The 72,089-nt window shown below is 36.0% G+C and overlaps 1 protein-coding gene across 1 annotated transcript; it reads right to left on the minus strand.

The window, feature by feature from the left end:
• Window positions 1-34,188: 34,188 nt before the first annotated feature.
• LOC111913147 (ABC transporter G family member 25) lies at window positions 34,189-45,264 on the minus strand. Its single transcript, XM_023908877.3, has 3 exons — window positions 45,108-45,264; window positions 44,207-45,047; window positions 34,189-35,396 (listed from the first exon to the last, which is right to left on the minus strand). The coding sequence occupies exons 1-3, from the start codon at window positions 45,189-45,191 to the stop codon at window positions 34,381-34,383; spliced, it is 1,941 nt and encodes a 646-aa protein (XP_023764645.1). The 5' UTR covers window positions 45,192-45,264; the 3' UTR covers window positions 34,189-34,380.
• Between the last annotated feature and the right edge of the window lie 26,825 nt (window positions 45,265-72,089).

Genomic DNA, 72,089 nt, shown 5'->3' on the forward strand with positions numbered 1-72,089 from the left:
AATATATTTTATTGTGTTTTTTGGTCTTTTTATTTGGTTTAAAATGTTTAAACTTGACAGTAGTAAGATGAAAAGGTTTGAACTTGACAACAGTTTATGTGGAAGGGGCGATAGTCTTTAAAATAGTTTATAGGGAAGTGGTGGTGGTATTGAAAAGACAATTATTTATGATAGTAAGTATTTACCACAAATCTTAATTTGATTAGGTATTGTTTTTATGTAATTATTTGTTTTATTATTTTGCAAGTCGATATATATATATATATATATATATATATATATATATATATATATATATATATATATATATATATATATATATATATATATATATATATATATATATATAAAAGTTATACTTAAAAATATTTATTTTTCTATTTACGTTTAATAGAAGTTTGAAGAAACAAGTTTTATTTTTTATCTTTTTATTTGACGAGGATGAAAGAGAGCAAAGTAACTTCATCTCTTTTTAATACTGATTCAAGTTGCATATGATATTTGATTTAGTTTCTTATTTTCGTTTACACTTAATACTTGTAATAATTTTTTGTCATATTAAATAAACAAAAAGATGTGTGACACATTTGAAATGACTGGCAGCCAAATGAAAAATGATATTTCAACAAGTAATATTTTTGTTTGATATTAAGTAAAATAATTTATTTATAAATATGTGCGCATCGAAAACGATAATAGCAATATATCATTTATTTTTAAACTAAAACTTTAATAGTAATAATATATTTTTATTTTCAAATTTCAACATGTTTTTATTTTTAACTCAACAACAAAATAGTTATATTGTAAATCAAAGCATAAATACAGTTTTATTTTGAGACATACCCCGAGCACGTCTTAAGCTTACCGACAATAACATCGAAATATATACTAACGTAAGTTTTTCCGTCTTATGCCAAAGAGTTTTAACAACTTTCCTGCAACACTTACTCATCTCTCATGCCAACAAGTCTGCATCACGGCTTGACTACATCTCCATGACTAAATTTGCCTCGTAACAAAGCGAATTGTACTGACATAAGAGCATTTCAATATATTTCTCAATATATTTTGAAATTTTAAAGTCGAAAAGAAATGAACCGACTAATACATTACACTACAGATTGAATAATCACAAGACCGTCTTTCAATTTATTCACCATTTATCAATCAATTAAAAGCACATTTATCAAATGCAAAATTGGCCAATGATAATGATGCATTTGCATCCATTATAGTTTCGACCAATGTTTTAAAAACCGGTTTGACCAAATCCGGTTTGAACCGGCTGGTCAAACCGGTTAGACCGGAAACCGGAGAAGGAATCGGTTCAACTAGCATCGGTTGTATGTCTTTTTTCTGAACCGGACGGTTTTACAAAAATCTAGTCGAACCGGTTAAACTAAAGCGGTTGAACCGGTTAAATAAAATAAAAACACATCGAAATAAATCATTTTCATAATAAATTTTATTTTCTTTCACATTTATTTAGATTTTTTTTGAATAAAAACACATGATAAATGTGATAAAGTTTTTTAATGCGTTTTTATTCATCTAAAATTATATTTTATTTTTTATTGTACTTTATTTATTTTTGACGTACGTGGATTGATGTAAAATATATGCTTATATGTTTTTAATGTATTTGGGTTGATATACAACTTGTATTTAAATATGTTTTTAATGCTTAAACTTGTGGATGTCTATGTGTATGTAGGAAAATAGAAAAAAAGATGAAAATGATAGAAATTGGTTGAACGGACAGTTGAATCGGAACCGATCAACATACCGGTTCAACTAAAAAACCGATTTTTAAAACATTGGTTTCAACCACAACGATATACTAATACAAGAACGTACTTTCATTTGTAGCCAAAAATATCTAACATACATATTTTTTAAACCAAAAACAACAACAATTACCAAAAACAAAATTATTCACCAAAAGGAAGCTCCTTGATTCCCAAAAAAAACAATTGTCATCCGGGAACTAAATTCCAAAACATAACTAATCGCCCATGACACATTACATAATTACTTTAATATTTAACCCAAAATCGCAACACATTTTTTTTAACCGAAAACAACAACATATTTTATTTTTTACTTAAAAACATAGTGCTTTTATATTTAACCCAAAACAACAATGTGTTTTTATTTTTAAACTAAACGAGAAACACAATTTTATTTCTATCTCGAAACAACTTTTTGAAAGAAATCTTATATCCGCTTAAAACTAATCGTTGAAAGAAATTATTTCCCGCCGCAACATCGCGCGGGTATCCCACTAGTATATATATATATATATATATATATATATATATATATATATATATATATATATATATATATATATATATATATAGAGAGAGAGAGAGAGAGAGAGAGAGAGAGAGAGAGAGAGAGAGAGAGAGAAATGATCAAATGAGAACACCTAAAAGGTTGAGAACACGAGAAGAAGTATATTCATTTGTGGAGAAATGATAAATTTTTATGCACAATCAACATGAATATGCTTTTTTCTTCAATTGAAATTAAAGGCGTAAAAATTTATCATTCATCCACAAATGAATATACTTTGTTCTCGCATTCTCAACCTTTTTGGTGTTCTCATTTGATCATATATATATATATATATATATATATATATATATATATATATATATATATATATATATATATATATATATATATATATATATATATCCCATAGAAACTGGCTATTGCAAGTCATATGGTGTTTTTAACAGGTTAATGTGGAGTTTATACCCTTAGCAAGCCAAAAAAAACATAAGTGACCTTTTAAATCAAATGGAAAAAGTTTGTAGGGCTAATTTGACATTAAATTAATGTGGGATTAATTCTGATGATCACAGGCAGCAGGCAGTAGGCAGGTCGGTTTTATTGAGATCTACCCCACCAGATGGAGATAATATTGCATCTCATCATGTTAATTTCCCCATTTGATTTACTGGTGATGGAATTTTGATCAACATATTTATAATGTGGATTCATCTACCCAAAACTAAGTAGTGGAATTGGGGGCGACTACTAATTAACTATGTAATCTACAAGGTACATTCTTATTCACTGGTGTCTTGTGAATATTTAAGTAGCTTAATTACTATCATCATGCATTGTATTGTGAGTGGTGATTATAGTCTACATATATATTTACACTTGTTTGTCCCCTCCCTTTTTCTTTTCTTGTTGTGGTGACAGGGTTAAAAGTGGGATTTCTGTTTTTGAAAACAACAGAAGGTCTTCTTCAATAGATACATTAATTCAAGGTATCTTCTATCACTTCATCACAAGAGGAAAAGAGAAAAGGTGATTCTTTAAAGTAGGTAATTAAGGAGTTGTTTTATCTAACAGTTCATATATGAAACAGGTACCTTTCAACTTATTATTGATGAGAGTAAAGATATATCTTGGTATTCCAACCAAGATTGAAGAAGATATTTCATTGATGGTGACTTCTGCTCACAAGATCCCTAAGAGTTATGAGCAAGTATGAGTACTTACAAATTTGCTTTTAACACTTTTTGGTCATAATGTCCTTTTATACGGTTTGTATTATGCCTTGTTTCTTTTAATTTGTGGTGTAGAATTAATCACGCTGAGTAACAATTTTTGGAGGTCAATAAGTATAGTAGATGCACCCTTGATTTAGCGATCAAATAGTTCTTAGCTTTATCTTTTTGTTAAAACATTTGTAATGCATTTCACTATGTCATTCCTTACAACTCGAAATATGAAGAGAGATGCTATAATCATATTGTGAATTTAAGAATGCAATTAACACAGCCAATATACATAATAATCTTTATCAGATCTTTACAATGTATCAGTGAAAGTATTTCCTGATAATCATTCTCATGAATTAGAGTGGAACCTTTGTCACTTAGATTTTATAGTGCATACGTTCCCATCCATGTGAATCTATCATTTCCAACCTACAGTCATAAGACAAGGTTTAGGACAAAACTAAATTCATATTTAGCTTTCCTTCATGGTCTAAACTTCGTTATTCTAAATTTCTTGCCCTCTGACAATACAAGGGCCTACTAGTGCTTCCATGTTGTTAGTAACTCACCCATATTGGTAAATGTACTTTCAATTACCAACTCGCTTTCTTTTGCAGTTAAATGAAAACATAGACTTCATAAGCATTGCCTACTTAACTATAAGTGCACAGAAATAAGAATGTATCAATCAAACACAACATGTTATCAACCTTAGGTCTCATGCTAGTGATAACTAAAAGGTTTATTGTCGATTGACTCTTGAAACTCTTAAGATCAATACGAATCCCACTGACTTCTTGACATATGTGTTTTCTCTCAAGGAACATTCCTTGACGAGATAAAACAGATATTCAAAAGCTCGAGTGGATTGTCGAAAAGAAAACACTTTGTAGAATAGGTTTCAGTTTATCTTTTGTTTCTCGATTAACAAAAACATCACAACTCCAATTCTATATGTGCTAGAGTAAGAAAATATTTTTACTCCACTTATTTCGAGGTGTTTTCAATCTTCTTAGTTTGAAATGAGTTTCAAGATATGATTGGCTCTACAACTTAATTTGGAATGAAGTAAGACTCATCTCTTGATCGAACTATTTCCAACAATATCCGATCCATCTTCTTAGTCATACAATTGCACTATGATGTTCTTCGAGGATCAACTGTGATATAAATCCACAATCACTAAGGTGACATAAAATATGATATGAAAGTACTCCCCTTTCCATTTATATTAAAGAAACTTTTATCTTTTTGCCTAATAGATTCTTCTTATTTGTTCTGCTACACTTTGAATCTTTTTCAAAGTACCTGGATTGTGCTTAATCTTATAAACACAACCATATTTTCTAAAACATCAGAAAATCACGACGAATCAAGTTATTGTCCTTTGTGGTAGATCTGAAGAGTCCATATCAACATATACTAGATCCATTATTGCTTCTTACATAAACATGTGAACCACGGATTAGTCATAATTTTCCACCAAACAAGATTCTCATGCATCATGAAATTTGAATTGCATGACTCCAAGTTTCTATCCAATTGAAACTTGGTGAAGATATTTCTTTTTTACTTTGTCAATTATGACAATACCACAAACGGTATCATAAGAATTAAACACAATTAATATTGCTAATATTAGGAGCATAACCAACACTTTCATAAATTTCATTGCAAGGAAATATAAAATAAGGAAACCAGACAAACCAAAACATCAGTTTTATTGAAAATAAACGAAAAAATGGAACTTGTCCTTACAATGTATAAAATGAAAACTATGTTTCTAGAAATCTCCGAGAGTAATAACAATCTATTAAATTATCCTAACTCCTAAGTAGTAGCTCCAAATTATGACCATCGGACCATGTAATAAAAGTCCATTTCCAATGACCAGATTTAGCTCACTCTGCTTAAGGTTCCTTCTTTCTATTAGATCATGCAATACCATCAAAATATGGTCATCGCATCATGTATTAAGAATCTATGAATGAGAACTTGTTAAGATAATGGAGCTAGATAACGAATGTACCTGAAGTAGAGTCGTGCAAATTAACTTTACCATCTCTGAGATCCTTCAATTACTTAGGGCAGCTTCGTAACTAATGCCCATTCAATTGGTATTAGAAACAAATGGACTATTTGGGGTCAACACATGGAACGATCCTAAAACTAGTCTTTCTCTTTACCATACGATCAAACGGTTTCAACTTGGACAACCGCTTTCCGTTGAAAAGATAAATCTTTTTTTTGTGACAACCCGAAATTTCTATTATGTACAAACATGTCAGGTCAATAGAAGTCAGAGCAGTTGCTGTTAATTTTCTGACTTTTTAGAATAAGTTTGAGTATTTCAGGATTTACACTTTAGGAGATATCAGGAGAGAGGATGCCCTAGAGTATTTTGTGCATATTATAAGTTTCAAAACTCCAAGAGTTTGAAGTTTACGGCTCAAATGATATTTTTGGACCAAAAACTCAACGGACTATATAAAGGGCACTTAGCCATTTTTAGTTCATTTCTTCAATTTCGACTAGAGAAAAACCCGAATTCTCTCCCAAGGATCTTCAATCTTTTGCCCCAAATTGTAAGTACTTTTACCCTAGAGTGTTTTAAAGCTTAGTACATGTTTAGATATCATAGAAATCACTCAAGAATCACAAGAAAAAGGAGCTTACGGTCCAAGATCTTCTTGGACCGTAAACTCTATTTTGGGTGCCAAAGTGCCCCAACTCTTCCCTTATGCTTAGAAACTAGTATGGAAACCTTCCTTGATGGTTTTAGCACATGAAATGCACCATAAAACCCCATTTATATGTGTTTACGATTTGGGGATCTCCCAAAACCTTAAACACCCCAAAGTATGTATAAATGACCCATATTCCTTCCTATGCCTTAGTAACTAACTTGGATCCATTCTTTGATGAACTAAGGACTTGAAAACCCCCAAAATACCATAAACCTTATGAGTTTATGGTAGTAAACTCAAAGTAAAATGTTTTAGGAACCGTAAACTCCAAATAGGAGTGAAATGCTACCCTAGTTCCTTCGTTAGTCACATACTTCAAGTAGAACAGCTTCTAGGGACTTTTTAGGCTTCAAAACAACAAATGATCATAATTGTGTGAGCTTAGGGCCGTAAACTCAAGGGTTTACAACCGTAAAATCTTTTGTTAGTGACCACAAAACCGTAAACTCCCTAATGGAGTTTTCCTTGAATCCCAAGCACACTAGCCTTTCCCTACAACACTTAGATGCAATCCTTGGGACTTATAACACTTGTATAAGGTGTTTATCATGTCCTAGGGTTTCTTGACTTTGTTTATTAGTTGTTTAAAGACTAATTGGATACATATATGTGATATTATATGTTAACTAGGATCATAAAGTGTGTTCAAGTCTTCACTTGACACCTAGCAATCCTACATCTTCAGTTCATCCAAACCACCAACTACAGGTGAGTTCATACCCCTTGAATTAACCTTTTAAATGTTTATAAATGCTTTATGGGGGGATACAAGTTGAATTGTGTTTAGTTATTATATCAATCACATGTGATTAATAATTAACGTGCAAATGGCTTTACTTTACGTTAACTATTTTACCAATCTGATTTCTTCAAATGTTTATCTTAAACATTTTTAGGTGTTTAAAACACTTCATTAAACTGTTTAGTAAACACTGTATGTTCATTTCAAAACCCTGTTACATTTGTGTTTCAAACAAAGGTTCCTTTATACTTAAACTATTTTGTCAAACAAATACTTTCAAAACGTTTTATAAACTGACATCAAGTCGATCTTTTGTTCGGTATTAATATTTTTCAAAGGTTTTATAAAACTCCTTATATGCTTTTATATTGTCAATTGCATGCCTTTATATGTATAGTTATATAAATAATGTTTAAAGGACTTAGGAAGGCTAACCCGCTTTATTTCCTTTTCCCCGTTGGGATGTGGTCTGGTAGGGTATCGGGTATCCGTCCGAAGGTCGTTTAACTATCAATTATATGTCATGTATACATATAGAGACATAAAATTTTTCCTCAGTCACTTGAGTACCTTTGGGTAGCAAAGGCATACTTCAGGTTATACACATACATGGTTAGTAACTATTATAGGTATAGTTAGGAGATACCACTTACCATTCCAAGTACAAGGAATCACACAAGAGTCAGTTCATTCATGAGTCTATACTAGTAAATTTCATGTTACATGAGTACGTTTACATAGATACGCTTACATGAATACGTTTACATAAATATGCTTACATGAATACGTTTACATAGATACGCTTACATGAGTACGTTTACATAGATACGCTTACATGAGTACGTTTACATGGATACTTTTACATGAATACTTTTACGTAAATGTTATATGATGAGTTACTATTACATATTAAAAATAATCTGACTGAGAGTTTATACTTTTAAATAATAAAATATTTAAGTAAGTATACGTGCCTTCATTCATACTAAAATCGGTGTCACAACGACAAGAACAAAAGTATTATGATTATTGAACATCACAGGTAAGCTCGAGGATGTATGGTCAGTTTGGGGAGTGGCATAGCCTGATCAACTATGTTGTTCTGGGGAGTGATTAGCACATGCCCAAGAATGGTTGTGATGTGTCAACAAGTCTAAAAACTTACCAACACCACTACAACGAGGACATTATAACAGAACCTAAGTCTAAAATACCATAGGGGTGTTTTGTGTTACTATAATTACTTACTTGAGAACTAAAAAGGATCTTCATTACTAAGTTGATAGTTGCTAAGTGGATACACTAAGGCTATATGTAACTAGGATGTTATATAGACTTAGAATCTGTGAAATTTTTGCTTTACCCCTATTCCTTGTGAATTTGGAGTTAAGGTCACTTATTCGAAAGCCTATCCTGTGTTGATTACATATGACTGGTATGCACTTTACAAATATCGATGTAACTAATGAAGATTTTCTAATAATTATCTAGATAGTTCGTCTAATAATTATTTCCTTACCCCAATTCTCGCGTAGATAACATGGCTGGACTCCATCCCCACGGTAACCCGTACCTTTCGAATGAAGTCATTGCTGGATGGTTTGGAGAAGAACCAAAGAATGATCATCCGATCCCTTTGAATGATCACCACGCTGAAGACCTCGCAGATGATGATAACTCCGAACCCGAAGTTGAGAACCTACCCCAGGCAGCTCCCATTCCAAATCCTAACCCTCATCCGGCTTTTCATGGCCCGACGCCTCCGTGGGTGGAATGCTTGGAAACATGGAGCCAAGGACAAGATCAGCCTATGCCATTTAATGGTGACCGAAGCTTTTATGACCTGAGCAATGGGGGCTCAGCAGACAGAATCTTGCTAACCCTGCTCCGCAGAGTGGCTCGAAATGAGATTCAAGGCAGGACAACTCTACATCAGATCATAGAAGTGGTCGCCAATGCGAGAATGCATACCCTCCGCACCATTCGTCTGGAAGATGCTCGTGAGAGATCTGAGAGAGACCATGACGCCCTGCTTCAAGCACTGGCTGAATCACAAGCCGAAGTTATAGAGCTCCGAGTACACCAGAGGGTGTACGAAAGACACCTACTTGATGTGGAACGCCAACTGGCTGAACTAAGAGTTCACCAGAGGGATGACAGTCGCCAATAGTAGATGCCTTACTTTATTTTCGTTCTTGTTTTAAAGAATCGTGTTCCTGTCTATGTGTGGCATTTTCTATGGAACTGCCTTGTACTGTAGGCACTCTTAGTTAGGCCTTTATGCAACCAAAACTTTGCTACTCAGGATATGATGTAAGACCTTCTATAAGGTCAAATTTTGTGACAACCCGAAATTTCCATTCTGAACAAACCACACCAAGCCAATAGAAGTAGAGCAGTTACAGTGAAAATTCAGACTTCGAGTATAGGTTTGGCAGTTTTCAGGATTTTACACTTAAGGAGATATTAGGAGAGTGGATGCACTAGGGTTTGGTGCAACACTGTAATTCCAATACCCTGGGACATTAGAGTTCATTCCGAGAATAGAAATATTTTCTGCCAAAAATCTCAGGACTATAAATAGAATTCTGAACCAAATTGGTTCATTAGTTGAATTCCAATTAGAGAAAAGCCAAATTCTCTCTCAAGGATCTTCGGGTTTTTATCCTAAAGTGTGAGTAACCCTTTCTAGTAGTGTTAGAAAGCTTTAAATGTGTTCATAACATAGATTACATAGCTAAATCATCCGATTTAGGAGTTTACTCCCCAAGGTGTTCTTGGGCGGTAAACTCCCGAAACCAAGCCTAGATTGTCCCCCGTGATTAGTAACTACCTTGGACTTGTATAGGAGTGTGTTAGGGACAAGAAATCAACCAAGAACCACCCAAGTTAGGAGTTCACGGCCCAAGAATAGCTTAGGCCGTAAACTCCCTTGTAACTTGCTCAAATGGTGCTTTTAAGGCACCTAAGGCTTGGAATTTATGTTAGACAAATACCCTAAAGTGATTAGCACCTAGAAAACACATGGAAGCACAAGTGTTGAGGAGTTTACGGCCAAGAGTAGTTCTTGGGCCGTAAACACCTATTAAGGGGTCAAATGACACCCTAACTCCTTCCTTAAGCCAAGAGACCAATTTGGGCATGTACCTAAATGAGTTTTGGACTAGTTAAAACACTTAGAACACCAAGAGTGAGGGAGTTTACGGCCTAAAGGGTTCTAGGGCCGTAAACTCCATAAAATGGTGCCAAATGGTGCCATAAACTCTTCTAAAGCCAAGTACAAAAGCCTAGTTTAGTTCCTAGAAATGTTTGAGACTTGAAAACACCATAAAAACCCTCCCAAGGGAGTTTACGGCCGTAAACTCCAAGGGAATATGGTCTCTGGGCCGTAAACTCCTCAAAGGAGTTAAGATGGTACCCAAAAACTTGTTATAGCCTTGAAACAATTCACCACATGAGTTGTAATAATTCTAGGCTCCATTTAGAGCCTTGGTTGAGAGTTTACGGCCAGGAGTTTACTCCCCTGGGCCGTAAACTCCAATGAATATGGTCATTAGACCTTAAACTTCCAATAGGGGCTTGCACTCTTTTATTGCAACCCATTAGCCTCCTAGCACTTGACCAAAAGTGTTTTCCTCGCGTTTAAATGTTTATACTTGTATAATTAGTGTTTTAATCACTAATTATTTATATAAATATGTTTTCATATGTAATTAGGATCATTGTGTGTGTCTAAGTCTTCACTTGACACCAAGCACTTGCCCGATCCTTCCTTACGATAACAGTCCGTTCAATTCCAGTCACTTACTGCAGGTGAGTTCATACCCCTTAAATAATGTTTTAAACTATTTTTTAATGTTTTATAGGGGGATACAAGTAGAATTATGCTAGTTATTATATCAATCACATGCGATTAATAAGTAGAATTATGCTAGTTATTATATCAATCACATGTGATTAATATACAGCATTCAAAAGATTTGGCTACTCATTAGCCGTTTTACCAAACGGTTTCCTTCAAATGATTTTTATAAACATTTTATATGTTTTAAACTACTTATTACACTGTACATCTTACTCTGTACATTACCTTTCAAACTTATTTACAACTGTGTTCCAAACAAATGTTTCCTTATACTTAAACTGTTTTATCAAACTTATGCCTTCAAATTGTTTTATAGATTGACATCAAGTCGATCTTTTCTTAAAATCATATTTATGTTTCAAATGTCTTAAAAAACTTAGTCAGGCTTTTATATTATAAGTTTCATGCCTCTATATGTATAGTTATATAAGAAATGTTTAAAAGACTTAGGAAGGTTATCCACCCTATTTCCTTTTCGCGCTTGAGATGTGGTCTGGTGGGATGTCGGGTACTCGTCCGAAGGTCGTTTAAATATTAGTTATATATCATGTGTACATATATAGTCATAAAAGGTCCTTCCAGTTCATCCTATGCCCTTGGGTAGCAAGGGTATACATCCATGACCATACGTACCAGTTAGATTACTAGTAAACTACCATATGGGTAGTTTAGGAAGATACTAGAACCATTACTAGAACGCGATATCATACAATGAGTCAGTTCATTCATGAGTCAATACTTTCTAGAACATTACAGTACATTACATATACAACTATACTAGGAAGAGAACATATACAACTATACTAGAATGATTACATTACTATACTTGCTAGGTAGAGAACACGTACATTACAGCTAGCACAGTTCATTACATTACACTTACACGAATACGTTAATAAAATTGTGATCCACTGTATGGGATCATGCCTTAATTGTCATGACCCGGGTTGTAGCCAGAGTCTCTTGAAAGGAGAGCATGAGTTTGCGTATAGATCTATAATGAATTGACTATCCTACACCTTGCTGCTAGCTATAGCGGGACCTCCACGTCTGCGGGTGCCAAACGTCATACCTTATTTTCGACTATACGTTGTCATTGTAACCAGTCTATAGTATGAGTTAGTGTATAGATCTATACTGGATTGACTATCCTACACCTTGCTGCTAGCTACAGCGGGACCTGCAGGTCTGCGGCTGCCAAACGTCATACCTTATTTTCGACTATACATTGTCAATGTTACCAGTCTATATTATGGTGAAACTTATCACATGTTGCCTTAATATAAATCCAGTTTAAGGTAGTTAGTACGGCAGTAGTTCTTATAGCACTACACCATAGTACTATTTCTTTTTCCCATTACATTCACCTCGTGAACATTCACACGACGCACGGAAATGTAGAAACTATATTTTTGGATAATGATAGTTATACTTTGGAAAATACATACGCTTACAAGAGACACACTTTCAGAACAGTTAGGTCTTGGTAGAAGACACCTTCATATTCTAGTAGGAATCATAGGGATTCTAGGGTTTTTCAAACACTTACAGTTCATATACACTTTAAATACTTACAATACATAGACTTACAAATTCTTACATACAAATACTTACATATAAATTAAGACACTAAATACTTATGATCTCACCAGCTTCAAAGCTGATACTCGCTTTCAAAATTACTTGTATCCTCAGGTCATCATAGACAGGTACCGATGCAAGGAGAAAGGAAGATGGAGCTTGTTCAAGACTTATCTTTCATTTTGATTTATGCTTTAGTGTTTATCAAAATTTGACAGAACACATTTGTATAATAATTATATTATTAATGCAATGGATGATGTTGTTGCTTGTTTACTATACATGACGTAACAAACGGAAGTTTTGGGCTAAATCTAAGGACAAATCGCTTCGAGGGGCGAACAAGAAACAACCACCGGTAATGACCTTCACAGCTACGTCATATGTACCTCCTACTACCATTCCTTTTGGTATCCCAATTGTCCCTACACCAGCCAGACAATATGTTGAAAGCCTACCGAAATGCTATGAGTGTAGCTTTCGTCATCTGGGTAGTTGTCGTCCGTTACACTGCTTTAAGTGCAACAAGAATGGACATACTACCAGCTGCTGCAGGACCCAGATCCAACACATTACTTCAACCACCAATGTCCAAACCTATCAGATATGCCATCTATGTGGTGTCATGGGACACTTCAAGAAGGACTGCCTAGCAGAGAAGAACGACGGCGAATCCGGAGGGGTTTGACCTCAGAATGGAAAGAGGCGACGAAGGACCCTACTATAGTATAGGTTCACTTCCAATCATCAATGTTTTGTATGCTTTAAAACATGTTTAAAAATAGTGCAACCCGAGTCTTATCTTTTGCGAGATCTCATTGGTTAAGGGACCCTCGTGCTGCGTAGACTTGTCTTTTGTAGTATACTTTGTTCGCAACAGTATTCCTATAGTTCCTCTAAAGTACTGTAACCCTGTTAAAAGTTGCACTGTTGTGTTTTATCTGTAATGCTTTTATGTTCAAATCTAATGTCATTTACTTTTAAGTAAGTCCGACATTATCGTACATCTTGAGTCAAATCGGTCCACACAATATCAGTTTCGTGCGTACATCTCTTTCTCCGAAATCGTCTTTCTAGCGAAGCCATCATTTCAGAGCTCTAAGGTACTCATGCTAGGAGTACCTCATCTTTAGAGACATCGACAAGATTCCCATTAGAAATCATTACTCTCTGCCTCGCATAGATAAGTCGGTTGACCAACCGCAAGGAACGATGTACCTTTCAGAAATGGACCTAAGATCCGAATATCACCAGTTGCGAGTGTTAGTGAAGGATGTTCTGAGGACAATCTTCCAAACTCGATATGGACACTACGAGCCCGTAGTGATACCCCTCAGATAGGACCAATACGCCCATAGTATTCATGAACTTAATAAATAGGGTATGCCATTCTTACTGGGATTATTTCGTCATTGTCTTTATAAATGACTTACTTATCTACTCTCGTAGTAAGAAGGAAATCATAAAGAGCATCTACAACAAACCCTGGAAACATTACGATCAGAGATGCTTTACGCAAAGTTCTTTAAATGCGAGTTTTAGATTTGAAGAGTCGAATTCCTAAGACACATTACCAGTAATGTGGGAATTCTTGAAGACCCTGCCAAAAATCAAAAACCGCTGAGAATTTTCAGCACCAAAGACGCCGAAAGGAATTCGCCAAATGTTAGGTCTCGCTGACCTACTGTCGAGAGTTCATTCGGAACTCCTCACGGATTACGAAACCTCTTATGACTTTGACTCAGAAGGGAGTGACCCTTGACTGGGAAGACAAACAAGAGGAAGAAAACCTTGGAATTTCAAGTGAGAGGCCAAATCCTTTTGGAAATCTCACTCTGGGAAGGCTTGATACGCTTCAGAAAGCGTGGTAAGCCAAATCCAAAATAGTTAGGACCTCCGAGATTCTTGCCAGAATCGGTCCTGTAACTCACAAACCCAACCTACACCACGAACTCAGTAACGTATATTTTACCCTTCACGTCTCGAACTTGAAACCGTATCCTTCCGTCAGGACTCTCATAAGCCCACTCGACGAGGTCGAGATCAACGAGATCCTCGCCTTCATGGAAGAACCGTAGTGACCCTCGATAGAGGAGTCATGCGAACAAATCAGAACCGTTTTCCACTAGTGAAGGTTCACTGGAACGCCAAGCGAGGACTGGAATTCACTTGGGAGTGTGAGGATCAGATGAAACTGAATTATCCTCGTCTTTTTACTTAGTTATTTGTAACTACTTATTTGCTTAAATTCTAATTTCGGGACGAAATTCCGTCTAAGGAGGGGATTATGTGACAACCCGAAATTTCTATTATGTACAAACATGTCAGGTCAATAGAAGTCAGAGCAGTTGCTGTTAATTTTCAGACTTTTTAGAATAAGTTTGAGTATTTCAGGATTTACACTTTAGGAGATATCAGGAGAGAGGATGCCCTAGTGTATTTTGTGCATCTTATAAGTTTCAAAACTCCAAGAGTTTGAAGTTTACGGCTCAAATGATATTTTTGGACCAAAAACTCAACGGACTATATAAAGGGCACTTAGCCATTTTTAGTTCATTTCTTCAATTTCGACTAGAGAAAAACCCGAATTCTCTCCCAAGGATCTTCAATCTTTTGCCCCAAATTGTAAGTACTTCTACCCTAGAGTGTTTTAAAGCTTAGTACATGTTTAGATATCATAGAAATCACTCAAGAATCACAAGAAAAAGGAGCTTACGGTCCAAGATCTTCTTGGACCGTAAACTCTATTTTGGGTGCCAAAGTGCCCCAACTCTTCCCTTATGCTTAGAAACTAGTATGGAAACCTTCCTTGATGGTTTTAGCACATGAAATGCACCATAAAACCCCAATTATATGTGTTTACGATTTGGGGATCTCCCAAAACCGTAAACACCCCAAAGTATGTATAAATGACCCATATTCCTTCCTATGCCTTAGTAACTAACTTGGATCCATTCTTTGATGAACTAAGGACTTGAAAACCCCCAAAATACCATAAACCTTATGATTTTACAGTAGTAAACTCAAAGGAAAATGGTTTAGGAACCGTAAACTCCAAATAGGAGTGAAATGGTGCCCTAGTTCCTTCCTTAGTCACATACTTCAAGTAGAACAGCTTCTAGGGACTTTTTAGGCTTCAAAACAACAAATGGTCATAAGTGTGTGAGCTTACGGCCGTAAACTCAAGGGTTCACGACCGTAAACGCTTTTGTTAGTGACCACAAAACTGAAAACTCCCTAATGGAGTTTTCCTTGAATCCCAAGCACACTAGCCTTTCCCTACAACACTTAGATGCAATCCTTAGGACTTATAACACTTGTATAAGGTGTTTATCGTGTCCTAGGGTGTCTTGACTTTGTTTATTAGTTGTTTAAAGACTAATTGGATACATATATGTGATATTATATGTTAACTAGGATCATAGAGTGTGTTCAAGTCTTCACTTGACACCTAGCAATCCTACATCTTCAGTTCATCCAAACCACCAACTACAGGTGAGTTCATACCCCTTGAATTAACCTTTTAAATGTTTTTAAATGTTTATAAATGATTTATGGGGGGATACAAGTTGAATCATGTTTAGTTATTAGATCAATCACATGTGATTAATAATTAACATGCAAATGGCTTTACTTTACGTTAACTGTTTTACCAATCAAATTTCTTCAAATGTTTATCTTAAACGTTTTTAGGTGTTTAAAACACTTCATTAAATTGTTTATTAAACACTGTATGTTCATTTTAAAACCTTGTTACATTTGTGTTTCAAACAAAGGTTCCTTTATACTTAAACTGTTTTGTCAAACAAATACTTTCAAAACGTTTTATAAACTGACATCAAGTCGATCTTTTGTTTGGTATTAATATTTTTCAAAGGTTTTATAAAACTCCTTATATGCTTTTATATTGTCAATTGCATGCCTTTATATGTATAGTTATATAAATAATGTTTAAAGGACTTAGGAAGGCTAACCCGCTTTATTTCCTTTTCCCCGTTGGGATGTGGTCTGGTAGGGTATCGGGTATCCGTCCGAAGGTCGTTTAACTATCAATTATATGTCATGTATACATATAGAGACATAAAATTTTTCCTCAGTCACTTGAGTACCTTTGGGTAGCAAAGGCATACTTCAGGTTATACACATACATGGTTAGTAACTATTATAGGTATAATTAGGAGATACCACTTACCATTCCAAGTACAGGGAATCACACAAGAGTCAGTTCATTCATGAGTCTATACTAGTACATTTCATGTTACATGAGTACGTTTACATAGATACGCTTACATGAATACGTTTACATAAATACGCTTACATGAATACGTTTACATGAGTACGTTTACATAGATACGCTTACATGAGTACGTTTACATGGATACTTTTACATGAATACTTTTATGTAAATGTTATATGATGAGTTACTATTACATATTATATGTGTAGATACTGTTATATAATTTTCCTTCTTATCTTTATTTTGTGATACAATCACATAATCGACGACATAGATTGGACTTTATATCCTCGTTCCAAAGGATACTTTGCGGGACTAACCATTCCTATCACCACTGTTAGCTATAGAGGTAAATGCACATCTACGGATGTCTACGGTTGATACCATTATAGGTATACTTTAAGGGACTAACTATTCCTACACCCAACTGTTAGCTACAGAGGTAAATACACATCTACGGATGTCTTAAGTTAACAGTGTTAGTTATCCTAGTACAAAAGGATAATACTTAGGTTATTTATATTATTATTACCTTTATCTTGTGAGTCATTCACATAACCGACGAGGTGAATTATATTTATGTATCCTAGTTCCAAAGGATACAATTTCTTATATTAATAATAATAGTCGTACAGTTGGTTCTTAGTAGAAGACTACTTTCAAAACAGTCGGGTCTTGGTAGATGACTACTTTCAAAACAGTCGGGTCTTGGTAGAAGACTACTTTCAAAATAGTCGGGTCTTGGTAGATGACTACTTTCAAAACAGTCGGGTCTTGGTTGAAGACTACTTTCAAAACAGTCGGGTCTTGGTAGAAGACTACTTTCAAAACAGTTAGGTATTGGTAGAAGATTTCATCTATACTAATAGGAATCATAGGGATTTCTAGGGTTTATCAAACGCTTTCACCTACTTACAAACATTTCCACACTTATACGAACTTTCTTTCAGAACAATTTCAAGTCTTTCATTACAAGTTTTGCAAATCAAAGACACATTAATACTTATGAATTCACCAAGTTTTTGGCTGATACTCGCTTTCAAAATAACTTGTATTCTCAGGTCACAAATAGACAGGCACGACGACCAGGTTTTGTGAAGATGGAGCAGTTCAGACTCGTCTTTTATTTTGATTTTTCATTATGTTGTCTTATACTGTGAAAGAACACACTTGTAATTAAAATTATACTATTAATGCAAAGGATGATGTTGTTGGTTGTTTAGTACTTTACATTGTTGTGATACATTACATGACGTCCTCCACCCCAGAACGTTTTCGCCGTTCTCGGTTTTGGGGTGTGACATTTTTGGACCACCATTGTCACCATTGTTAATGTCTATGGAAACTTTGGAATTAGACCCTATAAGCATCTTTGCTTCAACAACCAACAACATTTGGGTCAGATCAATTAGGATCACATCGATATTCCTCATATAAAAGTTCCTAATGAACTAATCATATGATTTTAGAAGCGAAAGAATAACCAAACCAATGGCTTGCTCCTTTGGGAAAACGACATCCATTCTATCAAACCTGTCAATGTACGATTACATTTTCAGAACATGCATACACAGAAAGTTTCCATCTTGATGTTTACATGCCAATAGGGTTTGAGTAGTCTCATATCTTTCAACTTGAGGGGAACGTGTCATTAGGAGAGTCATAGGATGTCACACCCCAAAACCAATAACGGCGGAAACGTTCTCGGGCGGAGGACGTCACGTAATGTATCACAACAATGCAAAGTAGTAAACAAGCAACAACATCATCCATTGCATTAATAGTATACTTTTAATTACATGTGAGTCTTTAATAGTATAATTCTACAAAATGAATATTACAAAATAAAAGACGAGTCTTGGCCGCTCCGTCTTCACAAAAACCGGTAATCATACCTGTCTATTTGTGACCTAGGAATACAAGTTATTTTGAAAGCGAGTATGGTGAATTCATAAGTATTTATGTGACTTTGATTTGTAAAGTTGTAAAGAAAGACCTGTAAATGTTTGAAAGAAAGTTTGTACCAATGAACATGTTTGTAAGTAATTGTAAACGTTTGAAAATCCTAGAAAATCCCATATTTTCTACTAGTATAAAAAGTAGCCTTCTGCCAAGACCCGACTGTTTTGAATGTTTGCTTTTAGAAATCCAATATTTGCCCATAAGTGGGTGGTAGTTTAAAAGTCCCAAAAACGAACTACTATGGTGTTTTTCATGCCTAAAATAGTAGATTTGTGTACGTATAAAATCGCTAAGGTATTTGATAACCCCGTAAATCAACGTGTTTTTAATACTCCATGTGAGTTTTATAACCATGCTAATGACCCAGACTGCCTGTAACAACGTTCTTCAGGCGTTGGAATGTTATGACATTTGTCACCCCAGACCTGTCGGTCTAACTGTAGCTAATAGTTTAGGTGCGGGATTGTCAATCCCGTATAGATCTATACACAAGTATCACGCTCCCCCTACAAGGGATTATGGTATATAATACAGGACTTAATAATGCATACTCAAAAGTACGTGAAATGTCTCACAAAATCTAGTATAAAACATATTTACGTATGAAAGTGTTCATTAGTTCTTGTATATGAAAATATCTCTTTGATATGGTACTTGTAGTATGTAAACTTTCGCGAATATCTAGTACACTATCTAATGTAATCGTATCTCTTGTAATTGTATGTCTTGAAATCGTATGCCTTGTAATTGTATGTAATCGAATCTCTTCATATAGTATGTAATGTATTAGTGTAGACTCATAAATAAACTGACTCTTGTGTGATTCCTTGTACTTGGAATGGTAAGTAGTATATCCTAACTGATGGAAACTTTTATGTCTATATATGTATACATGATATATATATATATATATATATATATATATATATATATATATATATATATATAACTACACATATATAGGCGTGCATTTGACAATAAAAATATAAAAGAAGTTTTGTAAAACCTTTGAAAAGTTTAATAAATAAGAAATGCTGACTTGATGTCAGTTTATAAAACGATTTGAAAGTAGTTTGTTTGATAAGAACAATTTTAAGTATAAGAAGACCTTTGTTTGAAACACGATTCTAACAGCGTTTGAAAGGAAACATAAACTATGTAAGACGGTTTGATAAAGAGTTTTTAACATGTAAAAATGTTTGTCGTAGACTATTATAGTTTTTCCAAAAGTTTGTTTCGTTTGTATAGTAAACCCTAGTGAAATGCTCACTTGTTATGTAAAGTGTAACTTTTTTAGTGACATAAATGAACACATATACTCAAAGTATAAATAAAGTGTTTGATTCGTATATGTATAACAACATATTTAATTTCAAAAGACAAGATGTTATCGTGATATATTTTGCGTACGAAAGTTTCCATATAGAAATTATGAATCACATATGATTTACTTGATAAAAAGAGTATATAGTGAAGCTTTAGGTTACACACGATAATAACTGTGTGTTTACTTGTATTCCCCCCCCCCTCTAAAAGTGTATAAAAGCATTGATAACATATTTGAAAGTGTAGTTTATAGGGGTATGAACTCACCGAAGAAAGTGCGACGATTCGAAGAAAACGAGCTTTTTCTCGGGCGGCACTTCGACCGGAAAGTAGCGAGATTCTCGGGAATCTCAGGCTTCGGACCTTGCGTCGTGTACTAGGGGTGTACCGGGACTTTCGGGTGGTTTAGAGGGGCTTTAGAGGGGTTCCAATGTGAAAGAAATGGGTAAGGAAGCAAATAAACCCGGGCAGCCTCGTGTGATATTTATAGGGTGATGAAAGAGAGATTACGCTGGGCGTAATTTCAGACTACGCTGGGCGTAATTCCGGAGTATGCTGGGCGTACTCGTTACGCTGGGTGTAATTTCGGAGTACGCTGAGAGAACGCGACGTCAGCGCTTACCGCATCCTTGGTCGGAGCATTGGATGGGACCCGGAGCGACGTGGACAAATCGAGGCCTAGTACCTGAGTACGCTGGGCGTAAATCGTCTTGGTGTGTGTGCCTCAAACTTGTAAAATCTATAACTTTCGCATACGGACTCCGTTTTTGACGTTCTTTATATTCACGCGAAGGTGAGAAAATACTCTACAACTTCCATTTAGACTTTGTCGACTAATTTTGACTTTATTTTTATTTTTATTTTATTTAATAGGCCAGGACACGATAATTCCGTTAAAAATCCATAACTTCTTTATCTGACGTCCGTTTTCGTTTGTCTTTTTACCATTGAACTACTATTGTCGAGACCTTCCACTCTCATTTAAGTTGTGTCGGCTAAAAATTGCTCGATCTCTATTTCGAGTTTTTAGCTGTCTACCGCTGTCACGAAACTTAGAAAATTTGTAACTTCTTCATACGATGTCCGTTTTGGGCGTTCTTTTTATGCATGATCACGGTTTAACGTAATCTACGACTTTCGTTTAGATACCTAAGGCTAAAAATTATTGTATTGAAACTTCTTAATCGGTGTTGCCTGGTTTTGCCGGGAATCTTCGGTTGGTCATAACTTCTTCGTTATAATTCGGATTTTAGGGTTCTTTATATGTACGAAAACCTTGATACGATTCCTACTACTTTATTTAACCCAAATAAGATTTTAGGAAAGTTATATTTTGGCCTAAATTTGACTGGTGTTACATTTTATTGTCTCAAAATATCGGGTTGTCACATCATCCCCTGTTAGAGGGAATTTCGTCCCGAAATTAGAGTTTAAGCAGAATTAATAATCATGCTATGGATAGAAGTTTTATTTGCTAGTCGTGTTCTTAAGTGAACTCTGGTCCTCGCTTGGCATTCCATCGAACCTTTCATTATTGGGATACGACTTTGCTTCTTTTGTTTGACTTCACTGGTATGATTACTTTTCTTTGTCGAATGTGTGTTGAGTGTTTTTGTGGTCTGTGAACATAGTACACCTTGTACCCTACAAGTAGTGTCTCCAGATTTTCAGAGCATTTACCACTGCTCCTGACTCAAGATCATGTGTTGAATAGTTAACTTCCTGTGTCTTAACCTGTCTTGAGGTATAGGTAGTGACCTTTCCTCTTGCATAAGAACACAACCAAGCCCTTGGTTGGATGCATCACATTACACCACAAAATTTTCTATCCCCTTTTGGGAGGGATAATTTCGGTGCGGTGCACTAGGCTTACTTTAGCATTTGGAACGCTCTTTCTTGTTTACAGACAAGTCTGGTGCTCCTGAAGGTGAGAAACTTGGCCTAAAGAATCCTATTTTGAGGAGTTCGTTAAGCTGTCTGGGAAGTTCCACTATCTTAGTTGGAGCTAGACGATAAGGTGATTTGGCTACTGGGGGTAGCCCTTGTAACTAAGTCGATTCTAAACTCGAATTACCGTTATGGTGGAAATCTCGGTAGTTCTCCTGGAAAGGTGTCAGGAAAGTCGCGTACTTTTGGGATGTTCTGAATGTCCTTCACTTCTCGGTACGTCTCGGCGATGTGTGCAAGGAATGCATGATATTCCTTTCGTAAGCATTTTTGAGCTTGCATACACGAAATGATGAGAGGGTTCGTACTTGGTTCGTCGCTGTAAATAACTAGGGCTTCGTTGTTTAGGGAGGTTAGGACGAACTGCTTTATAAAAGCACCTGATGTCGGCTCGATGTAGACTTAACCAACTCCTACTGATTATGATGTCAAAACCTTGGGGTGGATTAGCTGTCGTGAAGATCTAAAAGAAAGTATGAGTACTCATGAATTAGGGAAAAGGATAGGTATTTCTAAGTTTATTCTTACGGAAGCACGATCACTCGCAGTCTTGGGCAGTCTCGGGTATATGAGTCGTATATAATTAAGAATGAAAATGTGGGTCTTTGGATTGAACTTGACGTACTGCACGAGTGGTACTTCGGGGAGGTTTGCTGAGGTTTCTTTGGAAAGGATAAGAAACATGAGGTACTCTATGCATGAGTACTTTGGTGTTCTGGAATGACGGCTTCGCTAGAAAGACGTTTTTTTTCGGAGAAGGAGAAGTACGCACGAAAATGGTATTGCGAGGATCGAATTGAGTCAAGTTGTATGATGATATCAGACTTACTTGGAAATAAAGGTATTAGATTTGATCATAAGGGTGTTACAGACAAAACACAACAGTGCAACTTTTAATAGAGTTGCAGTACTTTGGATTTACCACAAGACTATTGTTGCGAACAAGGTATACTACAAAACGCAAGTATACGCAGCACGAGGGTCCCCTTTTCTGACGGGATCTCTCAAAAGATAAGACTCGAGTTACACTAGTTTTAAACATGTTTAACAACATACTTAATGCTGACAATTAGAAGTGAGCCTCTAATATAGTTGGGTCCTTCATTGCCTTTTTCCATTCTGAGGTCAAACTCCTCCTGTTCCACTGTCATTCTTCTCTGTTGGGCAGTCTCTCTTGAAGTGTCCCATTAAACCACATAGATGGCATATCCGGGAAATTTCGACATTGGTTGTTGAAGTAATGTTTTGGACCCGAGTTCTGCAGAAGCGGGTAGTGTGTCTGTTCTTATTGCAGGTCTTGCAGTGTAACAGACGACAACTACCTAGGTGATGGAAGCTGCACTTATTGCACTTCGGTAGGTTTCCAGCATACTGTCTGGCCGGGTTAGGGATAATTGGGATACTAGCAGTGTTGGTGGTAGGAGTTATAGATGTCGTGGCTGCGAAGGCTGCCACCGGTGATGGTTTCTTGTTTGTCCATCGAAGTGATTTGCCTTTAACTCTATCCCAGAATTTTCGTTTATTGCTCTTTGTTTTGAGGTTCGGAGTGTCGTGGTAGTTTGTTACTCGTGGGTGTACTTGGTTGTTACTTGGATTGGAATTATTGAAATCCATCCCACTAACATTTGCGTTGTTAGCGTTAAGGTGAGTCAGAACAGCTGTCACGGCAGCTGAGACTGCAGCTTGAAAGGTAGCTACATCAATCTGAAGAGTTGGTGTTTGGCTGATGGGTTGATTACTTTTCTTCGGTGACATGATTTTGTAACACGAAAGTAAAAGGATTTTGTGAGCAATTTTGGTTGACCCTAAATGTACTTCGATCACTTAAGTAAAGAGTAAGAGTATGTTCTCGAAAGTTTGACCTACATCCCTATGATGCATTCCTAGTACAGAGTAGAAGTATGTTTGTAGAGTGGTCTTAAGATGTTTGTCGTTCAAGCCGAGGTATCGTTGGTTGGTGAATAACATGATCCAACCACTGAAATGTCTCCGGAGTTAAATTACTATAGTCCAATGACTTGACTAAAGCATGTTTCAGATAGACTCCAACGAATGTATGATGAGGGTTTTTGAACAAAGAGTGACACAGAAATTAGTTGACTGTCAATATCATCGATGTTTAAGATGTAATAAATTTTAGGAAAATTTGATCTTGAAGAAGGTCTTACATCATATCTGGAGTAGAAAGGTTTTGACCGCACAAAGGCCTAACTAACAATACTTAAAGTACAAGATAGTTTCATAGAAAATGCCGCATCGGGCATAGACAGAAAAATAATTCCTTTAACAAGGAAAAATAAAGGTATTGGCGACGGTCATCCCTCTGGTGAACTCTTAGCTCAGCCAGTTGACGTTCCATATCAAGTAGTTGTCTTTCGTACACCCTTTGGTGTACTCGGAGTTCTATGAATTTAGTTTGTGTTTCAGCTAATGCTTGCAGCAGGGTCTCATGGTCTCTCTCAGATCTCTCACGAGTTTTTTCAAGACGATTGGGGCAGATGGTATGCATTCTTAAATTGGCATTTAACCTCTTCGATACAATGGAGAGTCGTCCTGCCCTGAATTTCGTTTCGGGCAACTTTACGAATCAGAATTGGTAGAACTTTGTCCGCTGAGCTCCCTTTAAGTTGTAGCAGCTTCGGTCTCCTTTAAACGACATAGGTTGATCTTGCTCTTTGCTCCATGTTTCCAGTCATTCTACCCAAGGAGGCGTCGGGCCATGAAGAGCTGGACGAGGGTTAGGGTTTGAATTGGGAGCTACCAGGGGTAGGTTCTCATCCTCGAGTTCGGAGTTATCATCATCCGAAAGGTCTTCAGCATGGTGATCATTCAAAAGGGATTGGATGATCATTCTCTGGTTCTTCTCTGAACCATCCAGCATTTCCTTTGTTCGGGAAGTACGGGTCGTCGTGGGGATGGGGTCCAGCTATGTTATCTATGCGGTAATTGGGGTATAAGAATCTAATACATAAGTAGTTTATAGTGATACACAAAATACTCCTATAGTATTTTAGGTTTGTGTTCTATTGTTAAAGTGGTATTGTAGGTAAGTTTTTAGATTTGTTGCAACTCACAACCACACTTAGGCACATGCTAGTCAACCCTCGGATAATATAGTTGATCAAGCTATATCATCCCAGTTTTGACTATATGTCTCTAAGTCTACTTGTGCTGCCCAACAATCATAATACTTTTGTTCTGCCCTAGTGACCTTGATTTTAGTATGAATGCAGGCATGTATACTTAATTAAATATTTTATTATTTAAAAGTATAAACTCTTTATCAGAGTATTTTAATCCCTATTGTATTTATAGTTTGTATATCTTTTATCGGTTGATGTACTCAATTCACTATAAACAATGCTCTTATACCAATCTGTCACACCCCAAAACCAAGAACAGCGGAAACGTTCTCGGGCGAAGAACGTCATGTAATGTATCACAACAATGCAAAGTAGTAAATAAGCAACAACATCATCCATTGCATTAATAGTATAATTTTCATTACATGTGAGTTCCTTCATAGTATAATTCTACAACATGAATATTACAAAATAAAAGACAAGTCTTGGCCGCTCCGTCTTCACAAAACCTGGTAGTCATACCTGTCTATTTGTGACCTGGGAATACAAATTATTTTGAAAGCGAGTATGGTGAATTCATAAGTATTTATGTGACTTTGATTTGTAAAGCTGTAAAGAAAGACATGTAAATGTTTGAAAGAAAGTTTATACCAATGAACATTTTTGTAAGTAATTGTAAACGTTTGAAAATCCTAGAAAATCCCATATTTTCTACTAGTATAAAAAGTAGCCTTCTGCCAAGACCCGACTGTTTTGAATGTTTGCTTTTAGAAATCCGATATTTGCCCATAAGTGGGTGGTAGTTTAAAAGTCCCAAATACTATGGTGTTTTTCATGCCTAAAATAGTAGATTTGTGTACGTATAAAATCGCTAAGGTATTTGATAACCCCGTAAATCAACGTGTTTTTAATACTCAATGTGAGTTTTATAACGATGCTAATGACCCAGACTGCCTGTAACAACGTTCTTCAGGCGTTGGAATGTTATCACATTTGTCACCCCAGACCTGCCGGTCTAACTGTAGCTAACAGTTTAGGTGCGTGATTGTCAATCCCGTATAGATCTATACACAAGTATCACGCTCCCCCTACAAGGGATTATGGTATATAATACAAGACTTAATAATGCATACTCGAAAGTACGTGAAATGTCTCACAAAACCTAGTATAAAACAGATTTACGTATGAAAATGTCCATTTGTTCTTGTATATGAAAATATCTCTTTGATATGGTACTTGTAGTATGTAAAATTTTCATGAATATCTAGTACACTATCTTATGTAATCATATCTCTTGTAATTGTATGTCTTGAAATCGTATGCCTTGTAATTGTATGTAATTGAATCTCTTCATATAGTATGTAATGTATTAGTGTAGACTCATAAATAAACTGACTCTTGTGTGATTCCTTGTACTTGGAATGGTAAGTAGTATATCCTAACTATACCTATTATAGTTACTAGTATTGTACGTGTATAACCGAAGTATGCCTTTGCTACCCAAAGGTACTGAACCAACTGATGGAAACTTTTATGTCTATATATGTATACATGATATATATATATATATATATATAACTACACATATATAGGCGTGCATTTGACAATAAAAATATAAAAGAAGTTCTGTAAAACCTTTGAAAAGTTTAATAAATAAGAAATGCTGACTTGATGTCAGTTTATAAAACGATTTGAAAGTAGTTTGTTTGATAAGAACAAATTTAAGTATAAGAAGACCTTTGTTTGAAACACGATTCTAACAGCGTTTGAAAGGAAACATAAACTATGTAAGACGGTTTGATAAAGAGTTTTTAACATGTAAAAATGTTTGTCGTAGACTATTACAGTTTTTCCAAAAGTTTGTTTCGTTTGTATAGTAAACCCTAGTGAAATGCTCACTTGTTATGTAAAGTGTAACTTTTTTAGTGACATAAATGAACACATATACTCAAAGTATAAATAAAGTGTTTGATTCGTATATGTATAACAACATATTTAATTTCAAAAGACAAGATGTTATCGTGATATATTTTGCGTATGAAAGTTTCCATATAGAAATTATGAATCACATATGATTTACTTGATAAAAAGAGTATATAGTGAAGCTTTAGGTTACACACGATAATAACTGTGTGTTTACTTGTATTCCCCCCCCCCCCCCTCTAAAAGTGTATAAAAGCATTGATAACATATTTGAAAGTGTAGTTTATAGGGGTATGAACTCACCGAAGAAAGTGCGACGATTCGAAGAAAACGATCTTTTTCTCGGGCGACGCTTCGACCGGAAAGTGGCGAGATTCTCGGGAATCTCAGGCTTCAGACCTTGTGTCGTGTACTAGGGGTGTACCGGGACTTTCAGGTGGTTTAGAGGGGCTTTAGAGGATTTCCAATGTGAAAGAAATGGGTAAGGAAGCAAATAAACTCGGGCAGCCTCGTGTGATATTTATAGGGTGCTGAAACAGGGATTATGCTGGGCGTAATTTCAGAGTACGTTGGGCGTAATTCCGGAGTATGCTAGGCGTACTCGTTACGCTGGGCGTAATTCCGGAGTACGTTAGGCGTACGCCACGTCAGCACTTACCGCATCCTCGGTCGGAGCATTGGATGGGGCCCGGAGCGACGTGAATGAATCGAGGCCTAGTACCCGAGTACACTGGGCGTAAATCGTCTTGGTGTGTGTGCCTCAAACTTGTAAAATCCATAACTTTCCCATACGGGCTCCGTTTTTGACGTTCTTTATATCCACGCGAAGGTGAAAAAAATACTTTGCAACTTTCATTTAGACTTCGTCGGCTAATTTTGACTTTATTTTTATTTTTATTTTATTTAATAGGTCGGGACACGATAATTCCGTTAAAAATCCATAACTTCTCTATCCGACGTCCGTTTTCGTTTGTCTTTTTACCATTGAACTACTATTGTTGAGACCTTCCACTCTCATTTAAGTTGTGTCGGCTAAAAATCACTCGATCTCTATTTCGAGTTTTTAGTTGTCTACCGCTGTCACGAAAGTTAGAAAATTTGTAACTTCTTCATACGATGTCCGTTTTGGGCGTTCTTTTTATGCATGATCACGGTTTAACATAATCTACGACTTTTGTTTAGGAAAGTTATACTTTGGCCTAAATTTGACTGGTGTTACATTTTATTGTCTCAAATATCGAGTTGTCACATAGGAAGATGATACAGTTGAAGAGTTGAAGAAGCTTGATGTCCACTTCCATCATCACTTGAAGAAGGGAAGCCCTGTACACCTTGATCATAATTTGGAAAACCATCGTCAAAAGATTGAGGAAAAACATTTCCAGACAAGCGAGGAAGACCATTTCTATCTTCACAAGACATCTAAAAGTGTGAAAATAGAGAATTCAAGTTAGTTGATTTTTTTCCTTAATTATTAACCCAAAATTAAAATTAAGGCTAGGAGCCACATTTTCGTTTCAAACATTGTAAAGGGATGTTGTAATCTGTGACAACCGTCAATTTCCGGTCAAGTCAAAGTCAACTAAAGTCAACAAATCAAACCAGTCAACTCAATTAACCCTTGTGTACTAGGGTTTACGCTATATTATTTCCGTACAACTCGTTAATCTAATGAGAAATCATCAATTGAAAAGTTTGTATACTTAGATTTCATTAACCTAAAACGGCGTTAGGCAATGAACCAAACCGATAAAACAATGTTAAATACTCATCGGGAGTGTGTAAGATCCTTAAACATGGCTTAACGGGGCTTACGGACCTTGCGTTGCGCTTAACGGGGCTTACGGACCTTGCGTTGCGGATCCAAACACTCACAAACGTCACACATGAAACCTCTCTCAATCGTTTTCACTCTATCTCTCTTTATCTAGAATCTCTCTCAAATCTCTCCACGTATGTCAAATCTCTCCCAAATCTCTCCAAGAATGAGGAATCTCTCCCAAATCTCTCGAAGAATGAGGAATCTCTCCAAGTATGTGAAATCTCTCCCAAATCACTCCACATGTGTCAAATCTCTCCCAAATCTCTCCTAAATCTCTCCTTGTATGAGAAATCTCTCCAAGAATGAGGAGTCTCTCCCAAATAATTAATCGAATTAAATAAATCAATTATGATTTAAACTTTTAATTAGTTAATATTAAACCAGTTAATCTGAGTTAAACTTTTAATTAGTTAATATTAAACCAGTTATGATCTATTTTTATCCTTTAATCAAACAATTAATCGAATTAAATAAATCAATTATGATTGAATCTTTATCTTTTAATTAAATTAATATATATCAGTTATGGATTAAACAATTATTTGAATAGAATAATTAATAAAATAATTTAAATTTAATCTTAATCCAAAACTCTTATAATTTTTGAAAATTGGGGTTAGGTTTATCAGGTTTTAATTATTCAATTTCTAAGGCATTTAAAATAATAGTTAAGGAAACAAGATAACCCCTAAAGGAACCCCCATTTTTGAAAATATGGTTAGGGGCTAGAGTTTCAAGAACCCTAGCAAAATCGAAAATCTCATGGGCTAGGGTTTATTTTCGCTAAACCCTAATTCTTTGATCTATTCGTTTTATGCACAATCAATAGAAAATAGTGGCTCTAATACCACTGATGGATTTTATAGGTTATAAATCTATGCATGAGGTGGAAAAATACTTAACTCTTAAGTTCACATGCAACCTATTTGGATCTATGTTTTCTCTATTGATAACAATAAACTATGTGCATCAAGAACCCTAGCAAACCTTAGGTAATTTCAAAATTACAAGAAAGTTAGGGTTTACAAACCATTTTGATTATTATAGAAAATAACAAATTCAATTCCTTTTTCAAAAGCCTTGGAAAGCAAGCACCGGAAATCTAATGTCTCTAATCGTTTATACCTAAATCTAAGTAACAAGAAGTCTTCATGAGAAACGAAAGGGATGAGAATTTCAGCTATTCTATTAGGATAAGGTATGGACAAAAGTGACGCACCCTAGGGGTCCTATTTATAGCAGATAGGAAAACCCTGAAAACCCTAATCTTGAATAAAATAATAATATTTCAAAATTCTATATTTAATCCAGTTACCCTTATCATCAGGAGCCATCTAGAAACACTAATGGGCTCCTCGAAAACCGCCACCACTAGAAGGTTGTTAAACTTTTAAACAATTACAACTTAAGTCCTTGCAGCTTTAATTAATCCAATTAATCCCAAAATTAATTCTAATTAATTTTCATCTCACTTGTTGTACGATGATATTTAAATTAATGAAAAATCTGAATATTTAGGGAGGGAAAAAATTAATTTCTGATTAATTATTAATTAATTAATATTATTTCTAATTAATATATTAATTTCATAATATATTAACAAATCATTTATTGTAATTTATTAATCATATAATAAATCAATAAATCAATCTCTCTTTCAAAAGTCATTCTACACACTTACTAGTTCTGAGGGCAACCCAAAAAGGATTTTGCTTCTATTTGCAACTTTATACCAATATAAGATCTTAGACACCTGAATCCAACAAGTCCGAAATCTTACAGACTGAAAAACAACATATTACACATATTTTATGGAAACACACCCATCTATTAGATTTTTTTGGCTAACAAAAAGCTCAAGTTCTTTATCTAGAGCCTTTTACTCGATGGTTACATCTTAGATGTTTATTTCAAGTAACAACTCCATCAACGGTTTTGAATTTGTGAGGATTGGTTTACTAGTGACACAGAACACATTCAAGCAGAAATATGTTGATAATTAAGAAGTTAAAGAGAAATATATTTGAATAAGATTTATATTAAAAGAATGTGAGTTTGTCGCACCCCAAAGCCGGAACGACGGAAACGTTCTGGGGCGTAGGAGGTCATGTACAGTATCACAACACAGAAATACAGTAAATAAGAAAACAACATCATCCATTGCATTAATAATGTATTTTAATACAAGTGTGTTCTGTATAGTTTATAAAACACCAAAAATATAAATCAAAATAAAAGATGAGTCTTGAAATATGCTCCATCTTCTCAAAAGTTGACCTCGGTACCTGTCTACTGATGACCTGAGAATACAAGTTATTTTGAAAGAGTTTATCAGCTTTAAAGTTGGTGAGTTCATAAACATTTTAGTGTCATTGTTTGTATGAAAATGTTTGTAAATGTTTGAGTGTGTAAGTTTGTAAAAATGTTTGTAGTAATTGTTTGTAACTCTCAGAAAATCCTATATTTTCTATTAAAAGTAGTCTTTTACCAAGGAATCAAGTGCTACATGTTTGTTCATTGTAAAAGTGAGTATTTCTCCTAAATGTGACTATCATTTAATAAAATATAGTTTTTACATTACTGTTTATGTGAGAAGATCACAAAGTGGATGTAATGGGAAAATAACGAAGTACTGTAGTAGTATGATATAGTAACTACCGCTGTACTTATTACCTTAAACCAAATGTTAATTAAGGTATAATGTGATATAATTGTAACCGTACTAATTGACTAGGGAAATCACGACGCTGTAATATGTCGAACAGTAATGACATTTGTCACCCGAAGATCTACAAATCCCACTGTAGCTAGCAGTAAGGTGTAGGATTGTCAATCCAATATAAATCTATACACAAGTTCACGTTCTCCCTCCAGGAGATTCTGGATACAAATTGAGTCATGGTAGGTGATGCCATGCCACGAAATAGTGGTTCACATTTATTTTATAGTATGTATGTATTGTATGTACTAGTGTAGTGTATGTCCTCCCTGATTCTCATCATAGTATGCTCTTTAGTATAGTATTTAGTGTGCATGAATAGTATATACTAGTGTATGTTCTCTCTTTCTAGTGTGTAGTATGTTCTCTCTGACTCTCATTATAGTATATTCAGTTGTATAGTGTAGTGTATGTATTGTTACAGTATGAATTTACTCATGTATGAACTGACTCCTTGTATGTTTCATAGTATTAGAAATAGTAAGTAGTATACTTCTAAACTATACCTATTATAGTTTACTAATAAGGTTGTATCAATGACTTAGTATATACACCTTTGCTACCCAAAGTGTTGGAACTGAAGTAAAAGCTTTATATCCACACATATATACATGATATATAACTAAGGATCAAACGACACTTGGACAAACAACAGGGTACTCTAAGTCCACAACCAAACAAGGAACATGAATTAAAGTGAGTTATCAGTCTTAATCCTTCAAACCTTACTTATATAAGATATGTACTAGACATGATTTGGCAATATATAAGTTTAAAGAACTGAAAGTACAGATTTGGTAATTAAGAATAAGTTTGATAAACAGTTTAACATGTAAAAGAGTTTGATAACCATTTTGAAGTAGTTTTGTTGATAAAGCAGTTAAAAGTATAGAAAATCCATTTGTTTGCAAGTTATTAATCGCATGTGATTAATATTATAACTAGTTTGATTCAACTTGTATTCCCCCCCCCCCCCCCCCCCATAAAAGCATTTAAAAAACATTTAAAATGTTGATTAAGGGGTATGAACTCACCTGTAGTGAGTGGTTTGGATGGAAGTGTTGGACAAGGTGCTAGGTGTTAAGTGAAGACTTGATCACACACAATGATCCTATTTAACATATAAAGACATATATATATATATATATATATATATATATATATATATATATATGTACCTAATTAGTGATTATAACACCAATTAAGCAAGTATAAACACCCTAAAATGTGGAAAACACCTTGGTCTAAGTGTTAGAGGGTCATAGGGTTGCATCAAAGGAGTGTAAGGCCTTGCGTTAGAGTTTACGGCCCAAGGACCAATTCCCATGGAGTTTACGGCCTAGAGTTTACGACCCTAGTGGGTTTACAGCCATAAACCCATGGTAACTCCTACCATTTCGTAGTTTAAGATCATAAGCTCAAGTAGGAAGGGTTCTAGTCCAATATCCAAGCCCTAGGAAGTAATGGTGGCACTTATGCACCACCTAATGGTGTTTACGGTCCAAGGAGATTGCCTTGGCCGTAAACCCATGTGTTTTTGGGCATTCTTGGTGTTTTCATTGGTTTAACAAGTAATCTAAGCATATAACTAGATATGAGGAGTGTACTTACTTATATGGAGCTTGTAAGAGTGTTTAAGGTCCAAGAACATTAGTGTGTGTTCTTGGTGTTCTTGGTGTTTTGAAGAACACTTGAAGATCTATGAAAAAGAGAAGATTTAATGGATGAAATCATGTATAACTACTAGATGAAGTGTTATAACAACAAATCAAGAGAAGAAACACTTACATTTTTGGAAGATTGGAAGAAAGATGTTATGATACTTGAGAGAGAAATGTAGGTGTTCTTGAGCTTGGAAGTGAGAAGTAAACTCATGCCTTAAGCATGAGTTCACGGCCAAGAGGGGTTCACGGCCCAAAATCGTAATGTTTGGTCGTGAACACCTAATTAAGTTGTTAATTGTTTTATTGTTACACCATAATCCTAGAAAATACTTCCTTTTATTTGTTCGCTTGAAGAATTAATGTTAAAAACACCCAAACGGACTTTAAACCGGCTAAAAATTAGCAGAAATGAGTTTGACTTTTATTTGAAGTGCTTGACTATAGGGTTTGTACAAATGGAAATTTCGGGTTGTCAGAGTTTTTATGAAATTTGTCCCTAATAAATAAAAATTGCATTTGTAAGCCTTATATAACCTATGACTTATAGCATCCATAATGGTGAGTTCAATGGGAGAGATGAATGAGGTAGAAAGTCTATTTTTCATTCAATAGATTAAAGTCTACCATAGTGAGATGCCACCATGACATTCAATGAATTTGGAGTTCAATGCCCATTGAACTCTTCAATGGAAAAAAAGGAAGTTATTAATTCTTAAATATATACTATAAATTAGCTTATTTTTTTTTAAATTCTATTGAACTCGGTATAGTTCAATGCATTATAAGAAAACAATTGATAAAGTTTGATGAAATGTAAAAAAATGATATGACAATCCATTGAACTCTATAGTGCTCAATGCATTGTGGATGCCCTTAAGGTGCCTTTTTCCGGACACGTTAATGTTTAGACAAGTTCACACTAAAAAAAATAAGGTACTATATTTAAGTTTGAGAAATTTCTCTCTGGCAGCTAATATCTTTGACATTATACTACTAAAGTTGCATGTTTTCAAAATATGCCACGACTTATGGAGCCAGTGTAATACCAAAAATAATCATTTCTTTCTATAATCATCTAAGAACGAAAGTAAAAAGGAGATGTGATTCTTTACATTTATTCAAGTATGCTTCCTTGAATGCGTTAACCACAACATCAGGTGTGGTTTATACTTAAGTACTAATGTTAAGCCATATCGGCCATCAGAAAACAATGGTTACTGTAAGAAAAGGACATGTCACGCCTTGATTCGCCACAGCGCAAGGTAAGCCAATAATCTATAACCAAAGAACATAATGACCAAAATCCCCACGCATGAAAAAGTGGAAATTTGACCTTGGATATCGTCTTCAATAAACCTGCAGCTTGCATGCTTACTGCCATACTGAAAACAACCCAACATATACCATATTTCCCGTCCTTGTCCATATTGAACATGGATCAATAACCTGTAACTGTAAAAGGTTGAAGAGATGTATTTCATCCATGCCATGAAACTGGGTACTTTATGCACATAGTAACCTCCTGTTAAAACGAATGCCAACATTGTAACAGTTACTACGGTTGAGCCTTGTTTAGCGTCCATTATGATTGCACCAACTGCAAAGCCAAGTCCTTGAGAGACAAGCACATATGCTAGCAAGATTAACAAGGTGCCGAGAAATGCAACAAAGTCGGGTTTTAGGCCGCACATCCAGTAGGTGATAGAGATGAATATAGTAGGCAAAATGAGTTCCATAGGTGCATCTCCGACTATTTTGGCCATGAAATAGGATGAGAGTGTGTACATACCAGATGCTCTTTCTTTCATGAACACGGCCCTGTCTTGTGGGAATGCAAACACTGCATTGAATGACGGAAAGACGCCCCAAAAGATTGAAAAAAAGAATAGAAGACCGAGTCGATCTTGGATGTCCCGAAAATCTGAATGCCACCACATGAAACCAGCTAACAACGAGGTTGCGATCACTTGGAATACTCGAAGTGGATTGAATGTTTCATGCTTTCTTTCCTTGAGGCTTCTTTGGATGAGAACGGTGAATTGTATAAACCATGTGTTGAGACCCTTCACACATTTAGACTTTGTATTGGAGTACTCCTTATCAATAGGGGAATACGTGTGCTCATTCATTAAGGTTTGTGTATCCAAACACAAGCATGCATCCTTCACTTTCGATGCAAGCTGATCATTGTATGCGGAAATCAAACTTTGTCTTATGTTTGGCCGCTCTGCCCCATCGTGTTGCCATACACCTATCAAAAATTAAAAGAGCGTTATACGCATTTTAATTTATTTAATAGACTCAACGGTAAGCCATCTTTGCAAAAACTAACGAACAAACAAACAATAAAAATCACGAATTTATTAGCCTTTCTAAATAGCATTTAATGGTAAAAAACAACATTTGATCATAATCAAAAGTTAAGGGACTATATATATATATATATATATATATATATATATATATATATATATATATATATATATATATATGAAAGAGTCGAACAATAACCATAAAGCAAGTGAGGAGTAATATACAAAAGCAATATGTGAATTAGATGAATCAACAACCAAATGCCATAAATGCCACATACACATGCCTTGACTGATCGCACACATATGAAAATAAAGAAAAAAGTGGTATAATATGATGTCGTAAAGTGGGAGTGCACTCAGGTAGTTGCTAATAGGGAAAACGACAACCACACACTCAAGACCACTTTATCATTTTATAATTAAAGGGTTTTACTTTAATAGTATTATCGACCCTCATAGCATGTGATTGCACTAACACATAAATATCAAATTCCATAAATTTATCCTATACGTTATCACTGTTTAAAAGAGATTGTTTCCATGCCTAATTACACCTTCAGATATATTGTTACAATTATTATCTCTCTCTCTCTCTCTCTCTCTCTCTCTCTCACACACACACACACACATATATATATATATATATATATATATATATTTATATATAGCCTAATTATACTATCAGATATATTATTATTATTATTATTATTAGAACCCACTCACACACACACACATATATATACACACACACACACACGCAAGTTCTTTTGTGAACCTAAAGATTTGTGCGAACTTGAGAATTATTAATCCAAACACAATTATTAATAAATGCAACGTTTAAGCCATACGTTTTTCATCATATATACATTTTAATCGTCCAATGTTCTTATAATTTAAGATCTGACTTAATTTAATTCCAAAATTTTTATAAATTTTACAATTATATTCCTCTTACATAATTTTCATTTTCAAATGTAATATATATAGCTTAGTAGGTGTTCAGCAAAAATATATGATATAAAAGGAAGATAATAGTGAAATATCGAAAATCTTGAAAGTAATCAAGTTATAGGTTGAAGTTTGAGAACACTATATATATATATATATATATATATATATATATATATATATATATATATCAACAAAACGACGTATTATGGTGACTTTGGATACCTAAGTTTTTGTATCTTTAAGCGAACGCGTAATTTCACATATGTCCATGATGGGAGTTAAACTCTCAACCTCAAAAAGGGGGGACACCACCTGATACTTCTAGGGTAGAAGCCCTTTGGGGTGTGTGTGTGTGTGTGTGTGTGTATATATATATATGAAAAATGAAAATAAATTACAATCTCACTTAACCTTAGGTATTAAATCCCATGAAAGTACGTTGTTTTATGAGATGAAGATTGCAATTGGGAAGTCAAGATTAAGACTTGAAGTTGTAGATTCTGAAATAAAGCATTAATTTTTGTAGGGAAGTAAGAATATATTGATTATCTTCGACCTTTGTGAAGGTAGAAAACAGTTGTGTCCACTGGGATAAAGTAATAAACAATAATTGAGTAAATAAAATAGTGATGGTTAAATGATAATGAAAGAAAGAAATAATATAGGGATGATATAATTACCAAGTGAAAACCTAAGCAGATATATTTACTAAGTTAAAACGACATAGTTAAGAGGTTTAACATGTAAGCTTAAGTGAGGTTGTAATATATATATATATATATATATATATATATATATATATATATATATATATATATATATATATATATATATATATATATATATATATATATATATATGAAAAATGAAAATAAATTACAATCTCACTTAACCTTAGGTATTAAATCCCATGAAAATACGTTGTTTTATGAGATGAAGATTGCAATTGGGAAGTCAAGATTAAGACTTGAAGTTGTAGATTCTGAAATAAAGCATTAATTTTTGTAGGGAAGTAAAAATATATTGATTATCTTCGACCTTTGTGAAGGTAGAAAACAGTTGTGTCCACTGGGATAAAGTAATAAACAATAATTGAGTAAATAAAATAGTGATGGTTAAATGATAATGAAAGAAAGAAATAATATAGGGATGATATAATTACCAAGTGAAAACCTAAGCAGATATATTTACTAAGTTAAAACGACATAGTTAAGAGGTTTAGCATGTAAGCTTAAGTGAGGTTGTATATATATATATATATATATATATATATATATATATATATATATATATATATATATATATATATATATATATATTACAACCTCTTTATATGATAATATATATCTTGAAGCTCTATTTGCCTCTACAATATATATATATATATATATATATATATATATATATATATATTACAACCTCTTTATATGATAATATATTATCTTGAAGCTCTATTTGCCTCTACAATGATATGACCATATGAGGTTGGGTGATTATCACCCATCTTGTACAATAAAATGATAATAAATCCACAACACCAATGATCATGGTCACAAAGAAGCTTTAATTTCCTTAAAGTGGGAATCAAACATTTGATTGGTAGAGATTCAAGGAAATGTATTATTCAATAAAATCAAAGTACACAATTTTGTTTTTTTCACTTGTAAACGGTAACACTAATTATCAAAAAATTTATATCGTAAAAAATATGTGATGCATTATTTTTTTTTCTCATAATTAGGGAAGAGTAATGCCAATAGTCGAGATTTAATTTTTGTAATCGTTTCCTGGAGGTTTACTATTTAAATTCTGTAGTTTAAATTGAGAGATTGCAAAAAGACGAGCCTTCTCGCTTATAATGCAGGAGCCGTAAAAGGTTGTCAAGAAGTCTTTTTCATATTGATATTACCTGAATTTAAACTATCAAAGATAAAGTTTAAACCAATGGTCTTTTACTAAACGCATACTAACATGTTTGTTCAATACAATCGAGACTTCTTACTCCTGTATATATAGAATGTGTGTTTCAACCATAACATATGAATCACATCTATAATGCAGATCAAAGACTCGAAACCTATGAAATAGAAATACCAAATGCACTAATAAAATAAAGAATCATCAAGTTATGTTAAGTATGCAGTGCTGTCATCTTCCTCTATTACTTCATTTAGAGCAATTTATACAAAAATAAAAAAGCGACATATAATATTTATCAAATTAAATTAAATTAAAAAGTTATAAAAGGAGTTATTCCCTACTGGCATTTTGGGGATAAAACAGTATTGCTCGTTCCTTTTAAAGAAAGATACCTTTTACAAAAAATGGAAACATGCCAAATGATCCGCATTTACTTTCTGAAAGTATAATAGTATATAATTTGATCTTACATATATTCTAAAAATTGTTAATTCTAATAAATACCATAATATTTTTTTTTATTATTATTAATTTTTTTGGAACAACAAATCTACTCTACTCCTAAACTACTCCTATTTCTACCTATGTCTCCATAATATTATTTAGTAACAGAATTTTAAATATATTAACCGACTAAAAAATAAATTTTGATTATGGTTTTACTCAAAGTGAAAACATGTAATATTTTTATAGAAAAATTAAATATTCTTCTACTTATTCTTTTTACTCATCGTCCATTCTTCCTATTATTTTTAGATGATTACAAGTATAACAAAATTTTATTAATTTTATTAATTATGACAAATGTCATATTTTTAAATGTATAGAAAGATGGTAGAAGAAAAAAATATGAGTATACTCCCTCCATCCCAATATTATTGTCCACAGACAAAAAACACATAGATTAAGAAAAACATTAATTACTACTAACATTATATAATAAAATGACAGTTTTGTCTTTATTTTGCATTTAATGTTCCATTAAATGCTTAGTTGGTTAAGTAATAATGAGGGGGTATTATGGTAAAAATGTTATTTATTTTTAGAAGTGGACTATTATTTTGGGACAAAGCAAAAAAAAAAGATGAATTATAATTTTGGGACGGATGGAGTATTTTATTTCTATTTTTATAAGAGTTGAAAATATAAAGAAATTGGACATGTAAATTGCCAACCTCTTGTTTTAAATATCAAATAAAATACTTTTTTTTTTCTAAATTACAATTAGTTTCTTATCATCACGAATGAATCAACAGCACATTTTGATTCCTTTTAGTCGTAGTACACTATTCTTGTCTAGCACAAAAATTTGGATCAACTTCAAATTATAATAGTTGTTATGTGTAACGAAATATAGTTTCTTTTTAAAAAAACTTACTTCTTTCTTATTTTCCTTTTCCGGATACTGTTATAATTAACTATTATCTAAACTATATAATTTATATATCAACATAAATTAATAGCTCCTTTTAATTGATAGGAAGGCATTATTTATACCAAGTTGGTGTCTCATTGACCCATTTATTGCTGCAAAATCAAGAAATCTTGGGTGTGTTTGGCAAAAATAGTTGTTAGTTGGAAGCGGTTAGCTGGTAACGGGTAGCTGGTAACGGGTAGCGGGAAGATGTAGATTTTATTTGTTATATGAATGTTTGACAAAAGTAGCTGGAAGCTTTTGAAATATATAAAATTACATAAACGGACAATTGATTAAAAATAAATAAATATATAAATATATTTTTAAGGGTAATTATGGAAATTGATTTCAAAAGCTCGGGAGCGTTTTGTTAAACGTTACATGAAGTAGCTTTTAGAATCGGGGCGTTTTGTTAAAACTAAAATCTAAACTCTCATATCGCCAAACGAAGCTTTTTGTTTAAACTAGAGCGTTTTATCAAAATCTAAAAGTTAGAAGCTCCCAAACGCTTCCAAAAGCTCCGTGTCAAATACGCCCCTTGTCGCGTGTCCCCGAATTAAACATTTCATATTAAAATATTGAACAATTTCAATCAATTTAGGTATTTTTATTTAATGTTTAATGTATAAAAATGTAGTTAATAAATTACGGGTAACAAGTTGCTAAATTGACCCAATAAATCTTATTAGTTTTATTTAAAAAATCTCAAAGAATATCATACCTTTTTAATACTTATGTTAAACACAAAAAACATATTTTTCGACAAATTGGACGGGATCTCTTTTAATTTTAAAGAGTAAAACAAAAATAACCCGAGTAATTGATTTTGTAGTTTGTTATCTTAAAATTTGTTGGCAAGTGAAGTGAATAGAAATCTTGAAATCATGGGGAAATGGGAACAAACAAAAGAAAATGTATCGGGTAAAATGAGTATAAATAGACTCGGTTAAACGGATTTCCACTTTCGAGCCGCTTTGTTAGAAACAGAGAACCAAACAACGTCATACATCGACACATCTACGGTTTTCACTATTGCCACCTGCATGCCACCAATCAACACCCTTCCAAGTACCAACCAATTCATTATATATCTTCTAAAGAATAACGTCGGCAGCCTTAATTTTTCTTTTCATTCCCTTCCACCTTTTTTATTTTTTATTTTTATAACTTTTGGCATCTATTACTATCATCCTTATACTTTATAGAATGATATTTTCAACCCTATTCAAACATTAGAAAATGTCAATTTCACCCCTTTTATTTTATATATATATATATATATATATATATATATATATATATATATATATATATATATATATATATATATATATATATATATATATATATAAAATCTGATTTTCCGACACTTACAACCCTCTGATTTTGTAACTTTTCGTATGTGTCGATATAAATTAGAGGTGGTCAACGTTTCGATGTAAATTGTTTCACCGTAACTATTTTATCTTTTCGTGCATATTTTTATGCACGTTTCCTACGTCTAAGTTGGGACACATATAATACGTTTTTAATTATTTGAATTTCCGTTCATTAATTTAAAAATTCTTACTTATTTATTTTTATATGCATGTCACATATAATTTAAAAAATCTAACTTGTTTATTTTGATATGGTTTTGATTATCTTTGCTTAGCATGGCTATGGCTTTGGCCCTAACTATTGTTGTTTGTCAACTTAAATCTTCCTAATTTCTGGTCAACATGTAACAATTTACTTTCTACTACTTAAATGCATTACTTTTGTCACAATGTGTGGCGGGTAAAATACTAATTATATAGTAATTAGGTTTCTTTATAGAAGTTTTAATATCAAACTTATTGATTTCTATTGTAATGACACTTTGCGCGCATATATATATATATATATATATATATATATATATATATATATATATATATATATATATATATATATATATATATATATATATATATATATATATATATATATATATATATAATAAAAACTTACTGTGTACAATTCAATCTCTTATATATCAACTATTAAATATTGATAACATTTTTAAATTGTGTCCATATTTTTGCTTGACTTAAAGCATCCATGATAAAAATTGTGTCAATTTTTTTTCTCAACTTAGAGCATCCATGAGGGATAGAATGAGAGAGTTGAATGAAATCACAAACATAATTGTCATCCAATTGATGAAACTCTATCGATATAAGATGCCACTTTTTTTAATAAATATGGATTTCAATAGCCTTTAAACCCTTTAATAGGAAAAATAAAAAAAGTCTTTAGTAGATATTTAAATATGTAGAGTTCGATGTATTGTTGGAAAAAATGATAGAATGTTATATAATATATATAGAATGATGGTAGTGTGACAGTCAATTAAACTCTATAGAGTTCAATATATTGTGAATGTCTTTAGCATGACAAGACAAAATCCATGTTCTTTAAAAAAACCCTATGTATTTGTGTAGATTCTGCTTATAAATTCATGATTTTTTTTGTTTATGTTGTTAAGTTCTATAATATTTTAGAAAATATCATTAAGTAGATTATTTAATTATATACTAATAGTTTTTTTAGTAAGATACGTATATGAAATCACACAACTTTTATATATATATATATATATATATATATATATATATATATATATATATATATATATATATAGTGATAAACTTGTCGCTATAACTCGTCAAATTTGTACTCACTCCTAAAACAAGTTAATCTTTCTACTAGCTAGCTATTAGTTACCATTCTTAAATAGTTATTCAATAGAGCTAAAAGGTTTTGTGCCGATAGCACCACATTCTAGACTAAGCTCCACTACCCTCCATCTTAGTGATAGTGGGTGTGTTGTCACACTTATGACAGTATTTGTCAGCGTTACATCATATTTGTCACACTGCTTGATTCGCTATTTAGAAGGCGTGGGTTGCCACACTTGTAAATTTTTTTTTTTGTAAATTATATATATTAAAAATAATTAATTTAAACATGTTATTTTAAAAACTGAAGAGTATTATAATATCTAACTTATACTTTTGGGATATAATAATAATTAACTTAAATAGAAGGGAATTATTTAAATTAATAAAATATATTAAACATTAAATCAAATGAAATAAATCTAAATGTTAATTTTTATAAAGCTAAAGGGTAAATATAGTATTTTTATTTTAAGTTTGGGGTAAAAGGTATAGCAAAAAAAAATATTTTCAAGGACCAATATTGTAACTTTCAATTCAAAAATGTATCTTTCTAATGGGTTTATATAGAGTTATATTGCCGAGTTTTGTTTGCGTTTTGTTTGCCATGGGCAGGACGTGGTGTTCGCCGATGCCATGTCAGCTTTGCCAATCTCTTTGCTGAATCACACCCACCAGCGTAATTGTCATTTTTGCCATTGAATGTAAAATTATAGCCTAATTGTCATTTTTGCCATTGAATGTAAAATGATAAGGTCCGGTGTAGAGAGTAAGAGAGAGAATCATTTTGCCTCCCATTTTCCATTTCCACCGGTGGCGGTGAAAAAATGGTTCCGATAAGGTATACACCACCGGCAAAACACACCATATCAGTTTATAACTGGTAAAAATTATGTGACACCGTCCAACCTAACTGGTGAGGTGACTTCAATTTTGTTTGTTTATTACTTTGAAGTTTGAACACATTCTAACAGAAAAAACAAATAAATATATGAAAAAACGTTTCGTTCCACGAACTAAACTTGACATAACGGGTAATTTAATAAAATATTAAGTTTAAAATGTCTAAAATGTCACTAAATAAAATACAATAAAAATTTATAAAATAAAGTTAACATTATTGCATATTATAATCGATCAGATACCCAACGAGCTCGTAACTTAATAATATTTAAGATGATATGTGATTTTTGATCTACTTTTACTAGATATTGACTGACATATATAGTAGTTAAATACACCCACCACCGCCCCACTTCACTATAGTTTAATTATGTCTCTTCTTTCTTCTATAGTTTAATTCTTTCTTCTTCTTTCTTCTGTTGTGCAACTTACTATTTTGACTTGTATGGTGTAATAATGATTTAAAATTTTTTAAGAAAAGAAGTTGAAGAAGCAGGATCTTTTAATCTTTCTATATGAAATAGATAGTATCCATATGCATGTACCATGAGATCTTTTTCATTACTTGTGGGGCTTCAACGTCCCTACCCTCTATCGCAACTTGATAGCTAATATCCTAGGCACTGATGGCTATGGCCTATGGATGATGGGTATGCATTTTCTTGTTTTTTTATTTATTTAAAACAAAAATTAAAACCAATATTTACAACGTTGATGTATAAGTTTTAACTTTATTTGCATGGCTGTTGAGTTGGGTCGATTAATTTCATGAGACCCGATGGCAATGGAGTGTTTAAGGTTCTCACTACACAATTATTATAAATTATTATAAGTGGAGTATGAAATTAATTACCGTTTGCAAGATCAAGCAGAAAATCAGCTGGATTCATCGGAAAAGATGGTCGGAAATCAACCGACTCAAAGTAACTCATGGCCTCCGATGCTTTCCCAAAGTAAATGCACCTTCCTTCCGACAAAACCAGCACCGTGTCGAACATCTGGAACACCCTGCTCGACGGTTGGTGCACCGACGTAACAACCGTCTTTCCCTTCTGGTGTGCCAACCCAGCCAGGGTGGACACCAGTCTGTGTGCCGCCGTCGAGTCCAGACCTGACGTCGGTTCGTCCAGTATCAATAAGCTCGGATTTACCAACATCTCATGTGCGATACTTACGCGCTTACGTTCCCCGCCGGAGACCCCACGGATAAACATATTACCTATGATGGTATTCTCACATTTCGACAAACCCAACTCTGCGATCACGGAATCCGCCACCTCCGTTTTCTCCCCCCGGGTGAGGCTCTGCGGAAGACGGAGAAGGGCGCAGAAGATTAAAGTTTCCCGGACAGTGAGGTGGGGGTAGAGTACGTCGTCCTGGGTGACAAACCCAGTTCGTCGGAGTACTGTTTTGGACAATTTACGACCGTTGGCAAGTATTGTTCCGGTGAACTGGTGTCTAGGTAGCCTCCCCCCAAGCGCGTTCAGGAGGGTGGACTTCCCGCTCCCCGACGGGCCCAAGACGGCCAGGAGTTCACCAGGGTGTACCATTCCGCTGATCCCCTCCAAGATGCTCCGTTCTTGGATCCTACTGCAATCGTCACTAGTCGAGGTTTCACTTCCGCCAAATATGCTCCTAATCAAGCTGTTTCCACCATTATTTTCAATCTTCACTCTATAAGAGATGTCAATGAACTGCAAAATCGAACAAACAATCAGCATCGATCCCACGTACAACAAGGAATTGTTTTTTACCTTCAGATGGACATGAGACGAAGACGACGAGATCCCTAAAGACTGGTTTTTGGGTGGATGAGTGGCATGATGTTCTTTAGTCATATTTTTTTTTTTTTTTTTTTTTATGTTAGAGAGAAATTAGAGGAAAGAGAAGAGAATGAACAAAAGAACGAAGATGGGAGTATTTATGGAGATCATGGGGATGTTGACAATGGGTTCCAACGTCAAAAGAGGGTGACACACGTTAAGGGGGAAAATTGGTACGTGTCAGGTGTAGGTGATAGTTAAATGGTTCATTCTCCTTTTAGTTAAAATTGGCTCCACTCCCCCAATTATATTTTCTGCTTTAGTTTTACATCCTTTATTTGCATGGTTCGTATCTTAAATATTTTATTATACATGTTTTATTAATTTTAAAGTTAGGTGCACATGTAAAAATTAAGAATTATAATTTGTTTGGATCTCGATAACTAGCTATGTTAAACGGTTTCAACATGTTGGTGTCGATTTGTAATTGTAAGAAGTTAATAATACAACTCTTTTAAACTTTTCTTGTCCTAAAAGTTTTATGTCTCGTTCGGTCTAAAAGTTTATTCTTCCTTTTTCTTTTTCTATACCATTTTTACATCCAATAAATGCGTTGGCAGTGTTTTTCTTAATTGAAACGATAGAAATAAATTAAGAAGAACCAAAAACGGCTTTGAATGAGCTGAACAATAACCATAAAGCAAGTGAGGAGTGATATACAAAAGCAATATGCGAATTAGATGAGTCAACAACCAAAAAAGTGGTATAATTTGATATTGTAAAGTGGAAGTGCACTCAGGTAGCTGCTAATGGGGTAAACGACAACCACCCACTGTAGACCACTTTATCATCTTAAATTTAAAGGGAAGCTTTAATAGTATTATTGACCCTCATAGCATATAGCATGTGATTGCACTAACACATAAATATCAAGTTCCATAAGTTTATCCTATACGTTTACATTTTTTATATCACTAATTGAAAGAGATTGTTTCCATGGCCTAATTACACTCTCATATATATATATATATATATATATATATATATATATATATATATATATATATATATATATATATATATATATATATATATATATATATATATATATATATATATATATATTTTTATATCACTAATTGAAAGAGATTGTTTCCATGGCCTAATTACACTCTCATATATATATATATATATATATATATATATATATATATATATATATATATATATATATATATATATATATATATATATATATGAGAACTTGAGAATTATTAATCCAAACATCATTTTTCAAAATCAAAACTACAAATATTAATAAAGTACAACATTTAAGCTATATCTAGACTAAAAAAAATAGATTTGACAATATTATTTTGATTGTTGTTTTTTTAATATATATATATATATATATATATATATATATATATATTGTAACATTCGTGTTTCTAGCCTAGACATTTATATTGAGGTGATAGTCTAGGTTAATCTTTGTAACTTATTTTGAAGAAATAAAAAGGAATTATGTGAATATTATGTGAATTATGTGTTTTATGCTTAATTATTAGGGTTTAATTAATTAAGAATAAAAATAAGCATCAAAATTAAAGTGTGAGATAAGCCCGATATCTTTACATAAAGTTGTAGTGATCGAAACAAGGATTTCGGGGATATAAAGAATACCAAAATCCGAGTTATAACGAAGAAGTTATGACATGTCGAAGTTTCACGATAAACCGGCACGGTGCCAAATGTTGTAAAAAGTGAGTTTTTGATAAACTAGTTTTTAGCCTTAGTGATCTAAATGAAAGTCGTAGTATTCGTTAAACCGAGAAGTTCGATAAAAAGAACGCCCAAATCTGACTTCGTATGAGAAAGTTATGATTTTTCGAAGTTTCAGCTTAGCAGTAGACAGCTAAAAACTCGAATTTTAGATCGATCGATTTTTAACCGACATTACCTAAACGAGAGTTGAAGGTCTCGTCATTAGTAGCACAACGGTAAAAAGTCTGACGAAAACGGACGTCGGATGAAGAAGTTATGAATTTTTAACGGATTTCCTCTCCCGATCTGTTAAAAATAATAATATAAAAATTATAGTCAAAATTAACCGACGAAGTCTAAACGAAAGTTGTAGAGTGTAATTTTACCTACACGTGCATATAAAGAACGTCAAAAACGGAGTTTGTATGCGAAAGTTATGGATTTTAGAAGTTTTGGCGCGAAAATCGAGAAAAATTCGCATAGTCATGAGTTGCCACGTCACCCTCGCCTCACATGTGCCACATGTCCGAAATGGTGAGTCATGCGAAGCCACGTGTCGGATTCTGATTCGACCGAAGGGAGGCCTAATCCGAAGCTCGCAGCTGGACCGAGCCTCGCACCGCCTAGCCTCCGAGCCTCGCACATAGATTGCTAGACCGCGGTCCAATCAGCAGCTGCCACCGAGGGCTTCGCATATGCTGCCACCTGCGCACCTTCGCCTACGGACCCCACCACCAGAGCCGACTTCGGACCTCCTATAAATAGAAGGGTCTTGCGAGCCTTCTCGGATACTTTTGAGATTTTGCCATCTTTCACCCATTTCCTCATATTTTCTTCATTTTAACATCTCAAAAAGCCTCGGTATCAATTATAAGCCCCGGAATACTCTACGAAGTGCCCGAGAAGCCCGGAAAATTTATTTGTTCGGTTTCGAAGCCCGACCTTTGTAGAGCCCGGTTTCTCAATAAAACTCCCAGTTTTATTAGAAACTATCGTTTTAGGAAACGAATTGCAGCCCGATTATCATCAAATCATGTGAGTGTATAGTCACCTTCATGTTACACCTAGATATGAAGTATTTTATATGAAATACGTGCTACATGTAATTATATTAATTGTTCAACTGAGGTGACTGTTGAATTGACGTTTTATACAAGTTTTAAACTGTATATGTATTTTTATCTACAAATATGTTGGGTAAAACATGGGTAGATAGTGATGTGTGATAAAATAAAAGTGATGAGAGGCCTCGATGTGTTTTGAGATCTAGTCATCTAGCGGAGTTTGGATGACGACCACGGACTTTCTAGACAGTCCAGTGGGAAACATTAGCAGGCCCGCAACCTGTAGGTGTTAATGAACTAAGAGAGTTCATTCGTTGTACTCCATCCCCCTCATGGTTGCCTTTAGGACATGTATGGCTGAGGAAACCCCTTAGCAGTAGTGTCCATCCTGATGATATTCTTTAAGCTAGGTCCTTTGTGATAAGTGTTTAGGGACGTAAAGTGAGGATAACGGGAGCGGGTAATCAGGCTTATTGTTGATTGATGAACTTAGTAAGTTTATTATTATTGTGGGTTGAAAACCCTATATGCTCACCAGGCTCCCAAGCCTGACCCACTCAGCTTTTTATATTACAGGTAGTGGACCCCGAGCATAGTCGGAGGACGATGAGGGATTTTTGGATTATAGGCCAATAGTTGTAAATAACTTTTGAAAGGCTTATAATGTCTTGTTTATGCTTTTGATCTGTATCGGAACATGACATCCCGAAGTTTTGATATGAAATGAAACTATACATTTCTTAGAGAAGGTTTTGATAAACTTTTATCATGTTTTGTTTTGGGAACAAATTCCGCAACATCTTTTAAAAAGATTTCTTTGATTTTATTTTAAAAAACATCAATTAAATCGGCCTTTTCTGGCTGAGAAATTAGGGGATGTCACAGTTGGTATTAGAGCATTAGTTTAAGCGAACTAAGAAATATTGTGACAACCCGATATTTCGACTCTATGTACTGACCTAAAAAGTCAAGTATTGTAACCACTTTTGAAATAATGAAATTAACTTAGAAAATAAAATGTACAAAAGTCTCTATTGGGTTACCTACTATGTTAGCTATTGTGTCAAGGTTTACAGAAATACTAAGAATAGGGATGAGCAAAAGGACCGAACCGGCTGGAACCGGCCCGAACCGAACCGGACCGGGGAACTGGCTTCGGCCAAAATTAAGAACCGAACCGGCCCAGCGGTTCTACCGGTTCCGGTTCTACCGGTTCCCGGTTCCTACCGGTTCTTGTCGTGTCTTCAAATGTTGGAACCGCTCCTTGAAAAATAGCATCATACGGTTCCAGTTTTTGGAGGTTCTACCGGTTTTTGCCGGTTTTACCGGTTCCGGTTAAATCGGTTCCGGTTAAATCGGTTCCGGTTCCTACCGGTTCCCGGTTCCAAAAATACAAGTTTTAAACTGTATATGTATTTTTATCTACAAATATGTTGGGTAAAACATGGGTAGATAGTGATGTGTGATAAAATAAAAGTGATGAGAGGCCTCGATGTGTTTTGAGATCCAGTCATCTAGCGGAGTTTGGATGACGACCACGGACTTTCTAGACAGTCCAGTGGGAAACATTAGCAGGCCCGCAACCTGTAGGTGTTAATGAACTAAGAGAGTTCATTCGCTGTACTCCATCCCCCTCATGGTTGCCTTTAGGACATGTATGGCTGAGGAAACCCCTTAGCAGTAGTGTCCATCCTGATGATATTCTTTAAGCTAGGTCCTTTGTGATAAGTGTTTAGGGACGTAAAGTGAGGATAACGGGAGCGGGTAATCAGGCTTATTGTTGATTGATGAACTTAGTAAGTTTATTATTATTGTGGGTTGAAAACCCTATATGCTCACCAGGCTCCCAAGCCTGACCCACTCAGCTTTTTATGTTACAGGTAGTGGACCCCGAGCATAGTCGGAGGACGATGAGGGATTTTTGGATTATAGGCCAGTAGTTGTAAATAACTTTTGAAAGGCTTATAATGTCTTGTTTATGCTTTTGATCTGTATCGGAACATGACATCCCGAAGTTTTGATATGAAATGAAACTATACATTTCTTAGAGAAGGTTTTGATAAACTTTTATCATGTTTTGTTTTGGGAACAAATTCCGCAACATCTTTTAAAAAGATTTCTTTGATTTTATTTTAAAAAACATCAATTAAATCGGCCTTTTCTGGCTGAGAAATTAGGGGATGTCACAGTTGGTATCAGAGCATTAGTTTAAGCGAACTAAGAAATATTGTGACAACCCGATATTTCGACTCTATGTACTGACCTAAAAAGTCAGGTATTGTAACCACTTTTGAAATAATGAAATTAACTTAGAAAATAAAATGTACAAAAGTCTCTATTGGGTTACCTACTATGTTAGCTATTGTGTCAAGGTTTACAGAAATACTAAGAATAGGGATGAGCAAAAGGACCGAACCGGCTGGAACCGGCCCGAACCGAACCGGACCGGGGAACTGGCTTCGGCCAAAATCAAGAACCGAACCGGCCTAGCGGTTCTACCGGTTCCCGGTTCCTACCGGTTCTTGTCGTGTCTTCAAATGTTGGAACCGCTCCTTGAAAAATAGCATCATACGGTTCCAGTTTTTGGAGGTTCTACCGGTTTTTGCCGGTTCTACCGGTTCCGGTTAAATCGGTTCCGGTTCCTACCGGTTCCCGGTTCCAAAAATACAAGTTTTAAACTGTATATGTATTTTTATCTACAAATATGTTGGGTAAAACATGGGTAGATAGTGATGTGTGATAAAATAAAAGTGATGAGAGGCCTCGATGTGTTTTGAGATCCAGTCATCTAGCGGAGTTTGGATGACGACCACGGACTTTCTAGACAGTCCAGTGGGAAACATTAGCAGGCCCGCAACCTGTAGGTGTTAATGAACTAAGAGAGTTCATTCGTTGTACTCCATCCCCCTCATGGTTGCCTTTAGGACATGTATGGCTGAGGAAACCCCTTAGCAGTAGTGTCCATCCTGATGATATTCTTTAAGCTAGGTCCTTTGTGATAAGTGTTTAGGGACGTAAAGTGAGGATAACGGGAGCGGGTAATCAGGCTTATTGTTGATTGATGAACTTAGCAAGTTTATTATTATTGTGGGTTGAAAACCCTATATGCTCACCAGGCTCCCAAGCCTGACCCACTCAGCTTTTTATGTTACAGGTAGTGGACCCCGAGCATAGTCGGAGGACGATGAGGGTTTTTTGGATTATAGGCCAATAGTTGTAAATAACTTTTGAAAGGCTTATAATGTCTTGTTTATGCTTTTGATCTGTATCGGAACATGACATCCCGAAGTTTTGATATGAAATGAAACTATACATTTCTTAGAGAAGGTTTTGATAAACTTTTATCATGTTTTGTTTTGGGAACAAATTCCGCAACATCTTTTAAAAAGATTTCTTTGATTTTATTTTAAAAAACATCAATTAAATCGGCCTTTTCTGGCTGAGAAATTAGGGGATGTCACAGTTGGTATCAGAGCATTAGTTTAAGCGAACTAAGAAATATTGTGACAACCCGATATTTCGACTCTATGTACTGACCTAAAATGTCAAGTATTGTAACCACTTTTGCAATAATGAAATTAACTTAGAAAATAAAATGTACAAAAGTCTCTATTGGGTTACCTACTATGTTAGCTATTGTGTCAAGGTTTACAGAAATACTAAGAATAGGGATGAGCAAAAGGACCGAACCGGCTGGAACCGGCCCGAACCGAACCGGACCGGGGAACCGGCTTCGGCCAAAATCAAGAACCGAACCGGCCCGGCGGTTCTACCGGTTCCCGGTTCCTACCGGTTCTTGTCGTGTCTTCAAATGTTGGAACCGCTCCTTGAAAAATAGCAGCATACGGTTCCGGTTTTTGCCGGTTCTACCGGTTTTTGCCGGTTCTACCGGTTCCAGTTAAATCGGTTCCGGTTCCTACCGGTTCCCGGTTCCAAAAATCCACAAAAATAATGTCCCGGTCCCGGCCCGACCGGTTCCATCGGGTTCCGGTTCCGGTGTCGGTTCCGGTTCCGGTACCGGTTCCGGCCGGTTCCCCGGTCCATATGCTCATCCCTAACTAAGAACACTAAAATCCGAGTTATAACGAAGAAGTTATGACAATTCTAAGATTTCTGACAAAACCGACAACACCGATAAAATGAAAAACGCGAAGTTTCAATACAATAGTTTTTACCCGTAAGTATCTAAATGAAAGTTGTAGATATCATTAAACCGTAAAAGTACGTAAAAAGAACGTCCAAATCTGACTTCGTATGAGGAAGTTATCATTTTTCCAATATCCGGATAAAGCAGTAGACATCTAAAAACTCGAAATAGAGATCGAGAGACTTTTGGCCGAAACAACCTAAATGAGAATTGAAGGTCTCAACAATAGTAGCGCGACGGTGAAAAGTCTGATGAAAACGGACATCGGATGAAGAAGTTATGGATTTTTAACAGACTTTTCGTGTCCCGGCCCGTTAGAAATAATATAATAAAAATAAAGTCAAAATTAGCCGACGAAGTCTAAACGAGAGTTGTAGATCCTTTTCACACCTACACGTGCATATAAAGAACGTTGAAATCGAAGCTCGTACGCAAAAGTTACGGATTTTACAAATTCGAGACACAAAATCCGATGCTGACTCAGCCTCACGACGTGAGGGGACCAGACTCACGACGTGAGCTCGTGACTGATGGGTTCCAAAGTGTCAGCCAGGTCAAATCGTCAAAGAGGATCATGCTGACTAAGCTTCACGACGTGAGGATCCAAAACTCACAACGTGAGACCCCAAATCAGCCCCTATAAATAGAAGCTTAAGGGTGCCGGGTTTGGTGCTCATTTCTTCCCTTCTAAATGTTGTTACTCTGCGTGATTACCTCGATAAGCCTTCCTGAAGCCCCGGTTTTTCATACTTGAGTCCCGAAGGAAGTTCTACACTCCCAAGATCCCCGAGAATCCCGAGATTTCAACTCTCTCTAGTCGAAGTTCTGCTCGATTCTTCTCTCGACTACTTCAAATCAACCACTTCAATCAATTGAGTTTATAAACTACACCTTCAAATGTTTTATCGATGCTTTTTATACACTTTTAAGGGGGGAAAATACAAGTAAACACATGGTTATTATCGTGTGTAACATAAAGTTTCACTATATACTCTTTTTATCAAGTGAATCATATGTGATTCATAACCACTACATAGGAACTTTCGTATGCAATATATATTCATGAAAATATCTTGTCTTTTGGAAATAAAACATGTTTATATATATATATATATATATATATATATATATATATATATATATATATATATATATATATATATACGAATCAAACACTTTATTTATACTTTAAATATATGTGATCATTTATGTCACTTTAAATGTTATATTTTACATAACAGGTGAGCATTACACTAGGATTTACTATACGAACGAAATACACACTTTGAAAAACTATAATAGGTATAGTTTATGAGAAAATCATGAACATTTACATACTAGATACACTATATCAAAGAGAGATTTTCATACACAAGAACAAATGGACATTTTCATACGTAAACCTGTTTTATACTAAGTTTTGTGAGACATTTCACGTACTTTCGAGTATGCATTTTAAGTCCTGTATTATATACCATAATCCCTTGTAGGGGGAGCGTGATTCTTGTGTATAGATCTATACATGATTGACAATCTCGCACCTAAGCTGTTAGCTACAGCTAGGCCAGCAGGCCTGGGGTGACAAACGTTATAACTTTCCAACACCTGAAGAACATTGTTATAGGCATCCTGGTCAAATAGTATGGTTATAAGACTCACATGGAGTATTAAAAACACATTGATTTACAGGTTTTTCAATTGCCTTAGCGATTTATACATAAACTTACTATTTTAGGCATGAAAAGCACTATTGCGTTACAGTTTTGGAACAATTGAACTACCATCTACTATAGTAGAAAATATGGGATTTTCTAGGAACATTTAAACACGTACAAACCATTTTCATTCTATTTCATACAAACATTATCACTAAATACTTATGAACTCACCATCTTAAATGCTGACCTACTCTTTCAAAACTACTTGTATTTCTCAGGGATTCAGTAATACAGGTAAACTACTGCTTTTGAAGAAGGGACGCTGCATCGTTAGTTTAATTTCATTTTGACATCATATTGTAATTTCTTTTGAAACAAGTACTTTTTACAATGTAAACTTTCAAATTATATATATGATGGTTGTGTTACTTTCTTTACTATGTATTCAACTGTTTCGATACTACATGAAGTCATCCGCCCTCGGACGATTCCGCCGTTCTGGTTTGGGGGTGTGACAGATTGGTATCAGAGCATTGTTTATAGTGAACTAAGTATATCGAACCACATAAGATATACAAACTATAAATGCATAAGGGACTAAAACTCTCCGACAAAACGTTTTTACACCTAAAACCTCGTTTCATTTAATTTAGATTATTTTGGGTCATAAAAGTACAAATACATGCATACAACAATATATTTTCATGGTAAGAACTATACAAGAAGTATTAAGACAAATTGGACACTACGATTAGGCCTTGAAATATGTAATCGGATTTAGGACGAATATAGCCTGATAAACTATATTTATCTAAGATTTGACTAACGTATGTCGAGGAATGATCGTAGTGAGCAACAAGTCAAAACTTACCAAAATAAACACTAGTATCAAACATACAAATTTAAAAATACTATAGGAGTATTTGGTACATGCAATAGTTTAATCGGCATGTTTAGTTTTACATGTTTCAAATTTTGTTCAATTCTTATAACCCTATTCTCGTATAGTCAAATTGTTGGATTCTATCCACCAGGGGATCCCTAGTACCCGAATCAGGGAAATGGTGGATGGGTAGAGGAGGACCCCGAAGAGGATGAAGGACCTATCGAGTTGGATGAAGAGGATGACTCTGGGATAGACTCAGAACTAGAGGTGATCAACCCACCAGTCGCTCAACCTCCCATAGTTAGGAAGAACTTTCAGGGACCCACTCCCGTTTGGGGAAGTCACCTCCACCATTGGAGTCAACAGCAAGGAGTGCGTCCTCCCTATGACATGTTTCGAGACTTCTACGATGTCAGCGGCGGAGGTTCAGCCGATCGAGCACTCCCAGTCATGGTGGGCAAGCTAGCCAACTAGTCCTATCAATCCGGGGTTCAAGCTAACCGGATTCTTGAAGTCAACGTGGAAGTACAAGTTCACACTTCCGACATCCGTCGACTGGAGAGGGCACATGATAATGCCCAACTCACTAAATTGTATTATTTTATGGTTATATTAGCGTGACAAACACGAGGAAAAGACACTTCCCGGGTTCCATGTACTGGCTCCCTCTGTCTACCTCGTAGCTTTGACTGGAATCGACGTTGGTTTCCTTCGGGTAGTTACCTAGGGTTCTCTCCTCGTATGGACATATTGAATCTCTACTCCGCCTTGCTTCCGAATTCCGACAATGGGTGTCATCACCTCATAAAGGGTGACTGGGAATCTCGGAAGTTTAGGCAAATTTCTCACCGATGTCCCTAAAAAGATATAGGCACTTGGTGAATTCAATAGTCTCGACCCAGTTCATTTATTTCCGAACTAGAAATCTTCTCAATGAACTTCTTATGGGTCTGCATCAACTCTTCTGTCAAGCACTGAAGTGGATAAGGTTTTCTACAGGGTTCGTGCGAGAATGGAAATGTCTAAAGAATCCTAAGAGATTATTAACATTTCACTGGCCGATCCATATCGAGTCCTGCTACGATTACACAGGGTATACAAATCATATATAGCTTAGATCCGATAAGCCTTCGAATATGTGATACTACCCTATATCCACATTCAAACAAGGAAAAGGAAGTAGGGCGAAACCACACATTCTTATCCTATAGGATCCTTATTATATATAACCTTGGGGGTATACCTTCTGTAGTCGTAGGTATATAAATAAGGATCTTTTTAGTTCTTCACACAAGGTTTTTTATGGTTCCTAAAATACCCCTATGGTATTTTAATTTCTTGTTTGTTTTCTTATCTTCTGAATATGGTTCTGGAATTAATGTGAGTCTTTTAGTGTTCCAAAATACTCCTATAGTATTTTGACTTTATGTTTGGCTCTAGCATTCCTAGTTGGTAAGTTTCAGACCTGTTGCACACTACTATCACTCCCAAGCCCATGTTCATCGCATCTCGAATAAATGTAGTTGATCAGGTTATATTTATTCCAGCTTACGATTACATAACTGCCCAGGTTTGACGGTAATGCTCAACATCCGAAGACTTGTATTCTTGTTGTTTCTTGTGATACTTTTGTTCGAGTGTTTAGGTTCTGGATGTTCTTATACTTTGGTAAAATATGGTTATATTTTTAAAGTATAATTCTTGGTCAGAGTGTTTTATCCCATTGTATTTATAGGCTGTATATCTTTTATGAATTGATATACTTAGCTCACTATAAACAATGCTCTGATACCAATGTGTCACACCCTAAAACCGGAACGGCGGAAACGTTCTGGGGTGGATGACGTCATGTCAAGTATCACAACACATGCATTATAGTAATCAAAGTACAACATCCATTGCATTAGTAGTAATAATTTTATATGGTTTACATTACAATACATTTAAGTGATACAAGTAATAATATAAGAGCAGCTTGGCACAAGACCGTCTTCAATAGAAGCTCCTGGAATGTACCTGTCTAAAGCTGACCTGAGAATACAAGTTATTTGAAAAGCGAGTATCAGCATTTTTACAAATGCTGGTGAGTTCATAAGTATTTAGTGTCATTTTATCCAAATAACTTTAATAAAAGTGGTAGTTTTAGAGTATTCATTACATTAGTGTCTTTCCCAGAAAATCCTATATTTTCTTTAATAAAAGCAGTCTTCTACCAAGACTGGTCGGAGTTATGTGGTAAAAAGTAGTTTTCCCTTTATCGCTATCATTATCAAAATACAGAATTTGATTATTAAGAAAGCAAGAGAATTCAGGGAAAATGACATAGGCCTCAGCAGTGAAGACTGTTGACTAAGGCAAAGGAATCATAGACTCCAGGAGAGTATCGAACAAGCGACATGCCTGGCTCAGTCTAACAAAGGGAGACACAGACCCCAGACGGTACCAAATGAAAGGTACAGCTAGCAAGGTCTAAAACAAAGGATACAGACCCCAGACAGTATCAATTGAAAAATACAGCTAGTAAGGTCTAAAATAGAGGATACAGACCCCAAACAGTATCAAATGAAAGATACAGCTAGTAAGGTCTAAAACAGAGGATACAAACCCCAGACAGTATCAAATGAAAGATACAACTAGTAAGGTCTAAAACAGTGTGACTCTGAGAGTGGGTTTCCAGCATACAGTGTAAATTGCAGGTAAAATACCGTTACCTTAAGGCCATGAATTATAAGGTAACCTGGGATACTCGTAACCATACTAACCGACACTAGAGTACCTGACGCCCTGCAAGCGTCTATAAAATGTGACATTTGTCACCCCTTGGCTTGGTAGGCCATGGACTGTAGCTAGCAGTCATGGTGCGGGGGTGTCAATCCTGTATAGATCTATACACACAATGTCCGCTCTCCCTACAAGAGACTCTGGTTACCAACTAGACGACGGAGAAGGCCGTGTCCCGAAGATGCATCTCAAATAGTGGGTAGCGGGTTTCCAATATAAGTGTTGAACTAGAGGTAGAGACTCATAACTGAACTGACTAATGTAAACCTATATGTCTATGCTTGTGTACATAATATATAACTAATGATCAAATGACCTTCGGACGGACATCCGATCCCACCAGACCACATCTCAACGAAGAAAAGGAAAAAGGGCGAACAAGCCTTCCTAGGTCCTTCAACCATTATTTATATGCATCTTTACAAGCATAGGCATACATCCAACTACGTTTGAGTGTGTAACAAGTGGAAACGTATTGTGAAGTATGACCGAATCGTGATGTATAAGCGTACAGTGTGGAATAACCGAATCGTGATGTATAAGCGTACAGTGTGGAATAACCGAATCGTGAAGTATAAGCGTTATCAAATATAAGTGTTTCACGAAGTGGAAGTGATAACAGGTGAAGTAAGGGCGTCTAACAGGTATAAGCGACTACAAGTATAAGCGAAATAGAGGCGATAACAAGTATAAATGCATCACGAAGTGAAAGCGTTATCAAGTAGGAGTTTAAACTAAGTGGAGACAAAGCAATAGTATCTTAACCAAGTAGGAGTATCAAAACATAGAAGAAAACCTTTAAACTTGAGAAAATCACGACAGGGTATTCTATTATAAAATAAGTTTGAAAACCTTTGGAATTCCTTTGGAAATCTATCATAAATCAATTTTAAATGAAACATTGATAAAACAATAATAGTAAAAGATTTGAATAAGTGAAAACATTTTAGAAAATCATTTATAGTATCATACTCGATAAAACAGTTTACAGTGTGGTAAATCCTTGTGCATGCGGGTTATCAATCACATGTGATTGATATGATAACTGGCATGTTTAACTTGTATTCCCCCTTATAAAACATTTAAAAAGTTCATTCAGGGGTATGAACTCACCTGGTGTAAGTGGATTCCGACGAATGTGTTGGTTGGGTGCTCGGTGTCAAGTAAAGACTTGGACACACTTAGTGACCTATTTAACATATGATAACATATGTTCACATACAATTAGCACATTTAATACTAATTAGACAAGTATACGCTTCCTAAGTGCGGAAACACTTTTAACTAAGCGTTTGGGGGTGTCCTGGGTAACATCTAAGGGTGTGTATGGCTTGAATAAGGAGTTTACTCTCCTAAAACTCACTTTATATGAGTTCACGGTTGGGGGACCATATTCCCCATGAGTTTACGGCCGTAAACTCATGGGAGGATTGTTTTAGGATGATTTCAAGTCCCAAATGCTTCTAGAATTGGTTTTTAAGTAATTATCCAAGGCTATGGGGGTGTTTAGGGTTCCGAGAGTGCACTCCCTTGGAGTTTATGGTCCTAATGACCACTCCTTGGGAGTTTACGGCCATAAGCTCTATGGCTTGGCCTTAAACTCTCCTACACCCACAAAACTTGATGTTAAGGCCCTTGGTTCAATTCTAGTAATTTGTAATAAAAATCTAAGGCTATTTGAGGGGTTTAAACTACCATTTGGCATGGTTTAGGGGTGTTTACGGCCTAAGCATATGCTTGGGCCGTAAACTCCATTTTACCCCTCAAATCCATGTGTTTAATTGTTCCAAACCCGAAATAGAAAGTCCCTAATTTATGTCTTAAGCCTAAGGGTGGTTTGAGAGTGTTTTTGGGGCATTTTTGCAAGGATAAGAGGTGTTTACTTCCTAAGCATGTGCTTGGTCCGTAAACTCTCTTTTATGCCCTAAAACTTTGTGTTTTGATGATTAAACACTCCTAGATAAATTCCCTAACTAGTATCCAAGCTCAAATAAGGAAGAATTGGGACTTTTGGACACTTTTTGGGTGTTTACGGCCTAAGGAGGCTCTTAGGCCGTAAAATCCTTTTCCTTGTCCTTTTCATGAGATTTTTGAGCTATAACAACAATAATGCATGTTTAGAACAAGTTAGGGTTGAAGGTCTTACGTTTAGGAGCCAGAATTCGCGGTTTTTGGCACGAAAAATGCGTCGTGGAGAGAGGGTGATATGGAAGAGGGAAAAAGGGTGGAATGAAGTCCACTCCCCTTTATATAGGGGCTTGAGTTGAAGCTCAGTCGAAATCTACCCGATACTGCCGTTAAACGGGGCTTTTGGTCGCACCCGATTTAGTGGTCGTAATAAAATTAACTTTTTCCCCAAATTAATATGGAAATGTAAAGTAATTGTTTTATTTACTTTATCACGACTATAACGACATAGAATATAAATAAATAAAACATTTATTTATTTTACGACCTCAAATTAACAAAACTTTTATAAAATGGAATATTCCGTTAACGGTAACGGGGTAATGTAACGGAATAGACTTTGGGTTGTCACATCATCCCCCTGTTAGAGAGAATTTCATCCCGAAATTCAGGTCTAGGCAAAGAAGTAGGTATGAATGATAGAGATAGGAGGGTACTTCCTATTCGGTTTGACCTCGCATTCCCAAGTGAACTTTGGTCTGTGTTTGTCCTTCCAAAAAACCTTCACCTACGGGATGTGGATTTCATCTCGTGTAGTTAGTGGGTTCCGGCTGGTGTATCTACAGGGTTAGGGTTCTCAATGGTTTCTATCAAGATGAGTGGGATACGAAGAGTGACATCGGGTAAACACATATCAAGTCTAAGAAGTGGATCGCTCGGGTGTGAAGCTTGTGGAATATCCGAAAGTAGTAGTGGTCTGACGAGGGTTGGACCAAATCTCCGTGAGGATTCTCAGATGGCCCTAAGATCTCGGAAGGGTAGAGCTTTTCAGTACTTAGAACATAGTGTACTTCTATGGCAAGATCATCACCGGCGTGATTGCCATTCTGAAGTTCCTAACGTTCTCTCTCATACTGGTAGTGTAGTCCTTCAAGTTGGTTCTTAGGAAGCTCGGGTTGTCTTTGGTTTCGTGTTTCCTGACATTTGGCTTTTAGAGACTTTCTAGATCATCGGATGAGTTGTGTGTCTATGGTATCTTTTCGTTGTAGAGTGGCTATCTCAATCTTGTGCAAAATGAACCTGCACTAATGAATCTTGAGATATCCCTAACAGAAACCTTCAGGGTCAGGGAGATAGGGTTTCACCAAACGAGTGTTGGACTATCTCTGGAGGTGATTTTACTATCTCTGCGTGAGATAGTATTCATGGAACACCTGATAGTCCAATGAATCTTGTAAGACTTTGGTTTATTCTAGTGCGGAAAGCGTATTCTCCTGCATAACCCCTAGACTAACAACAAGACTGGTGTCAAGTCTATAATCTCTTCGGGATCTGGGTCATGAGGCTTAACGCAACTACTTTTGCACTTTGATCAAGTATTCTTGGCTGCGAAGGTTATCCTGTGGTTCTCGGTATTCTAGTGTTCACTTCGGAGAATGAAGTCTATCGTCTACATGGCGACGACGATTTCCTCCGTGCGAGAGGGTGGAGAGTTCTAGGCACTGCTCGTCGGTAACGGGGTGGACGAAGTGCTTGAGTAGTGCGAGCATCTACGACAACTACTCTTTCGAAGGTTCTGAGTTTTCTCGGTCTAGGTCAAATCTAGTGAGTATAGGTTCTCATCACTCGGAACATTAATCTCTTTACTAACTGAGGGTGTTAGCTACTATGTGGGCTTAACCAGTATGTCAACAATTTCAGATTTGTGGTCATTATAGTAGCTCAACCCATAGTGTTTCTCTTGACTCTAGCTCCTATTTTATGGAATAGGATGAAGGGTTTTACTATGAGGTTCGTGGTAGAGCTCATACTCGGCTTAACCACTAATACTTGGTGTATGCAAGCCATATATAATTGAGGTCAGCAGGATGTTCAGTTGTGCGACTCCACCCTAGACCCACAACCCAACGAGGAACAGGGAGTAGGGAGGAAGCACACATCTTAAATCTTTTTGATCTTAATTATATACCACCTTTACGCATATACCTGGTTATAGTGGTCATTCCTATGAGTTCTTATCTCTGGGTTCACGAACCTGATGTGCGAGGTGCGAAAGGCCTTTCTGGGGAATCTACAGAGTATGCTTCAGGTGGTTATTGTCTTCTGGAGTATCTTGCAGTGTCTTTCGCTTCGGTTTCCATCTGACTAAGAGGGGTCGGTCAACAGCGCACGGTACCTTTCTCTTGGGTACTTCGGAAGGTTTGAGATAAGAGGGACGACTGACGGACCGCATTAGGTTTGATTATTCGTATTATGTTTAGGTTCGGAAGAACCTTTATTTGTCGACATGGCTACGGAGAAAGTTCTTTTTACACAGCACTAGGGATGTACACATGGTTGCACTACGTCAAACCATGATCGATAGAGTCGTCGAAGTTGGCATACTTCGACATGATATAAAATGAGTATCGATAGAGTCATGCGTCGATCAGGCACACAAGTTTTAGGCGTCTCGGGTTTCGTCTTGTGTATCACTGCCGCGGATATTGGGACCGATAGAGTCGACGCGAAACTATAGGGAGTCCTAAGTGTTTATGAGTAAAGTACTTTTTATGAATGGATCCTCACGAGGCATTTCTATAATCGCCTAACATATACTAGTCATGTATAATTAAGGTGGGGAGGATTGTTGACTGAGCGACTCCGCCCTAAATCCACAACCAAACAAGGACCAGGAAATGAGGCGGCATTCACTCACTCTAGGTCTATACATCTTAACTATACATGGCAGTAACGTATATGTTTAGCCATTATAGTTTTACCTGATGAAGTTTAGATTTTATAACAGTGCTGCGACTTTCGCCTTAATGGGGAAGTATTTACATTTGAATTAGCCTTTTAATGTTTTGCGTTAGTTATCTGAGATTGAGAGACGTACCAAAAATCTATCGGGTTCCTTGATGCTTCTCCCTAAGCAGTAGAGTTAGGCTCCTCCTGTGTCTTTGTCTTTTCCTTCGGTTGGGCAGCCCCTTTTGAAGTGTCCCATTTCACCACATAGGTGACAAACTGTATTGGTCGCCACATTAGTGGTTGATGTAATAAACTCAACCGGGGATCTGCAGGTACGTGAGGTGTGCCCCTTCCTGTTGCATCTAGTACAGTGGAGTTCCCGACATATACCATGATGATGGTAGCTACACTTGCCGCAGTGGGGAAGGTTTCCTAGATATGGTCTTTTTGAAGTCGGGAGGGAAGGATTGACAGGGGTATTGACTGACTCATCTCTTTGCCCTTCGGGAGGTTCTTGAGCCGAGGTACCTCCCTCTTCGATCTTGAGTTTTCTCTTCAGTGGATTCGGTTGAGGTTCTTGGGTGGCTGGGTATGCAGGGGTTGGTTGCTGCTGTCCATTGCTAGGATTGGAAATCCCGATAGGGCCCTTGCTAACATTGGCGTTGTTAGCATTTAGGTGAGCCATGACAGCTGCTACGGCTGCCGAGACTGCAGCTTGGAACGTAGCTTCGTCGAATAGGAGAGCATGTTTCTTGCTTGCGGACTGGTTGCGCTTCTTCGGTGGCATGGTTTTCCTACACGGAAAGGAATACAAGATAATGAGAGACGATGGCTAACCCTGGGCATATCTGTCATGACTGTATTAGGCATAAAATTTTCCCGTGCCTTGGGTACTGGTTGTGTGAGTGTCGACCTACATCCCTATGATGTAGTCCTGGTAATCAAGGTAGGAGTATGAGTATCGGAAAAAGGCCATAAGATGCGAGTCGTTCCTACTAAGTTACCTTTATACTGGGAAAGGTTTCACTCTCTGGCCTGGAGAGATTTGAGAACAGTTCGGAACGAAACCGCGGAAAGAGAGGCTCACAAAGGCTTATGGCTAAATACTCTCAATGGAGGTGCGGGGATCCGCTCTAATTGTGTTACTGGCAACGGGAAACGACAATTATCCTAACACATAGCGTGAGTAGTGTAACCACTAACTCACTAAATTGTATTATTTTATGGTTATATTAGCGTGGCGAACACGAGGAAAAGACACTTCCCGGGTTCCATGTACTGGCTCCCTCTGTCTACCTCGTAGCTTTGACTAGAATCGACATTGGTTTCCTTCGGGTAGTTACCTAGGGTTCTCTCCTCGTATGGACATATTGAATCTCTACTCCGCCTTGCTTCTGAATTCTGATAATGGGTGTCATCATCTCATAAAGGGTGACTGGGAATCTCGGAAGTTTAGGCAAATTTCTCACCGATGTCCCTAAAAAGATATAGGCACTTGGTGAATTCAATAGTCTCGACCCAGTTCATTTATTTCCGAACTGGAAATCTTCTCAATGAACTTCTTCTGGGTCTGCATCAACTCTTCTGTCAAGCACTGAAGTGGATATGGTTTTCTACAGGGTTCGTGCGAGAATGGAAATGTCTAAAGAATCCTAAGAGATTATTAACATTTCACTGGCCGATCCATATCGAGTCCTGCTACGATTACACAGGGTATACAAATCATATATAGCTTAGATCCGACAGGCCTTCGAATATGTGATACTACCCTATATCCACATCCAAACAAGGAAAAGGAAGTAGGGTGAAACCACACATTCTTATCCTATGGGATCCTTATTATATATAACCTTGGGAGTATACCTTCTGTAGTTGTAGGTATATCAATAAGGATCTTTTTAGTTCTTCACACAAGGTTGTTTATGGTTCCTAAAATACCCCTATGGTATTTTAATTTCTTGTTTGTTTTCTTATCTTCTGAATATGGTTCTGGAATTAATGTGAGTCTTTTAGTGTTCCAAAATACTCCTATAGTATTTTCACTTTATGTTTGGCTCTAGCATTCCTAGTTGGTAAGTTTCAGACTTGTTGCACACTACTATCACTCCCAAGCACATGTTCATCGCATCTCGAATAAATGTAGTTGATCATGTTACATTTATTCCAGCTTACGATTACATAACTGCCCAGGTTTGACGGTAATGCTCAACATCCGAAGACTTGTATTCTTGTTGTTTCTTGTGATACTTTTGTTCGAGTGTTTAGCTTCTGGATGTTCTTATACTTTGGTAAAATATGGTTATATTTTTAAAGTATAATTCTTGGTCAGAGTGTTTTATCCCATTGTATTTATAGGCTGTATATCTTTTATGAATTGATATACTTAGCTCACTATAAACAATGCTTTGATACTGTAACGCCTGTGTTTCCGGGCTTGCCGTTTGTAGCAATGTAATAGTCTAGGTTAACCTTTGTAACCCGTTTTGAAATAATAAGATTGTATTATTTGAGTATTATGTGTTTTGTGCTTAATTACTTAATTATGTGGTTTGATTAATTAAGAATAAAAAATAAGCGTCAAAATTTAAGTGTAAAATAAACTTGATATCTTTGGTTAATGTTGTAGTAGTTGAAACGAGGTTTCCGAATATATATAGAACGTTCAAATCTGACTTCGTATATAGAACGTTCAAATCTGACTTCGTATGAGGAAGTTATGATTTATCGAAGTTTCGGCTTAGCGGTATGCAGCTTGAAATACACGATTTGAGATCGAGTGGTTTTTAGCCGAAGCAATCTAAACGAGAATCGAAGATCTCGTTGTTGGTATCGAAGCGATAAAAAGTTAGGCGAGAACAGACGTCAAACGAAGAAGTTATGAATTTATAACGAAATTTTTCTGTCCCGGCCTATTAAAAATAGATAATAAAAATAAAGTTAAAATTAGCCGACGGAGTCTAAACAAAAGTTGTAGACGTAGTCTCACCTTCGCGTGGATATAAATAACGTCGAAAACGGAGTTCGTATGAAGAAGATATGAATTTTCGAAGTTTATTAAATAATTGATAATTAAATTTAATTATTAAATCCCGGTATTGTCCGAAGACGAGTCATCGGACTCATCCGAAGTACGCCCCGCGTACACCAAGGTATGTCGACATTTGCACTCGAGTATTTCGGATACGTAAGCCATGACGATCCGAGGTGTATGCCCCGCGTACTCCGAGGTTCCAGACTCTATAAATAGGATCCGAAAGCGGCCGACTCCTTTGCTATTTTTCTCTCTTCTCTCTCCCGTTTTACCTCGATTTGTGTGCCAGAAGTACCCCAAAGCCCCGGTAATATTCTCGAGCCCCGAAGCAAGTCTCGAGATCCCAAAGATCCCGAGAAGTGCGATTCCCGAGCCGAAGCTCTGCCCGAGAGAAGTTCGATTTTTGTGAAGATCTTCCAGATCTGCTGAGGATTACTACTTCTGCAAGTCGTAGTGCTGTCCGATCATCTTCTGATCAAGTGAGTGTATACTACCTTTCATAAACACGATAATAATACAAGTATGGTTTGATTGTATTAAGTATATTGTGGTTTATACGTGTGAGTGTGTAGTTACTTTCTTCTAACGCATAATTATGAAGTATTTTATACGGAATACGTATTATGTGTATAATTTTGTGGTTATGTGTGTGAATGTGTATTCACTTTCTTCTATCTTATAGATCTGATTATTTCTCTAAGAAATACGTGTTATGTGTGTGTGCCTCATCTGTTATGTGGAAAATGTATTGATTGAGCATGCTATACAGGTTTTAAAACTATGTATAAAAACGTATATTTTATCTACTAATATGTTGGGTAGAACATGGGTAGATAGTTGGTGTGTAATAAACAGATGAGAGGCCTCGTTGTTGTTTGATTTAGTCATCTAGCGGAGTTTAGATGACGACCATGGACTTTTCTAGATAGTCTTATGGAAACATTAGCAGGTTCGCCACCTGTAGGTGTTAATGAACTTGAGTGTTCATTCGCTGTACTCCATCCCCCTCATGGTTGCCTTATTTGACTTATATTGCTGAGGAACCCCCGAAGCATGTGTTGTCGCCCCGATGAAATATTCTTAGACTAGGTCCCTTATGTTAGTTGTCTTAGGGACATAAAGTGAGAATAACGGGAATGGGTAATTGGGTTATTGTTGGTTGGTGGAAATTGAATTTAATTATTTATTGTGGGTTGAAAACCCTATATGCTCACCAGGCTCCCAAGCCTGACCCACTCAGTTTTATTTGTATTACAGGAAATGGCGCGAGGGCATAAGATGGATGAACCATCAAGTTGTTTTGTTTAGAAGTCTGTATATGTATATATTTGTTGAATGACTCGAAAAGCCAAGAGGAGCATGGCAGACACTTGCGAGAAGTATTAGAAGTCTTGAAGAAGGAGAAGTTGTATGCAAAGTTCTCTAAGTGTGATTTTTGGATTCGTGAAGTCCAATTCTTGGGTCACGTGGTCAACCAAGAAGGGATAATGGTCGATCCAGCAAAGATTGAAGCTGTAATGAAGTGGGAGCAACCGAAAAGTCCCACGGAGATCCGAAGCTTTTTAGGATTAGCCGGATATTACTGAAGGTTTATCCAACGCTTTTCTTCGATTGCTACTCCATTGATAGCTTTGACCCACAAAGGAGCTACTTATGCTTGGAGTGATAAGCATAAAGAAGCATTCGAGAAGTTAAAGAAGAAGTTATGCGAGGCACCGATACTTTCTCTACTCGATGGAGTTGAAGACTTCGCTGTCTATAGCGATGCGTCTGGGGTTGGATTGGGTTGTGTTTTAACTCAAAGAGAAAAGGTGATACCATATGCGTCACGACAGCTGAAGGAGCATGAAAAGAATTACCCGACTCATGATTTGGAGTTGGCAGCGGTAGTTTTCGCTCTGAAAATATGGAGGCATTACCTCTATGGCACGAAGTGCAAACTTTTCACTGATCATAAGAGTCTCCAATATCTCTTTAATCAGAAAGAATTGAATATGAGGCAACGACGCTGGCTAGAGTTACTCAAGGACTACGACTGTGAGATACTTTACCACCCCGGTAAAGCTAATGTTGTTGCTGATGCTCTCAGTCGGAAAGTCAATCTTGAAAGGAAAAGGCCAAAAGTGTTGAGAATTGAAGTTGTCTCGACCATTGTGGAAAGTATAAAGAAAGCTCAAGAGGAAGCTTCTGAAAAGAATGACCGAAAGGGGGAACGTTTGGGCAAAACGTTGGTGTTCGGTGTAAACAGTCATGGACTGAAGGTGTTCCAAGATCGGATTTGGATACCTAAGACAGGAGGAATCGGAGATCTTCTTATGGAAGAAGCTCACAAAACCATGTACTCGATTCATCCCAGTAGCACTAAAATGTATAGGGACCTGAAACCCTACTACTGGTGGCCGACGATGAAGCTTGATGTTGCAAAGTATGTGGCTGAGTGTGTGACTTGTGCGAGAGTAAAGACACAACATCAGAAACCGTACGGGAGTTTAGAACCATTGCCTGTGCCTATGGGTAAGTGGGAAGACATTGCTATGGATTTTGTCACTAAACTGCCCAGAACAAAGAATGGTCACGACATGATTTGGGTGGTCGTTGATCGATTCACTAAGAGTGCACATTTCATAGCAGCCAAGGAGAAATGGTCTATGGAGAAGCTTGCAAATTCTTACGTGAGGGAAATTGTGAGGCTTCACGGTGTTCCGTTAACGATTGTATCGGATCGTGATAGCCGTTTCACCTCGAGGTTTTGGAAAAGTCTACAAGAGAAATTAGGTACCAAGTTGTGTTTAAGTACAACTTACCATCCGCAGACTGATGGTCAGAGTGAAAGAACAATACAAACACTTGAAGATATGCTAAGAGCATGTACCTTGGAATTCCTAGGTAATTGGGATGAACATTTACCATTGGTAGAATTTTACTACAATAATAGTTTCCACTCGAGCATTAAGATGGCACTTTATCAAGCTTTGTATGGACAGAAGTGTCGTACGCCGTCTTGTTGGCTTGAGGCTGGAGAAAAGCAGTTTATGGGTCCCGAGATGGTTCATCAAACTGCCGAAAAGTCGAAAATAATTAGGGAAAAAATGTTAGCAGCTCAGGATCGTCAAAAGAGCTATGCTGATAAGAAGCGAAGACCGATGACTTTTGAGGTTGGAGATTCGGTTTTGCTTAAAGTCTTGCCGTGGAAGGGACTTATAAGATTTGGTAAAAGGGGAAAGTTGAGTCCAAGGTTTATTGGACCATTTAAAGTTCTTCAGAGGGTTGGGAACCAAGCTTACAAGCTCGAATTACCCGAAGAACTGAATGGAATTCACAACACTTTTCATGTGTCTTATTTGAGGAAGTTCATGGGAGAAGTTCCTGATATAATTCTAATTTCTGAATTAAGAATTGATGAGAACAAAAGGTTGATTGAAGAACCAGAGGCAATTGTTGACCGAAAGACTAAGAAGTTGTGACGCAAAATTGTTGGGTTAGTGCTTGTCCGATGGAAACACACGAATGGGCCGAATCTCACCTGGGAGACGGAGAGCGACATGTTGAGTCGCTATCCGCATTTGTTTGTTGATGTGTGATTTCGGGGACGTAATCATTCTAAGGAGGAGAGAATTGTAACGCCTGTGTTTCCGGGCTTGCCATTTTTAGCAATGTAATAGTCTAGGTTAACCTTTGTAACCCGTTTTGAAATAATAAGATTGTATTATTTGAGTATTATGTCTTTTGTGCTTAATTGCTTAATTATGTGGTTTGATTAATTAAGAATAAAATAAGCGTCAAAATTTAAGTGTAAAATAAACTTGATATCTTTGGTTAATGTTGTAGTAGTTGAAACGAGGTTTCTGAATATATATAGAACCCCTAAATCTGACTTCGTATGAGGAAGTTATGATTTATCGAAGTTTCGGCTTAGCGGTATGCAGCCTGAAATACTCGATTTGAGATCGAGCGGTTTTTAGCCGAAGCAATCTAAACGAGAATCGAAGATCTCGTTGTTGGTATCGAAGCGATAAAAAGTTAGGCGAGAACAGACGTCAAACGAAGAAATTATGAATTTATAACGAAGTTTTTCTGTCCCGGCCTATTAAAAATAAATAATAAAAATAAAGTTAAAATTAGCCGACGGAGTCTAAACAAAAGTTGTAGAGCGTAGTCTCACCTTCGCGTGGATATAAAGAACGTCAAAAACGGAGTTCGTATGAAGAAGATATGAATTTTCGAAGTTTATTAAATAATTAATAATTAAATTTAATTATTAAATCCCGGTATTGTCCGAAGACGAGTCATCGGACTCATCCCAAGTACGCCCCGCGTACTAGCCTACGCCCTACGTACACCGAGGTATGTCGACATTCACACTCGAGTATTTCGGATACGTAAGCCATGACGATCCGAGGCGTACGCCCCGCGTACTCCGAGGTTCCAGCCTCTATAAATAGGATCCGAAGGAAGCCGACTCATTTGCTATTTTTCTCTCTTCTCTCTCCCGTTTTACCTCGATTTGTGTTCTAGAAGTACCCCAAAGCCCCGGTAATATTCTCGAGCCCCGAAGCAAGTCCCGAGATCCCGAAGATCCCGAGAAGTGCGATTCCCGAGCCGAAGCTCTGCCCGAGAGAAGTTCGATTGTTGTGAAGATCTTCCAGATCTGCTGAGGATTACTACTTCTGCAAGTCGTAGTGCTGTCCGATCATCTTCTGATCAAGTGAGTGTATACTACCTTTCATAAACACGATAATAATACAAGTATGGTTTGAGTGTATTAAGTATATTGTGGTTTATACGTGTGAGTGTGTAGTTACTTTCTTCTAACGCATAATTATGAAGTATTTTATACGGAATACGTATTATGTGTATAATTTTGTGGTTATGTGTGTGAATGTGTATTCACTTTCTTCTATCTTATAGATCTGATTATTTCTCTAAGAAATACGTGTTATGTGTGTGTGCCTCATCTGTTATGTGGAAAATGTATTGATTAAGCATGCTATACAGGTTTTAAAACTATGTATAAAAATGTATATTTTATCTACTAATATGTTGGGTAGAACATGGGTAGATAGTTGGTGTGTAATAAACAGATGAGAGGCCTCGTTGTTGTTTGATTTAGTCATCTAGCGGAGTTTAGATGACGACCATGGACTTTTCTAGATAGTCTTGTGGAAACATTAGCAGGTTCGCCACCTGTAGGTGTTAATGAACTTGAGTGTTCATTCGCTGTACTCCATCCCCCTCATGGTTGCCTTATTTGACTTATATTGCTGAGGAACCCCCGAAGCATGTGTTGTCGCCCCGATGAAATATTCTTAGACTAGGTCCCTTATGTTAGTTGTCTTAGGGACATAAAGTGAGAATAACGGGAATGGGTAATTGGGTTATTGTTGGTTGGTGGAAATTGAATTTAATTATTTATTGTGGGTTGAAAACCCTATATGCTCACCAGGCTCCCAAGCCTGACCCACTCAGTTTTATTTGTATTACAGGAAGTGGCGCGAGGGCATAAGATGGATGAACCATCAAGTTGTTTTGTTTAGAAGTCTGTATATGTATATATTTGTTGAATGACTCGAAAAGCCAAGAGGAGCATGGCAGACACTTGCGAGAAGTGTTAGAAGTCTTGAAGAAGGAGAAGCTGTATGCAAAGTTCTCTAAGTGTGATTTTTGGATTCGTGAAGTCCAATTCTTGGGTCACGTGGTCAACCAAGAAGGGATAATGGTCGATCCAGCAAAGATTGAATCTGTAATGAAGTGGGAGCAACCGAAAAGTCCCACGGAGATCCGAAGCTTTTTAGGATTAGCCGGATATTACCGAAGGTTTATCCAAGGCTTTTCTTCGATTGCTACTCCATTGACAACTTTGACCCACAAAGGAGCTACTTATGCTTGGAGTGATAAGCATAAAGAAGCATTCGAGAAGTTAAAGAAGAAGCTATGCGAGGCACCGATACTTTCTCTACCCGATGGAGTTGAAGACTTCGCTGTCTATAGCGATGCGTCTGGGGTTGGATTGGGTTGTGTTTTAACTCAAAGAGAAAAGGTGATAGCATATGCGTCACGACAGCTGAAGGAGCATGAAAAGAATTACCCGACTCATGATTTGGAGTTGGCAGCGGTAGTTTTCGCTCTGAAAATATGGAGGCATTACCTCTATGGCACGAAGTGCAAACTTTTCACTGATCATAAGAGTCTCCAATATCTCTTTAATCAGAACGAATTGAATATGAGGCAACGACGCTGGCTAGAGTTACTCAAGGACTACGACTGTGAGATACTTTACCACCCCTGTAAAGCTAATGTTGTTGCTGATGCTCTCAGTCGGAAAGTCAATCTTGAAAGGAAAAGGCCAAAAGTGTTGAGAATTGAAGTTGTCTCGACCATTGTGGAAAGTATAAAGAAAGCTCAAGAGGAAACTTCTGAAAAGAATGACCGAAAGGGGGAACGTTTGGGCAAAACGTTGGTGTTCGGTGTAAACAGTCAAGGACTGAAGGTGTTCCAAGATCGGATTTGGATACCTAAGACAGGAGGAATCAGAGATCTTCTTATGGAAGAAGCTCACAAAACCATGTACTCGATTCATCCCAGTAGCACTAAAATGTATAGGGACCTGAAACCCTACTACTGGTGGCCGACGATGAAGCTTGATGTTGCAAAGTATGTGGCTGAGTGTGTGACTTGTGCGAGAGTAAAGACACAACATCAGAAACCGTACGGGAGTTTAGAACCATTGCCTGTGCCTATGGGTAAGTGGGAAGACATTGCTATGGATTTTGTCACTAAACTGCCCA

This window comes from Lactuca sativa, chromosome 7 (assembly GCF_002870075.4).
Source record: "Lactuca sativa cultivar Salinas chromosome 7, Lsat_Salinas_v11, whole genome shotgun sequence".
In the NCBI taxonomy this organism is placed as follows: domain Eukaryota; kingdom Viridiplantae; phylum Streptophyta; class Magnoliopsida; order Asterales; family Asteraceae; genus Lactuca; species Lactuca sativa.

Excerpts from the sequence above, each read along its gene's own strand:
- LOC111913147 (XM_023908877.3), bottom strand. The coding sequence starts at position 45,191 with ATGACTAAAGAACATCATGCCACTCATCCACCCAAAAACCAGTCTTTA. Across the intron at positions 45,048-45,107 it reads CGTCTCATGTCCATCTGAAG|TTCATTGACATCTCTTATAG; the intron begins GTAAAAAACAAT and ends TCGATTTTGCAG. Across the intron at positions 35,397-44,206 it reads TCTGCTTGATCTTGCAAACG|GTGTATGGCAACACGATGGG; the intron begins GTAATTAATTTC and ends AATTTTTGATAG.